This window comes from Cupressus sempervirens, chromosome 2, assembly GCF_028749045.1.
Source record: "Cupressus sempervirens isolate cs-2001-9-10 chromosome 2, ASM2874904v1, whole genome shotgun sequence".
NCBI lineage: Eukaryota > Viridiplantae > Streptophyta > Pinopsida > Cupressales > Cupressaceae > Cupressus > Cupressus sempervirens.
Genome location: NC_143119.1, coordinates 714,794,907 through 714,866,995, shown reverse-complemented (window position 1 = coordinate 714,866,995; position 72,089 = coordinate 714,794,907).

Below are 72,089 nucleotides of genomic sequence, written 5' to 3'. Positions count from 1 at the left end.
TTACAACTTCTTCTTTCAATGTTCTAAGTGTGACCAACCTTTGTATCTTCGAGTATGTCATCAATACATAACTTAACCATTGTCTTAACTAATCCTTGTACTTCATTACAACATCATAGCTCAACCTTTCTTTTAGGTGCTCTTATTACATCTTATTGATCAAATCCTTTTCATCAATCAACTAAGTGATAGTGCTTGGATCTTATAAGTACATATCATCCCTACAAATAGCAAGTTTGACATCAATGGAAAAATAATAATTGAAAACATTCTTTTACAACAATCTCCCTCTTTTATCTTCAACAACAATGAGCTTTTCAATCAGATTTCCAACAATATCCCTCTTTGGCATTGATGGCAAACCAAACTGATCAACCATCAGGCTAAACTATTCCACCAAAAGCTTACTAGATTAAAACAGTAAGTCAAATGCCAAAAAGTAAATTGCAACATCACATCTCCTACTACTATTCTGATTGTTTCATTTCACTTCTCCCTCTTTGTAATTATATCCTTTATCTTTATCTTTCTCCATCTGTATTATTCAACCTCTGAAATCTCCCTTTATCTTTATTCCAGTTATCTACTATCTCCTTCTTCTTTTCTGATCCTTTATCTTCAACAATTGTTGATCAGTTTTTCACTTCTCCCTCTTTGACAACAATGCCAAATACATATTAGCATCTTAATATGTAGATGTAGCTCTTAAAAATTTAGTTAATGTCTCCCTCTATCACCTTGCTTGTGACTGATTTAAAATTTCAGCACTTCTGCTACTTTAGGCATGGATCCCAAAGTAAATATCCTCTGCATCAATCTGTAAAATCTTCAACATTCTGCTTATTTGATGTAGGCCATTCTTGCCTTTTTCGGTTCAAGTAGGCATAGCTAGGGGTCTCACCCCTAACTTACCTCTAAGATACTCAAAAGCATCTTTAGGTAGTGCTTTTTTGAAGATATCAACAATCAGTTCCTTTGAGCTAACATATTCCATCTTCACTTGTTTGTCTTCCACCAGCTCTCTTACATAGTGATATTTGATTGCAATATGCTTAGTTTTAGCATGCATTATTGTGTTCTTTGATATATTGATGGCACTTGTATTATCATAATAAAGTTTCATAGGCTCAATTACTTTGTCCTTCATACCTTGCAACAAATGTTTGATCCATACAATATTGGTGCAGTTTATAGCAGCTGCCACATATTCAACTTCAGCAATAGACTATGAGGTGCAACTTTTCTTTTTTCTTGTCCATGTAATCAACCTCTTTCCTAAGAAAAGTGCTCCTCAACTAGTGCTTTTTCTATCATCAATGTTGCCTCCCCAATCTGCATCAGCATAAGCTTTCAGTTCAAACTTCTCATTCCTCTTGTAGTATAAACCAAAGTCATCAGTTCCTTTCAGGTATCTCAATATTCTCTTCACTACCATTATGTGATTTTCTCTTGGATTGGTAGAAAATCTTGCTACTATTCCAATAGTTAATGCAATGTCTAGTCTACTATGTACAACATATTGTAACTTTCCAATCATTGACCTATACATTGTCTAATTTACTTTAGCAGATTCATCATTCTTGGATAGTTTATGACCTATTTCCATTGGTGTGCTATTTGGTTTTGAGTCTTCTAGCCAAAATGTTTTGACTACTTGATGTATTTGGATTGAGTCACAAATATGCCATGCTTCAACTGATGTACTTGCAATCCAATAAATAATTTGATTTCTCCAAACATTGACATCTCAAATTCATGCTTCATTTGATCAGAAAAATCTTTGCATAAAACATTGTTTCCTCCAAATATTATGTCATCAACAAAGATTTATGATATCAAAATTTCTTTACCTTCCTCATCTTTAATGTACAAGTTGTTTTTGTCATCTGTTCTTTCAAATTCTATCTTTACAAGATATTTGTGCAACCTTTCATACCATGCTCTAGGTGCTTGCTTTAATCCGTAAAGTGCTTTGTACAATTTGCAAACCATGTCCTTGTTCTTCTCATCGAAAAATCCCTCTTGTTTTTCTACGTAGACTTCCTCTTCCAATATACCATTTAGAAAAGTTGACTTCATATCAATCTGGTAGAATTTGAAACCTTTATATGCAACATATGCAAGTAATGTTCTTACTTATTCCATTCTTGCAACAGGGGCAAATGTCTCTCCATAATCCAGTCCCTCTTCTTGTGCATAGCCTTTGCAAACTAATCTAGCTTTGTTTCTTGTTATTTCACCATTCTCATCAATTTTGTTTCTAAACACCCACTTGGTACCAATCACATTCTTATCAGCTAGTCTGGGAACTAGAGACCAAGTCTTGTTCTTCTCAATTGGATCTATCTCTTCTTTCATGGCCTAATACCAGTCATCATCTTGTAGTGCACCTTTGACTATTTTGGGTTCAACCTTTCTTAGTAGACATGATTCATTCCTCAGTCTATTCTTTGGCATTGGTCTAGAATTTTTATCACCAATAATTTGATCTATAGGGTGATGTCTTCTTACATACTTGGCTAATCTGGGTTCAATCCTTGTTTCCATATTTAATCTTTCAGCTTCAGAGTCATTTCATTCTTCTTCATCTAGCATTTCAGCATTTCTTTCTTGCATACTTTTTTCAAAATCACTATGTACATTTTCTACATTCTGTAGCTTGGCTTTTGAATGTAACTCGGCATTCACTGGTTGAGACTCAGCAGATATTGAAGTTTGTTGTTGATTCCCAACTTGACTTGCAACATTGTTTTCAACTGTCATTCCTTTGTAGAAGTATACAAAGGATCTATAATCCTCTATTTTCTTTAACTCGTCAACTTGAACTTCTACATGCTCATCAAATTTTGCATTTTCACTCTCCACAATTTTTTTAGTGTTAGTATTCAAACACTTATATGCCTTACTTCTAGTGGAGTAGCCAAAAAATATACCTTAATCACTTTTTGCATCAAACTTTCCATTTCTAGTGTCTTTTAGAATATAGCATTTGCAACCAAACACTTTGAAATGTTTAACATTAGGTGAACGACCATACCACAATTCAAAGGGTGTTGCATTCATACCTTTCTTGACTTGAACTCTATTCAGTGTGTAGACTACAGTACTTATAGCTTCTCTCCAATATTTTAGTGCAACATTTTTATCCATCATCCAGGTTCTAGCATAGTCAATCACTGGCCTATTTCTCTTTTTAGCTATACCATTATGTGGTGGAGTTCTTGGTCCTAATGTTTGCCTTTTGATACCTTTGTCACTGCAAAATGTTTCAAACTCTCTTGATGTGAACTCACCTCCTCTGTCTAACCTTAGGCATTTCAGGTTCTTTCCTATTTCCTTCTCAACTCTAGCCAAATACCACTTGAACATTTGGAATGCATCATATTTTTTCTTTAAAAACATAGCAGTCATCATCCTAGAATAATCATCTACAAATAGCATTATGTATCTCTCTCCTAGGTAGCTTTGTACTTCTATTGGGCCACACAAGTCTGCATGAACTAACTCTAGTACTTCTTTGGAAGTGTATGTTTTTCTTTTGAAACTAGACTTAGTCATTTTTCCTAGTTGACATTGTTTGCACTTTGTGTTTTCAGGTTTTTTCAACTCGGGCAATCCTTTGACTTTCTTTTTCTTGTTGATACTTATCAAATTATCAAAGTTAACATGACACAACATTTTATGCCACAACCACACATCATCAAGTCTTACAACAAGTCATGTTGTTTCTTCCATATCTAGGTAAAACAGATTACTCCTAGTTTGTTCACCTTTTCCTATCATATTTCCATCAATGTCATAGATCTTGGAAGTTTTGTTTCCAAATTCAACTTTGCAACCTACATTCACTAATTGTGATACACTCGACAAATTGTAGTTTAATCCTTCAACATAGTATGCATTATCACATAAAATTTTCTCTATAAGTTTTATAGAGACTTTTCCTTTGATTTGACATAGAGCATCATTACCAAATCTAACACTATTTCCATCATATTGAGTAAAGGTAATGAACTTACTTTTATCTCCTATCATGTGATGTGAACATCCACTGTCTATGATCCACTTGTCATTCTTGTTCACATAGGTAACTAATGTTGTTGCTTCATCTTCATCTCTGTCTAATTCATCCTTCATGGCTACATAGACTACTTCATCATCATTTTTATTAGAGTTGTCTTCAACAATGTAGCATCTTTTATCTTTCTCCTTGTAATCTTTGTTGTCATCTTCTCTTTTGTTCTTGAACTTGTTTAGAATTTATAGTTTCTCTTCTGTGGAAATCTTGCAGCTATATGACCTACTTCATTGCAATTGAAACATATGATAGGGAGCTTACCTTTGAATTTTCCTTTACTTCCATGGAATCTCCTGGCTAGTAGTTCTTCTAACTGTTCCAAATCTTCCTCATCTGTGCTACTATCACTGGATGCATCTTTTCCTTTCCTTCTTCTCTTGCTTGATGTGTCCTCCTCACTATCTTTTATTGTCATGTTGGCCTTGAAAGAAGATTCAAGGTTTTTAAATCTGTAGTTGTCAAAATTAGATAGTTCAAATGCAGTAAGTCTTCCAACTATTCCTTCAAAGGTTAGTGTTTTCCCTTGCACACAACTCAACTCTTGGATGGTTGAAATTCTTATAGTATAGATAGGGAGTAGAGTTCTTAAGTATTTGTTGATGGATGTTTCTTCTTCCAGTTGTCCACCTAAACTTCTTATTGCACTCACCACTTCTTTTATTCGTGCAGCATACTGAGTAACATTTTCACCTTCCTCCATCTTCATGTCATCAAAATTGTTATAATTCTTTAGAATAACTGAGAGCGGGGGTGAATCAGTTATTCAAGGTCCAAATGCCCTAATAATACTTTTTTACAACTTATAATGAGTCTATAAAATTTTCATCCATCCAAACTTAAATCAACCATCTTAGCAAGTTATAGCAAATCAACATGCAGGAATAAAATATGCAAGATCAACACATGACACAATGATTTACGTGGAAACCCAATTTGGGAAAAACCACCAGTAACATGCTACTTGATTTTCACTCTTCTAAAGTGATGCCCTGTTAAAAGCCTGCCCTGTTAAAGGCTTACAACATGCTGTTAAATGTGACCTTGTTAGAGGATTTCACCATACTATTAGGAATGGCCCTGATCAAAGGACTTTAGAACATTCACTTGGAATGTCACCCTGTTAAAGGATTTACAACATGGTTATTAAACCAACTTAAGTCCATAGGATTTAAACTATCTGTTACAATTGCTAGTGAGTAACAATAATGGATTGTTGATCTGATACAACTTACAACATACTTTGCAGATTTCAAATTACTCTTCAGTTCAGTCCTTTTTCTTGGCTTTTAATCACTTCAGGTCTTACAGCTTGTCATCTCAAGCTTCATCTCCTTGAGTCTTCTTACTCATTATACCAATGCATCCATATATGTGGTCATCTGTTGAAGCAGAGTAACTATGCTTTCTACCTCCTTAGCACCTCCTTCAGAACTTTATGCTTTCATGCTTGACCTCTTCACTGTCTCTTCATGACCTTATGATTCCTTAAATAGAAATCTAGTTTTCCTTTGCCGCTCGATTCTCCCTTTCCAACTTTAGGGTTTCAAATGGATTAGGTAGGATACAATGTATCTACTCCATATCTTTCTCTTATCTAGAAAACTTTGTCTAGAGTTTAGTTGTATTCTCCAAAAACATTCTACATGGTGTTCTGTGCCACCGTCTCATCATTCTTATCTTCCATTTAATTCACAGATTTCTAGATAACAACCTTGTTGGCTTAGATCAGGTGAATCTTCAATTTTCAAAATAATGTAGCAACTCGGCACTATTGGTTTACTGATGCTTGGCATCTTTGTGTTACTCGGCACTTGTATCTACTTGATAATTGATTTTTCTCAGCACTCGGCACTTGATTCTACTCGACACTTAATTATGCTCGGCACTTGATTCTGTTCAGCACTTGATTTTGCTCAGCATTTTAAGTTCACTCGGCACTTGCTCGACTTCAACTAGGAATCTGTTCGGCTTCTTAATGATCTCAGTGAGTCTTTACAAATGACTTAGCTAAAACCTTACATCTTTGATATGTTTCAATGTGCCTATTCTCTATGTCTTAGAGTATGTCATCAATACACTTTTTCATTAATGACTTAGCTGATCCTTGGACTTCATTACAACATCATAACTTCAACCTTTCTCTAGGTGTTCTAGTTACATCTTATTGATTGCCTCCTCCTTGTCAATCAACCAATTGATAGTATTTGGATCACTAAAGCAATTGTCATTCCTGCAAGTAGCAAGTTTGACATCAATGACAAAACAATGATTGAGAAAATTCTTTACCAATTCCATATGATCATTCTGACAATTTTTCTCATGATCTTTTCAATCATTTCCAACAATCTCCCTCTTTGGCATTGATGGCAAAACCAAACTGATCAATTGATCAACTTAGTTACCATCAAGATTGTATACGTTGTCTGCTACTTTTCCTGGTTGCTTGCATCCTTACTACTGATCTCATATATCTCTCTCTTTCATATATATCTCCCTCTTGCTTTGTATTGATCAGGTTTCTGCATATTTCTCCCTCTTTGACATAAATGCCAAAGATGTAACATATTTAACATACGAAGTATAAGCTTTGGTTTCTTGATGTCTTCTCCCTCTATCACCATGCTTGTGATTGATTTGGAGTTTCTACTCCTGTTGTCATCCTCTGCATCATTCTTCTGATATTTCAATGATTTTGTCCTGTTGATGCAGGGCAGCATCCTTGTTGCTTTAAACTTCTTGAGTTAGGGGTATTACCCCCAAATTTCCTCTAAGATATTCATAAGAATCCTTGGGCAATGGTTTGGTGAAGATATTTGCAGTTTGTTCTTTTGTGTGAATGTATTCCAACTTCACTTTTTTGTCTTCTACCAAGTCTCTGACATAATGATACTTGATTGCAATATGCTTGGTTTTTGCATGCATTACTAGATTTTTGGATATGTTTATAGCACTTGTATTATCACAATACAATATCACAGGTTTCGTTACCTCTTCTTTCATTCCTTTCAATAGATGTGTGAGCCACACAATGTTTGTGCAATTGACTGCAGCTGCCACATACTCTGATTTTGCAGTGGACTGGGGTGTCCATGTTTCTTTCTTGCTAGTCCAAGTAACTAGCCTTTTACCTAAAAATAATGCACCTCCACTTGTGCTTTTTCTGTCATCAATGTTGCCTCCCCAATCTACATCTGTAAATGCATTGAGTTAAAACTTTCCATTCTTTTTGTAGTATAGACCATTGTTATCAGTTCCTTTAAGATATCTCATTATTCTTTTTACTCCTATGAGATTATTTTCTTTGGGATTAGCAGAGAATCTAGCCACTATTCCAACTGCTAATGCTATGTCGGGTCTGCTATGTAAAACATATTGTAGTTTTCCAATCATAGATCTATACATTGTTTGATTGACTTTAGCTTATTTATCATTTTTGGATAGCTTATTTCCTGTTGCCATTGTTGTGCTGACTAGTTTGGACTCCTCCAATCCAAACGTTTTAAGTATCTCTTTGATGTACTTTGATTGTGTCACAAATATACCATGTTTTAGTTGATGTACTTGCAATCCAACAAAAAATTTGATCTCTCCAAACATAGACATTTCAAACTCATGTTTCATTTTGTTAGCAAAGCCTTTGCAAAGCACTTCCTTTCCTCCAAACACTATATCATCCACAAAGATTTTAGATACAATAATATCCTTACCTTCATCTGATTTGATGTACATGTTGCTATTATCGTCAGTTCTTTCAAATCCTATTTGCACTAGACACTTGTGAAGTCTCCCATACCATGCTCTGGGTGCTTGTTTCAGACCATAGAGTGCTTTATGTAGTTTACAAACCATATCCCTGTTGTTCTCATCAAAAAATCCCTCTGGTTGTTCAATGTAGACCTCTTCTTTTAGTATACCATTTTAAAAAGTAGACTTTACATCCATCTGATAAACTTTGAAATCTTTATATGCAGCATATGCAAGTAAGGTTCTTACTCCTTCCATTCTAGCAATAGGGATGAATGTTTCCTCATAGTCTAGTCCTTCTTCTTGAGCATAACCCTTGCATACTAGTCTAGCTTTGTTTCTAGTAATCTCACCATTCTCATCTAGCTTGTTTCTAAATACCCACTTGGTGCCAATCACATTCTTGTCAACTAGTCTGGGAACCAAACTCCAAGTTTTGTTCTTCTTTATTTGATCAATTTCTTCTTCCATAGCTTTTTACCAGTCATCATCTTGTAATGCACCATATACTATTTTAGGTTCAAATTTTCTGATCAGACATGATTCATGTCTTATTCTGTTCCTTGTTATTGGTCTTGCATCTTTGTCACCAATAATCTGTTTAGCAGGGTGATGTCTTTTTACATATTTGGATAATCTTGGTTCTGTCCTTGTTTCCATGTTTGATTTTTCATATTCGGGGTCACTATGCACTGAGTTGTCAGGTTGTTCTTCATTTATTTCATGTGTACTAACTTCAGTATCATATTGTGCATTTCCTTCATTCTGCAACTCAGCTTCTGAATGTAACTCGGCATTTACTTCAGTTCTTATAGCTTGTCATCTCAAGCTTCATCTCCTTGAGTCTTCTTACTCATCATACCAATGCATCCATATCTGTGGTCATCTATTGAAGCAGAGTAACTGTTCTTTCTACCTCCTTAGCACCTCCTTCAGTACTTTATGCTTTCATGCTTGACATCTTCACTGTCTCTTCATGACCTTATGATTCCTTAAATAGAAATCTGGTTTTCCTTTTCCACTCAATTCTCCCTTTCCAACTTTAGGGTTTCAAATGGATTAGGTAGGATACAATGTATCTACCTCATATCTTGCTCTTATCTAGAAAACTTTGTCTAGAGTCTAGTTATATTCTCCAAAAATGTTCTACATGGTGTTTTGTGCCACTAGCTCATCATTCTTATCTTCCATTTAATTCACAAATTTCTAGATAACAACCTTATCGGCTTAGATCTGGCAAATCTTTGATTTTTGAAATAATGCAGTAACTCGACACTATTAGTTTACTAATGCTCAACATCTCTGTGTTACTCAAAACTTGTATCTGCTCAGCACTTGATTCTGCTCGGCACTTGATTTTGCTCAACACTCGACACTTGATTCTACTCGGCACTTGATTCTGCTCGGCACTTGATTATGTTTGTCACTTGATTCTACTCGGCATCTAAAGTTCACTCAGCACTTGCTCAGCTTCAACTAGGAATCTGTTTGGCTCCTTAATGATCTCAGTTAGTCTTTACAAATGACTTAGCTAAAACCTTACATCTTTGATATGTTTAAATGTGCCTATTCTCTGTGTCTTAGAGTATGTCATCAATACACTTTTTCATCAATGACTTAGTTGATCCTTGGACTTCATTATAACATCATAACTTCAACCTTTCTCTAGGTGTTCTAGTTACATCTTATTGATTGCCTCCTCCTTGTCAATCAACCAATTGATAGTATTTGGATCACTAAAGCACTTTTCATTCCTGCAAGTAGCAAGTTTGACATCAATGACAAAACAATGATTGAGAACATTCTTTACCAGTTCCATATGATCATTTCAACAATTTTCTTCATGATCTTTTCAATCATTTCCAACACAAAATTCCCTCTTAGGCTTTCTCTCTTTGCTCTCTAGACATTCTAATCACCTCCATAGATATCTAATAAGGTTTTTCATATTTTGAATGCAATGTTACAGTCTTTTGATGTCATCATATTTAGCATAGCTAAGTGCAGATGCAATTTCCAACGTTGCTTGGTTATGCTCCTTTTTGTTTAAGTCATCTGCAGTGAGGGGTTCTACTGGAGTTACATGATCTATTCCAATTGAGGTTTGTGCATTATCACCTATTGATCCAAGGTGCAATTTCATCTAACTTTGTCATGCACAAAGTTTTTTTTTTTGAGCTTGGGAACTTCTCTCTTGGACATCTTGATCTTCCTGCTTCTAGTACCTTCAAACTAAATTAACAAAAAGGCTCTGATACCAATTCTTCAAATTGCTTTAGAATAATTGAGAGTGGGGGGGGGGGGGGCGGGGGGGGAAGGTGGGAGTGAATCAATTATTCAAGGTCCAAATTTTCTATTCAAACTTTTCACTAAGTATAGTAAAATCATTCAACCACACTTTAACTTATCTAATCAGCAAGTTACTATAAATCAACATGCAGTGAAACACACAAGAAATCAACACATGACACAGTGATTTACATGGAAAACCATTTTGGAAAAAACCACTAGTAACATGCTACTCAATTTTCACCCTTCTAAAGTGATACCCTATAAAAGGCATGCCCTGTTAAAGGCTTACAACACACTATTAAATGTGACCTTGTTAGAGGATTTAACCACCCTGTTAGAAGTGGGCCTGGTTAGTGGACTTTAGAACATTCACTTGGAATGTCACCCTATTAAAGGATTTACAAATGGCTGTTAGGCCAACCTAAGTCCATAGGATTTTTAGATCTAATACAATTGCTAGAGAGTATTAGAAAATCTTGACCTAACTACAACATACAACTTATCTTGCAGATCTCATTCACTTCTCAGCTCATACCCTTGCCTGGCCTTTAATCTCTACAACTCTTAACAACTTGCCTTCCCTTTCAAGCTTTATCTCCTTGAGTCTTCATACTCAATGTACCAGTGCAATCATATCTTCATAACCACTCATAGAAGCAGAGCCTCTGTGCTCTTCCTTCTCCTAGATGTCTCCTTCTTGACACCCTTTCAACCACTTCATAGATTTGGCACTTCAACAGCAATAGTATCAACAACTCTATGCTTCTTGGTCTATGACTCCTTAAATAGAAGTCTTAGAGTTGATTTCAATTCACATGGATTAGGTAGGATTCATTGTATCTAATGCACATTCTATTACCTCTAGAAAATTCTTGAATAATCCCTTAGAATTTGCCCAAAAATGGTTTAGATAAGATTCTATGCCAACAACTCATCATCCTTATCTTCCAACTTGTTCACAAAATTCAATGCAACCACTATATCGACTTAGATTTGGTGAATCTTCATCATTTGAAATAATGCAGTAGCTCGGCACTATTGAAATACTGGTGCTCAGCACATACTGTGTTACTCGGCATCAACTATGTTTTTCTTGATGCTTGGCACTTGAAGATCACTCAGCACCAACTGAAATTTTTTTGATGCTCAGCGCCTGCTCTTCACTCCACACTTGGAGGTCACTTGGAACATACTAGAAATGTCTATTACTTGGTTTCTACTAAGAATTTTCTTGGCTTCAACTAACTTGCTTAGCACCTACTGATGATCTTAGTTAAAGCTTTGCAGTCAACCTTGTTACAACTTCTTCTTTCAATGTATCTAAGTGTGACCAACCTTTATATCTTTGAGTATTTCATCAATACATAACTTAACCATTGTCTTAACTAATCCTTGTACTTCATTACAACATCATATCTCAACCTTTCCTTTAGGTACTCTTGTTACATCTTGTTGATCAAATCCTCTTCATAAATCAACTCAGTGATAGTGCTTGGATCTTATAAGAAAATATCATCCCTAAAAATAGTAGGTTTGACATCAATGGAAAAAACAATGATTGAAAACATTCTTTTACAACAATCTCTCTCTTTGATCTTCAACAACAATGAGCTTTTCAATCAAATTTCTAACATAGTTGTAGATACAATAGAAGATCCTTTTAGGAATTATGGCTCCATTGTTGACAATTTGGTAGAGTATAATAGTTCTAACTATGAAGAGGAAGATAATGGAAAGAAAGATGATGAAGAAAAAGAGGAAAAGACAGATGAACTAAAAGAAGAGAACAAAGATGAGGAAGAGGGAAATGGGGAGAATAAAGAAAAAGACCAAACAACACTAGATAAATCAAAGAAGAGTAGTGAACAAGAAGATAGTTAGAATTTTTAATTAGAATTAGTTACACCTATTAAGGACATTAGAAGAGAAGCATCCAGTTCTTCAAAGTCATCCCTTGAGACTTTGATTGCAAATATGATGACCTCTACACCATAGACCCCTAAAGAGGATCTAGAAGTGACAATACTAAGTAAGATTTCAGCATTGGCCACTAGAAGAATGGTAAAGAAAAAAAAAGGATCAAGAGAACCTTGGAAATGCTTGAGAAAATGGAAAGCTTAATGAGTATCCAGATTAATGAGGTTAATCCATAGAAAAAGGCCACTAAATTTTTAGAAGAATTTTATAGTTACTTTAAGACTATAATAGAAGTAACTATATTTAAGGCCCAAGCCAAATATGATGCAAACCTATTTAGAAAGGTATGTTAGAATATGAAGGATGACTTATCGAAATTGGACATTTATATTAAAGAATTGAGGAAATATAATCATGAAGGTAAGGAGAAATGTGCGCTAGCACATGGGCATATGAGTACCTTCACATCTTAAATTAAGGAGAAAGAGGATGAATTGAAAAAATATGATAAGGAACTAAAGACTGCAAATGCTCAAGTAATTCACTTGGAGTAGAAGATCAACAAACTTTATGATGAGACAAGAATTCTGGAAAAAAATAGAGATCAGTTATTGTAGAGGTTTTCTTTGTTGAGAGAACATGTATCGTTAAAAATTGACATAGTACAGAGGCAGCTTGAAGATTGTTTGAAAGTGAAAACATCATATGAACACTTAAGTTATTCAGACTTTTAACCTACTAAGTTAGCATCCTATGGATTGTGTGCACTTCTAACAGTATCAGATTTAGTTAAACAAGCATCAAGTGAAGGCATAACCAAATTTAAGAGTAAATTTTCTAATTGTATTACATTGTTAAAGAGTTCATTACTATAAATAATGAAGGTAGCATTAAAATTTTGATTTGTACATAATTTTTGACTCACTTTTGTCATTGATGTCAAAGGATGAGTGTTGTATGGAAATTTGTATATATAATTTGTAAAGGGAGATATAAGATAGAGTATAGTAAAAGGGGGAGTAATGAGTAGTATGATTATAAGGAGGTAAGATGGCATAAACTGAAAATAATCCACATTGTGAAATTTTGTAATGGTCATGTGAAGAATTTCAAAAGGTTTGAAATTTTGATTTTTGGAAATTAGCCAATTTTCCCATATTTTTCTATTAATTCCAAAGGGGATATTTTTGGCAATTTGGCTAGGGTAGATAGTATGAGTTTTCCATTTATGGAAATATAAACTCATCATTACGTGAGCAGATTACAAAGATGCAGTTTTGGTATATAGACTTAGAAAATTATCTAAGTATCATGAAGATTATGTATGAGCACAGGCACAATTTTGATTGGCAAGCTTCATAGAGAAATTATTGGCACACATGCACTTACATAGAAGAATTATAGAGTGTCAAGATTCCATATCTATGTGTGCAAATGATTTGGATTGGTAAAGAGGAGTTATTGTTGTTTTACCAGCTATAGTATTAAATAGACAGAACAAGAAAGAGTTAAGGATTTCAATATTTTATGTTAAGGAATTTTTTTTATCAAACTAATTACTTGAATAATAAAGGACAATGTCCTAGATGTTAACCCTAAGTGGGCAAAGTATAGTTTTACTTTTTGGGACACGTGTGGATGCATGAAGGCTAACATAACAGAATATTATGGAATATTATGGTATAAAGGAAAGATGTGTAATGTGAAGTTAAGTGTAATTGTGTACAATTATTGTGAATGTGATGTGATTTTTTTAATGTGAATTTTGTAATTAGAGTAGTAAGAGATAGTGTATGCAAATTTGGTACAACGAGCTATAAATATCAAATCAAATATTGAAGATATCATCATTGAGAAAGAAGTCTTTGTATCTATTCCTTTTTTATAATAAATATCATTGTATATTGCATGTTTGGGCAGTGGGATCATCTTCCATACATCTTGTAAATGTAATAACAACTACTCATAGGGTTGAGGTTTTTAACAAGGCCTAGTTCTCTAAAAAGGACCAAGACACTATACATATGTAATAGACTCCTAACATGGTCAATATCTTTCACAAGATACTTTTGATTAGTGGATCATTTTGTGGGTACCATCCCCATTGGGGTTTTCCCTTGGCTAGGGTTTGCATAGGTAAAAAATAATAGTATTATGTGTTGCATTTCTTTATGGTTGTGTTTACTATTCAACTTAATCAGATTAATTTTTTATGCAAGTTGTAAGATTGTTAATTATATCCATAGTTGGTAAAAATTCTGTGCTCAATACTTGATTCACCCCTCCCCCTCTCTCATTGTTTCCTATTTCTAATAAAATGTTGATGAAGGATGCTCCTCCTAATACCATAAACCAATAATAGAAACAAAGAAACAAAAACAAATGCGATAACAAAATATGGACTTCATATTATTGCTGCAAATGTAGAATTACAAAATTCACAAGTATAATATGTTAACTTGCATGGGCACCTTCATTATAGTAATCTACAAGACAAGCTGCGAACTATCACCCAGAGTTGTTCTAGATAATGTTTGGGCCTTTCTTAAATAGGCAATTTTATGTTGTCCAAGAAGATTCTAGACATTGAATCTTAACACCTAGGGCTGATAGACCCTAATAATACATATAGAGTTGGCCAAATACATCTTTGACAATTATTTAGAAATTTCAAATAGCCCAACTTCGGGAGGCCATAAGTCTCAAAATATTTCTTCGATTGGCTATTATACTCCATTTTTCAGAAATGCTAGCTCATGGTCTACCATCTTGGAATGGTGCAAGAAGCCTTCTATCAAGTTTTAAGTCCTTATCTGGGCACTCTAAGGCCCCCAATGGTTAGCCTGAAGATTTTTTTGTAATTTTTTTCAACAAAAATCTGCAATAACTTCTTTGATACTTAAGTTAGAGCAATGAGATTTTTATGGTAGGCTTACAATTCTGAAATGAACCTTCATGTAGAAAATGAGAACATTTTAAGCTCATATGAAAAACTTACTAAAAATAGCAAGTTCCCAAAAATAGCAACCTCTCTATCTACTAGTCCTTATTAAAATAGAAAAGACTGAAAAGAAAGTGTTTTTTGGTGATGCAAGATTTCTCTTACACCCAGGATGCTCCTACATCAAATTTACAATTAAAATACATCATAAGAACATATAAATAGACCTATATTTTATCAAATAAATAATATAATCACCAAGTTCAATCCATACCTCAAGTCCTACAAAGATTCAACGAAAGCATGACCAAGGAGGCAAAGAGATCATTAAAACCCACTCCAATTTCACAAACCTCAATGGTAGAAGAAGAATAAATTCTACAAAAAGAATGATGCAAGAGCATCCTAGGCACAAGGGCAATCTTGCATCACCCAAAAATATTTTATTTTCAGTCTTTTTCTATTTTAATAAGGACTATTAGATAGGGTGGTTACTATTTATGGGAAATTACTATTTTTAGTAAGTTTTTCATATGAGCTCGAAATATTCTCATTTTCTATAGAAAGGTTTATTTTAGAGTTGTAAGCCTACCATAAAAATAGCATTGCTCAAGCATAAGTATCGTAGAAGCTATTGCAAATTTTTAGTGGAAAAATTCATAGAAAAATCTTTAGGCCCACCATTGGAGGCCTTAGAATGCCCAGATGAGGTCTAAAAACTCGACAGAAGGGTGCTAGCGCAATTTTAAGGTTGTAGATCAAGAGCTAGCATTTTCAAAAAGTGGTTATAATAGCCAGTCGAAGCAACGATTCATGAGTTATGGCCTTTCAAAGTTGGGCTGCCCAAAACTTCTAAAATAATTGTCAAAGATGTATTTGGCCAACGCTATATGTTTTTTTAGGGTCTATTGACCCTAGGTATTAAGTTTGAGCATCTAGAACCTTCCCAGACAACATAAAATTGCCTATTTAAGAAAGTCTTGAACATTGTCTAAGATAGCTCTGGGTGATAGTATATTGTACTTGAGAATTTTATAATTCTGAATTTGTGGTGCAAATAAGAAGTCCACATTTTGTTCTTGCATTGGCTATTTTTTTTTTGTTTCTGTTATGAGTTTATAGTTTTAAGGGGAGCACCCTACATCAAGTAGTATTAGAACTAGAGTTCTTGAGTGTATGGAAAGATTTTTTACTGTGAGGAAATTCACACCAAGACCATGGTTTGGGCTAAGCATGTAGACAGGTCGCTAATTGTGAGGTAGTTTGCACTAAGGTTTCAGCGGAAGTGCAAAAATGCCTCCATGAAGAGAGCATGGTGGAAGAGTTGTAGGTGTTACACCTGAGGGTTTTTGAGCCCTCCAAAGGAAAATGCAAGCATTGGAAGAACAAATGCAAAGAGGAATAAATCTTCTTGTAAGAAATGAAAGTGAGGATGAGGACGAAGTAGAAGAAAATGTCAACATAGAGGCAGTTCTAAATCTAGAGGAAGAGAGACTTTTTAAGACCATCTCCAAGATTGAAAAAAGACCTAAGTTTGAGGTTCCCACATTTTCAAGAAATTTTAACCCAAAAGAGCTGATTGATTGGATCAATGAACTAGAGGAGTACTTTGAGTGTAAAGATCTGGATAGGGTCAAGTTTGTAAAGGCAAAATTGAAGGGACATGCAAAGATATGGTGGTAAGAGGTTTGGTTGGAGCGAAATACAAAGGGAAAGGACAAAATCACTAGATAGGATTGGATGATAGCTAAAATGAAGCAACAATTCATTCCTATGGATTATGAGTTTGATCTATTGAAGAAGAGGCAAGGAATGAAGTAAGTGGGAAAATTTGTTCAAGAGCATACTGAAGAGTTCCACTGAGTCTCATTAGAACTACCCATGTAGAAGTTGATAAGGAGAAAGTCACTCATTATCTTAATGGGTTAAGGCCCAACATTCAGGATGAGTTGAGTCTAGTTCAAATGAGTAGTATTGAGGAGGCATACCACTTTTCCCTAAGAGTCAAGGAGAAACTAAGCAAGAAATTTGACAATATGAACAATGGAAGAGGTCATGGTGGAAGATATGGTAGACAATCTTATGGTGGTCATAATGATGATCAAAAGAACAAGGATGAGGTTGGAAGTAGTAGTTAGAACTAGAGGGGAAACAATTCCAATCATTTGCATGATCAAAGCAATAGATATCAGAGAGGAAGAGGTAGAGGACAAGGATATGGAAGAGGAGGCTTCCATGGAAAATATTTTCACTATGGAGAAGAAGAGAAAAGAGCATTTGAATGTACCCAACACCAAGGAAGGATAGATTAAAGAGTAGAAGGACAAGCCAGAGTTGCACATGTTGATGAATGTGCCAAATCCTCATATTCTGAAGATGTAGAAAGAGGATAAGTCCTAGTTAACAAAAGAGTCATGTTGAGTGGTGAGAATGAACCTGATCAAAGAAGGAGTTTGTTTCACACAAGGTGTAGATGTGAAGATAAGTGTTGTGATGTGATCATTGATGGTGGAAGTACTGACAATCTACTGTTAGAAATGATGGTCACAAAGTTGAAGCTAAAGAGATAGAAACACTCCCATCCATATTTTATTTCTTGGCTGCAAGATTACTACAAGGTTATGGTCAATGACTAGTGCTTAGTGAAGTTCAAGATTGGAAGCTACCAGGATGAGGTACTATGTGATATCATACCTATGGACATATGTCATATGTTGTTGGGTAGGTCATGGCAGTTTGGCAAGCATGTTGTACACAATGGGCAAGACCTACACTCTGATCAAGGATGGAGTGAAACATAAGTTGAAGCCATTGAAGGATAAAGTAGAAAAGGTATTAGTGCTACTCGAATATGTTTTATTGATAGAAAAGAGTTTTTGAAAGGAATGAAGCATGAGCAGATGTGTTTTGCAATAATTCTTAAAGATAGTAAAGAAGAAGTGGAGGAGGTACCTACAGAAGTTATAGATATGTTGGGATATTTTTATGATATTGTATCAAATAATGTATCTGATGGATTGCCCCCAATGAGGAAGATTAGTCACCGGATGGATTTGGCTCCTAGAGCTAGTTTGTCAAACAAGGCAATGCACAGAATGACACCAGAAGAAAGTGAAGAGTTGAACAAGAAAGTTCATGAGTTGTTGCAGAAGGGGTTGATTCAAGAGAGTCTAAGCCCATGTGTTGTACCAACAATATTAGCACCAAAGAAGAATGGAGAATGGAGGATGTGCATAGATTCTCACACTATCAACAAGATCACAATAGAGTATAGATTTTCATTGCCAAGGATGGATGATATTATGGATTGTTCGAGTGGAACTAAGTATTTCACATAGATAGATCTAAAGAGTGGGTACCATCATATTCAAATCAGAGAAGGTGATGAGTGGAAGACTACTTTCAAGACAAGGGACAGACTATATGAGTGGCTAGTTATACCTTTTGGGCTAACCAATGCACCAAACACTTTCATGAGGCTCATGAATGAGGTACTGAAGGAGTTTCTAGGTAAGTTTGTAATTATTTACCTAGATGGTATATTAATCCTTAGTAAGACCTTGAAGAAGCATTTGATTCATATTTGCAAGGTGTTTGATAAGATGAGGGAAGAAAAGTTGATGATAAACCTGAAGAAGTGCAGGTTTGTAAAGAAAGATTTGGTGTACCTGTGATTTGTAGTCTTAAGAGAAGGTCTAAAAATGGACCCAGAGAAAGTGAAGGCTATCCTTGAATGGCCTACTCCAAGGAGTCTGATAGAGGTAAGATCTTTTCATGGACTGGCTACATTTTACAAAAAGTTCATAAGAAATTTTAGGAGTATTTATGGACCCTTGACTGAAACAATAAGAGGGGATAGGAAAGAATTTAAGTGGACTATAGGAATAGATAAGAGTTTTAATCTGTTGAAACAAAAAGTTACAAAGAAACCTGTTTTAGCACTTCCTAATTTTAACAAGGTGTTCCAAGTAGACTTTGATGCTAGTGGTATTGCAATAGGAGCTATTTTGAGCCAGAAAGGTAGACTAGTTGCTTATTTCAATGAGAAGTTGAATGATGCAAAAAAACAAAAAAAAATTATATTTATGATCAAGAATTTTATGCTATAGTTCAAGCATTGAAGAAGTGGAGACACTATCTTCTTCCTGAAGAGTTTGTTTTGTATATCAATCATCAAGCTCTGCAATATTTGAGTATTCAAGGAAAATTGAACTAGAGGCATTTAAAGTGGGTTGAGTTTTTACAGAGTTATACATTTATTTTGAAACACAGGAGTGGGAAATCTAACAAAGTTGTAGATGCTCTCAATAGAAGAAAACTTTTGTTGACAAAAATGCAGATAGAGGTGGTTGGGTTCAAGGAACTCAGTACTTTTTATCTAGATGATCCTAATTTTGGTGAAGCATGGAAGGCTTATACATAACCTATTACAATTGATAGGACAAAGTGGTTGGATTTCATGATCTAGGATAATATGTTGTTCAAAGGAAGCTAGTTGTGCATTCCCAGAAGTTCAATGAGAGAGAATCTCATCAAGGAGAAGAATAGTGGAGGATTGTGATGCAGGAGCATCCAGAGGTATAAGGGCAATCCTATGTCAACCAAAAAAATGTACATAGACTTAGTTTCTGTTTCATGTGTTTTCATTTCTGGATACCCATTTGGGTCAAATAAAGGTTCCAACTCTCACAGTTCCACTATCAGTGTTTTGGGTTAGAGTTTTTAATCACCTTGGGATACGTGTAAATGTTGAAAAAATAGGAGTATGTAATTGAGCCATCATTTTGGTGAACTAGAAGGTGTAAATTGGCTAGATGAATTTAATTGTAATTTAGAGCATTCCAGAATTAGAATCAAGTCAAAAGGCCCTAAGGTTTGAAAGTTATCGCAGTTTTTTGATTTTTGGAGACATCCTAAGAATGCTTCAAAGTCAGGTTAGGGGGATTAAATGACCTCAAAAGGGCCAAAAAATGGGGGACAAGTGAATCTGGTCCATAGGGCTATAGAGCGCTTCAAGAGCTTTTTGAAAATGTAAACGATTCGTCAATCGGAGCTACGGTTCAAAAGTTATGCCTCCCGAAAGTTTGGTTACCATTTCTGGATTCTTCTAGATTTGTGTTGGCTTCTAATGTAGCTTTTGGAGCCTTCTATTTGGTCAGTGGATGCCAACGAGCACTTTCTAGAATGTATTCCCAATCATTAACCCTCTCAAGTCTATTTAAGAATATTTTTGGCATTGTAAAAGGCAGTTCGAAGTGGAGTTTGAGAGAAGGTACTAAAAGGAAAAATTATCTCTAGATTTATACTATTGTAAGCCCTTAGGGCATGTTTTGAAGTCTATTTTCTCTGTACTAAATGTATTAGCATTTTCTCACAGTTAATAAAATTTCCCCTTTCCTGTTGTGTCCATTTTGTGCTTGGGTCATGTCCCCATCAAGTGGTATTAGAGCATACCTTTATCAGTGGTAGTAGAGCGTAGCTTCAGCAGTGGTATCAGAGCGTACCTCCATCAAGTCGTATCAGAGCTAATTTTCCTGAGTGTGTAGATAGAGCACCAACCGTGAGGCAGTTTGCACCAGGACTGTGTGGTTGTGGGTTTGAATTAAGAAGATACCTCCACAAAGAGAGCGTGGTGTAAGGGTCGGAGCTATTAATCCTGAGGAGGTTAGAGCCCTCCAAAGGCATGTACAAGCATTACAGGAGGAGCTCCGTAGAGGAACAAATGTTTCTGTAGGAAAGGAAAGTGAGGATGACAATGAAGAAGAAGAAATTGGACCAAAAGGGGAATTTGACAGAGAAGTTCTGAATCAGGTAGAGGAAAGGATTTTTAGGGCCATTACAAAGTTTGGGAAATGACCTACAATTGATGTGGGTGTATTTTCAGGAAATCTGAAACCAGATGAGTTGATCGACTGGATCAATGAACTAGAAGAGTACTTTGAGTATGAGGATATGAGGGATCCAGATAGGGTTAAGTTTGCAAAGGCCAAATTGAAAGGCCATGCCAAAATCTAGTGGCAAGAGGTTCAGTTGGAAAGAAACAGAAGAGGAAAGGAGAAGATCACAAGGTGGGATTGTATGGTGGACAAATTAAAGAAGTAGTTCATTCCTGTTGACTATGAGCTTGATTTGTTTAAGAAGATGCATGGGTTAAAGCAAGCAGAAAAATCAGTCCAAGAATATACAGAGGAGTTTTACCGACTTCTGATTAGAGCAGGGCATGCAGAAGCAAATAAGGAGAAGGTTGCTCATTATATCAGTGGGTTGCGACCTAGCATCTAGGAGGAATTAAGTCTGGTAAGAATGACCAGTGTTGAAGAGGCATACCATTTTTCCCTACGAGTTGAAGAGAAGATAAATAAGAGGTTTGAAGGGAGACAAAGAGGGCATGGTCAAGGAGGAAGAGGTAGTAGTAGGTCATCTGGAGGCTGAAATGAAACCCAAAAGAAAAATGAAGATATGGGTACAAGCAGGAACCAAAAGAATGAGGGTTTCAACCGCTCTCGTGATCAAGACTTTGGAAATCAGAGAGGAAGAGGTAGAGGATGTGGAAAAGGAAGAGGAGGCTTCTATGGTACTTGTTTCCATTACAATGAAGGTGTTCATCGTGCCTTTGAATGCCCTCAATGACAAGGAAGGACAGATAGGAGAGTTGAGGGTCAAGCTAGGGTTGCTCATGTGGATGACGATGCACAATCATCACATTCAGAAGATGCAGAAAGAGGAGAGACTTTAGTAAATGAAAGGGTCCTACTAAGTGGTGAGATTGAACCAGGACAAAGGAGGAGTTTATTCCATACCAGGTGCAAGTGTGAGGATAAATGTTGTGATGTGATCATTGATGGTGGTAGCACTAACAACTTGGTGTCAAAAGAGATGGTCTCTAAGCTAAAGCTCAAGAGAGAGAAACACCCCCAGCCCTATCAGATTGCTTGGGTGAAAGATGATCATAAGGTCCTCGTAAGTGAACAATGTTTAGTGAAATTCAAAATTGGGAGTTACCATTATTAAGTTCTATGTGAGGTTATTCCAATGGATGTTTGCCATCTATTGTTGGGAAGATCATGGCAGTTTGATAAGCATGTAGTACATGATGGTCATGCAAACACATACTCTCTAACAAAGGATGGAGTTTGCCACAAATTGAAGCCCATGAAAAAGAAAGGAGAAAAGGTATGTAGCAGTGCAAGGATTTGTCTTGTTGATGGAAGGAAGTTTTTAGATGGCATGAAACATCAGTGTATGTGTTATGCTTTGATTCCTAGGAAAGATAAAGAAGGTAGTAGTGAAATACCACTTGAAGTTTCAGATTTACTAGGTGAATTTGGAGATATCATCTTTGATAATGTTCCAGTAGGATTTCCACCAGTAAGGAAAATCAGTCATCAGATAGATTTAATCCCAGGAGCTAGTTTGCCTAACAAGGCTGCTCGCAGGATGACTCCTACTGAAACTGAGGAGCTAAATAGATAGGTTCAGGAGCTATTGAGGAAGGGCTTGATTCAGGAGAGCCTGAGTCCATGTGCAGTACCTATAGTACTGGCACCAAAGAAGGATGGAGAGTGGAGGATGTGTACAGACTCGCGAGCTATAAATAGGATAACCATCAAGTATCGGTTTCCTCTGCCAAGAATGGATGATCTTATGGATTGATTGAGTGGAACTCAGTACTTCACAAAGATAGATCTCAAGAGTGGTTATCACCAGATACAGATTCTAGAAGGAGATGAGTGGAAAATAGCCTTCAAGACCAAGGAGGGTCTTTATGAGAGGTTAGTCATGCCCTTTGGATTAATGAACGTCCCAAGCACCTTCATGCGGCTTATGAATGAGGTACTTAAGAAGTTCTCGAGAAAAAATTTTATTGTCTATTTGGATGATATTTTAATTTTCAGCAAGACTTTGGAAGAACATTTATTGCATATTCATAGTGTCCTTGAAAGGTTAAGGGAAGAGAAACTGTTAATTAATCTAAAGAAGTGTATCTTTACAAAAAGGGAATTAGTCTACTTGGGGTTTGTTATATAACCTGAAGGTCTCAAAATGGATCTAGAGAAGGTAAAAGCCATCTTGGAATGGCCTACTCCAAGGTCTGCTACTGAGGTAAGATCATTTCATGGTCTGGTTAGTTTTTAGAGAAATTTCATTAAGAATTCCAGTGGCATATGTGCACCCCTAACTAACACAATAAGAGGGGATAGAAAAGAGTTCAAATGGACAGCGGCAGCTACGAGAAGTTTTGAATTGCTGAAGAAGAAGGTGATAGAATAGTCTATGTTGGCACTTCCAGATTTTAGAAAGGTGTTCTAGGTGGATTGTGATGCTAGTGGCAGTGCTATTGGAGTTGTATTGAGCCAAGAAGGTGAGCCTATTACATATTTTAGTGAAAAATTGAATGATGTGAAAAAGAAGTATTATGTTTATGATCAAGAGTTCTATGCAATAGTTCAGGCCTTAAAGAAATGGAGGCATTATTTATTGCCAAAGGAATTTGTTTTGTATACTGATCATTAGGCATTACAGTACTTAAATAGCCAAGGTAAATTGAATCAAAGGCATATGAAGTGGGTAGAGTTCTTGTAGAGCTATACATTTGTGTTGAAGCATAGAATTGGAAAATCTAACAAGGTTGTAGATGCACTAAGTAGGAGACAGTTGTTGCTTACAATAATGCAGGTTGAAGTAGTTGGGTTTGATGAACTCAAGAATCTATACCCTAAGGATACTAATTTTTCTAAAGCGTGGAAAGATTGTAAGGAGCCTATTGTTGTAGACAGAACTAAGTGGCCAGACTATCTAATTCAGGATGATATGTTGTTCAAGGGCAACCAATTATGCATTCCAAGGAGTTCCATGAGGGAAAATCTGATTAAGGAGAAACACAGTGGAGGGATGGTAGGACATTTTGGTCAAGATAAGACCATTTCCATTCTTAGAGAACATTATTTTTGGCCTCAGATTTCATAGGATGTGAAGAAATTTGTATAGAGTTGTCAGATTTGTCAAGTTGCCAAGGGATTTAGTCACAATACTAGACTATATCAACCATTTCCTGTTCCATCAAAGCCATGGGAAGACATAAGTATGGATTTTGTTCTTGGATTGCTGAGGACACAAAGGGGTAATGACTCAGTATTTTTGGTGGTTGATAGGTTCTCCAAAATGACACATTTCATTCCATACCACAAAACTCATGATGTTGTCCATATTGCAAACTTGTTTTTCAGAGAGGTGGTAAGACTACATGGTCTTCCATGGAGTATAGTTTCTGACAAAGATACTAAATTTGTGGGGAATTTTTGGAGAACATTGTGGAAGAAGTTGAGAACAGACTTGAAATTCAGTTCCACACATCACCCACAGACAAACTGCCAAACAGAAGTGGTAAATAGAAGTCTGGGCAATTTGCTGAGATGTTTAGTTGGGGATAAACCCAAGGGGTGGGATTTGATTCTACCACAAGCAAAGTTTTCGTACAATAACTCTATAAATAGGAGTACTGGTAGATCACCATTCCAAATTTTATATGGAAGTAGCCCAAGGACTACACCAGAGTTGAGGAAGATAGAGCAAGGGGAGAGGACAAGTGTTGAAGCTGAAGAATTTGCTGAACATATCAAGCATCTACATGAGGAGGTTCAGGCACACATTACCAAGATGAATCAAGAGTATAAAGCTAGGGCTGATCAAAGGAGAAGACATAAGGAATTCCAAGTAAGGGATCTAGTCATGGTGCACTTACAAAAAGAAAGATTTCTAGCCAGTACTTACAACAAGCTGAAAATGAAGAAATTTGGCCCCTGCAAAATTTTGAAGAAATATGACTCAAGAAATGCATATGAGGTGGAGTTGCCAGATGGTATTCACATTTCTCCTATTTTCAACATTGCAGACTTAACAGAGTATCATGACGATGGTGCAAATGAGGAGCTGATGTTAGAGCCATGTCCAATTCCTACTTCTAAGAAGGAGGAGATAGAAGACATTTTATATCATCGTGTGGGTAGGAGTACCAGACATAAGCAGTATGAAGAGTATTTGGTTAAGTGGAAAGGACGGCCAATCAAGGACTCAACTTGGATATCAGCAGCTGAGGTTTTCCATTTGGGATTTCCTCTACCATTCATAAAGTGACAGGGTCACTTTTCAATCTACCCTGGGTGTCTGATGCAGGAGCATCTAGAGGTATAAGGGCAATCTTGTGTCAACCAAAAAAATGTACTTGGACTTAGTTTCTGTTTCATGTGTTTTCATTTTTGGATACCCATTTGGGTCAAATAAAAGTTACAACTCTCATGGTTCCACTATCAGTGTTCTGGGTTAGAGTTTTTAATCACCTTGGGATACGTGTAAATGCCAAAAAAATAGGAGTATATAATTGAGCCATCATTTTGGTGAAATACAACGTGTAAATTGGCTAGATGAATGTAATTGTAATTTAGAGCATTCCAGAAAAAGAATTAGGTCAAAAGGCCCCACAGTTTGAAAGTTATCGCAGTTTTTCAATTTTTGGAGACATCCTAAGAATGCTTCAAAGTTAGTTAGGGGCATTAAATGACCTCAAAAAGGACCAAAAAAGGGGGATGATCGAAGCTGGTCAATGGTTCGTCAATCAGAGCTACGATTCAAAAGTTATGCCTCCCAGAAGTTCAGTTACCATTTCTGGATTCTTCTAGATTTGCGTTGACTTCTAACGCAGCTTCTAGAGCCTTCTATTTGGTCGGTGGATGCCAACTAGCACTTTCTAGAATGTATTCCTAATCCTTAACCCTTTGAGGTCTATTTAAGAACATTTATGGCATTGTAAAAGGCAGTTCGAAGTGGAGTTTGAGAAGAGGTACTGAAAGGAGAAATTATCTCCAGATTATACTATTATAAGCCCTTAGGGCATGTTTTGAAGTCTATTTTCTCTGTACTAAATGTATTAGCATTTTCTCACAGTTAATAAAATTTCCCCTTTCCTGTTGTGTCCATTCTGTGCTTGGTTCGTGGCCCCATCAAATTGGTTGGACATTTTGGCAAAGATAAAACCATAGCTTTGGTTGCTAAAAATTACTACTGGTCACAGTTGCAGTAAGATGTGATGAAATTTGTACAAAGTTGTAGAGTATGTCAGATGATGAAAGGAGTGAAGCAGAATACAAGATTATATCAGCCATTACCTGTACCAAAGAAATCATGGGAGGATATCAACATGGATTTTGTTCTTGGATTGTTGAGGACACAATATGGGCATGATTCGATTTTTGTGGTGGTTGACAGGTTTTTAAAGATGGCACATTTTATTCCTTGCAAGAAGACTAGTGATGTTGTTCATGTAGCAGAGTTATTTTTCAAAGAAGTGGTGAGATTACATGGTCTGCTAAAGAGCATAGTTTCAAATCGAGATACCAAATTTTTTGGGTATTTCTATTTTACATTGTGGAAGAAATTGAAGACAAATTTGAAGTTTAGTTCATCACATCATCCACAGACTGATGGATAGATAGAAGCTATCAATCGTAGTTTGGAAAATTTTTTGAGATGCTTGGTTGGAGATAAACCAAAAGGATGGGATATGATTTTACCACAAGTAGAATTTGCATATAATAATTATGTCAATAAGAGTACTAGTAAATCACCATTCTATATTGTATATGGGAATAGTCCCAGAAATGCTTCTGAACTAAGGTAGTTGGATAAAGGAGAGATAAGTAGTGCTGATGCAAAAGATTTTGCTCAATATTTGAAGAACATCCACGAGGAGGTGAGGAAGCACATCATAAAAATGAATACACAGTATAAGGCTAAGGTAGATGTGAAAATAATATATAAGGAATTTCATATTAGAGATGGAGTTATGGTTCATTTGAGAAAGGAGCATTTTCTAGTGGGTACATATAATAAGTTGAAAATGAAGAAGTTTGGATTGTGCAAGATAGTGAAGAGGCATGATTCTAGAAATGCGTATGAAGTGGAGCTGCCTATTGAGTTGAACATTTCACCAGTATTTAACATTTTAGATTTGATAGAGTATTATGAAGAAGGTGATGGATATGAAGTTGCAGAAGCGTAGTGTAGCATTCCACTAGCTAGTTCGTGTACAAAGGAGATTGAGGAGATACCAGACAGTCCTGTTAGAAAAAGTACCAGAAACAAAACTTATGAGGAATATTTGGTCAAATGGAAAGGGAGACCAGTTGAGGATTCATCATGGCTAGCAAAGGAGGAGGTTAGCCATCTTGGTTTTCCTCTGAACACCTGAGACGTGATGGGGTCACTTCTCAAAATTACCCTGGGTGTTTGATGCAAGAGCATCCTAGGTGCAAGGGTAATCTTGTATCACCCAAAAATATTTTATTTTCAGTATTTTCTATTTTAATAAGGACTAGTAGATAGGGTGGTTATTATTTATGGGAACTTACTATTTTTAGTAAGTTTGTCATATGAGTTTAGAATGTTCTCATTTTCTACAAGAAGGTTCATTTTAGAGTTGTAAGCCTACCATAAAAATCTCATTGCTCAAGAATAAGTATTGTAGAAGCTATTGCGTATTTTTAGTGGAAAATTTTGTAGAAAAATCTTCAAGTTCATTGTTGGAGGCCTAAGAGTGCCCAAATGAGGTCTAAAAACTCAAAGGAAGGGTGTTGGTATAGTTCCGAGCTTGTAGAATCAAAGCTGGCATTTTTGAAAAAGTGATTATAATAGCTAATTGTAGCAACGGTTCATGAGTTATGGCCTTTCAAAGTTGGGCTACCCAAAACTTCTAAAATAATTGTCAAAGATGTATTTGGTCCACTCTATATTTTTTTTTAGGGTATGTCAGCCCTAGGTATTATGTTTGAGCATCTAGAACCTTCCTGGGTGGCATAAAACTACCTATTTAAGAAAGGCTCAAACATTGTATAGGACAACTCTAGGTGATAGTTCTTAGCATGTCTTGCAAATATTAGTAATGAAGGGCTTAGCTTATTGTACTTGGGAATTCCATAATTCTGCATTTGTGACGCAAATAAGAAGTCCATTTTTTTTCTTGCATTGGTTGTTGTTTCTTTGTTTCTATTATGAGTTTATAGTTTTAAGGGGAGCACCCTACATCAAAGAAATACCTCTCTTAATCCTTGAAACTCTCACATATAACTCTCATCACAAAAGGAAAGAAACTTACAAGCCCTCAAAGAATTATACTCATAAATCCTCCCTCATATATCATTAATTTTTGTCTATAAAAATATCCATTAAAAGTACCACTAATTTCTCATCTACCTTTCAGTCATCCTCCCCCTTTATATTTGTATTTTACACCACATATATATGTTCTTGAATAGCTTTCATACCCCTTTAGGTGAAAAAAAACCACCCTTTTAAAAAGAAGTAATTCCGAAATCTGAAATTGCCTTTGTTTATGTAATTAGCTACCATTTACAAGTTGTTTAGGCATATTAGGGGAAAATTAAGGCTATTTTAGAGGTATATAATGAACAAATGGTCCAAAAGTGATGTAATTACCATTTCTATTTTTGTATAACCTTGTCATTGAATTTATGTTCTACTCTCACATTCTTCCACATGGGTAACACATATTACTTTTTGCTCTTGAATGTGTGTTATTACTCCTCTTCTAAATACTTATGCTTTTTATTTTACCCCTTTCTTATTTTTTTATTTTAATATTCTATAAAATTATCCTTTATATTTAAGTATATAAATAAATCACTCGCATATAATTTATAACATATACAAATACTTAAATTAATTAATTATGTAACAATGTATATTTATATAGGTATACATGTGTTCACCCATATATGCTTATATAAATATACCAAAAAAATATCATATAGAATTTAAATGAAAGTACAAATATTCAAATAGTGGACACATAAATCTAAACAGTAGAGTCCACCAATCAAACCATCAAAGGAATCATAAAAATATAAACCTTGGACTAGATGACTAGCTTCCTATTAAATTTCTAAGAATATAAGGATGCCCAAACGGATTGTGGTTTCATCTCCTTTTTTAACAAATTGTTTGAGGATTTTGTAGCACACTCAAACTTGTGTAGCTAGGTGAAGTTGATGCCTCATACCTACACACACATGCATGACCAACCAACAAGATGCAATTCTCTCTCTCTCTCTCTCTCTCTCTCTCTCTCTCTCTCTCTCTCTCTCTCTCTCTCTCTCACACACACACACACACACACACACACACACACACACACACACACACAATGAAAAGAAAGAAAGGAGGAGTGTGACATCATGTAGATCTTCGAAAGAAGTGACTATGACTGCCTCCCCTCATCTTGAAGATATGCCAAGAAGAGTAAACATGCGCGCGAGCACGCACACACACACACACACATCACATAATGGGTTAGTTGGATTAGCATGAAACCAATAATCAGATTATTATAACAATTTAGTAAATGCATAATAATGAATTTAGAATAGTATAAAAATAATTACACAAATAAACCATTTACCTAATCTCTTAAAGACATTATATAGAGCATGCAAAGAAATATCTAACATCATAAGCAAGAAGGTATGCATATGAAAAGTGTAGAAATGTTTCTAAACCTACATATAATAACATAAGTATCTAGTTGATTACTAGTTTTGTAGTAGATAGGTAACATTATTTTATGTTAAGAATGTTGGATGTTATCTTATAGTTTCACCTATGCATGAATTCTTCAAGTTGTAAAATCAAGGAGTACTAGAAGTAACTTTATCTCCCAACCTAGTCCAAGTTTACTTATACTATCTTCAAAAGCTTACTAATATTAAGATAAGAGGGGTAATACATATCATTTGCCTATTGAAATCTATATATCACATATAATTTGTTAATTTTCACATATAGAATTTAACATTTATTATTTGAATTATTAATAATTAATTGCATAATAATTTGGCCTATTTATTTATTTATATTGAGAAAAAATAAGCATCACTTATTTAATCTAAAAAATAAATATATTCAAAAAATGGTAATAGTTACTAAATCTCAAAGAGTAAATTGCTATAGAGATTTTATACAAATCCTCCACCAACAAACATACAAACATTAGAAAGCTAAAAAATAAGGAAAGGACATGAATCTAAATCATTATGAAGAAGTTTGAGAAAAGGAAGAGGCAGTTCTTAAAATAAAGATCCTCAATTTATAGAATATTGATTTCAATTAACATCTAATTACCATTGAACCAAATAATCAACAATTGTCTACTCTTTAGAAACATTTTTAAAAATAGATACATCAATGACGTTATTTAAAGTAAAGAAATAATTCATGCTTCCTAAGAGAAATGTTATTCTTGTTTTTTAGTAAGCTAGGCAGAAGCGTGGAGTCCATCTCATGTATAACCTTTTCTCAACCTAAATCATATTTTTTGTCACTGCTACAAGAAACACCTAAAACTTCATTTTATTACTAGTATAAGGAAAATGTTATATATTTTATGAAGCACATAGAGAGGAAGTGGCCTAATCATGATATGTGCTCCAACAACCATTCATTAGATTTTACTAATTAAAATCCCACTAAAAAATCATTTAGTGGGAAAAAAGCCATCTATTGTCAAGTAGTTAGAAAGAAAAAGTTAGTAATTAAAACAATTATGTTACTTTATATGTACCAATAACACATGATTACTAGGGTACATGTGCATCAGTAATAGATTAGTTGTGTAAATTTTGAGGTGGCTGAAGTGGATAGTTAACAAGGAAATTGGAAATATTATGGAACATTAGCTCAAAATAACTATTTTTGACCCTTGTGCATAGAACAAAACACTTTTTTTTTTTATAAATAACGAGAAACCAAAACAATATACATAAGCACTTGAATCATAGAGAATTCTTTTATTAAAAAAAATAAAAAATACAATTTTTCATTTAAGAGCTTAGAATGCACAAAAATATTTATAATGGAAACTAATGCCCTTCTCCTATACCCAATCACCAGGAGATATTTTTCTTTTCACAAGCTCATGTATTGATCTATGAGCTATTCTAGAATGAGATAAGAAGAAAGTGAATATGACCTCTCTTTTTGACTAAATAATGGTGTAGTAATATTTGAAGGCTAACATTCACCATATCTAGAGAAGCTACCTAATAGAGAATATGTATTAGATAGAAACACAAAATCACCACCTTTTGACCCTTGAGCAAATAAATAATCCAGCCACATCCATCATAACTAAGAAGCCAAAAAATGGCTATTAAATCACATATGAAAGAAGAAAAGAAAAAAATATTAAAATATGATGTGGACCATTTTAGGAGCTTAGGATGCACAAAATTAGCTTAAAGCACTATTGATATCTCTCCCCTAAACTTAATCAATAAGAGTGATATTTTATAACTATGCCTATATAGTGAACTATGGGGTTTTTGGGTATGTAATGAGAGAGAGAAGTGAGGCCAATCTTTCTTTCACACACTGACTACTTCAAGGAATTAATGGTATAATAATATCTAATTGTCTAACACTCATTTTATCTAGAGAAACTATACAATAGATAATATGCATTAGACATCAACTCAAAATTAGAGCTATTTGACCCTAGTACACATAACAAATCCCACCACATTCATTGTAGCTATCTATTGAAGCCCTATCTTTTGTAATCAATGAGAGTAATGTATTATTGGTCTACCTATTTCATGAACTATGAGAGTTTGGGGTATGTAATGTGTGTGTGTGTGTGTGTGTGTGTGTGTGTGTGTGTGTGTGTGTGTGTGTGTGTGTGTGGGAGAGAGAGAGAGAGAGAGAGAGAGAGGACCACCTTTCCTGTGACACTAACTATTTCAAGGTACTAATGGTATAATAATATCTCAAGGCTAACATTAATTTTATCAAATGAAACTATAAAACAAAGACTATGCATCAGACATCAACTCAAAATGATCACCATTTGATCCTAGTGCACACAACAAATCTTGTCACATTTTTTTGTAATCGTCCACTAAATTCCTCTTTCTCTCTCTCTCACAAAAAAATAATTTTCTAATAATTGTGTATAATAATACTTCAAGGATAATGTTCACCCTATCTAGATAAACTATACAATAGAGATATTTAGGAGACATCAACTCAAAATGACCATTATGCACATAAAGAATCCTAGTGCATTTGGTGTAATTTTTCAGAAACTAGAGCAATAATTATAAACACTTAAGTTACATACAAAAAAATTTCATCAAATTTTGATGCAAAAAAAGTAGCCATACCTTCTAATAGTACCCTTCCCTATACCCAAACAATAAGAAAAGATTGTCTACCTAGACCTATGAACTAAAATACCAATAAAGTCCTCTCTCTCAAAGTACTTATTTCGATACAATGATGGTGTAATTAATATCTAGAGAAACTATCAATAAATAATAGGTATGAGATGCCAACATGAAATTATCACTTCTTGACCTTTGCGCATGCATAACAAATCACATTGCATTTTTTGTAACTAATTCAAAATCCAAAGCAATGTCTATAAATACTTAAGTTACATAACAAACACATTCTTCAATATTTGTTACAAGAATTTAACTAAAAAAACTAACCCCTTCCCTATACCCAATCAATAAGGAAAAGACTTTCTACCAAGACCTATGAACTAAAATACCATTGAAGTCATCTCTCTAAGAGTAACCATTTCAAGACAATCACGATGCAATAATATCTCAAGGCTAATGTTTATCTTATCTAGAAAAACTATACAATAGAAAATATGAATGAGACCAACTTGAAATAGTTATTTCTTTATCCTTCTGAAAATAATGGATCCTGAAATATTTGTTGCAACTGATTAGAAGCTAAAACACTAGCTATAAGCACTTAAATTACATATGAAAAAAAATGTCAAAATGTAGTACAAGAAATTAGCTATAACAATTTATAGTACTCTTTCCTATACCCAATCAATAAGGAAGAGATTGTCTATGTAGACCAATGTACTAAAATATCATTAAAGTCATGTCTCTTGGGGTAATTGTGGACACAAAAGTTTGCACCCTTTCTTCAGGTATGACCCTCAAGTGACCTTGTGTAACATGGAAACAACCTCCAAGTGTAGGGCTTGCGCTATGAGGTTGAATCTCTAGAGAAGGTCGGCTTCCATACAATTAGGATGAATCTACTTAAACTTGGGAGGAAAAGGGAGAATGAATGCATAAAATTACAATGTTGAAGGGAAAGGGGGGTGACGCACCAAATTGAAACTATGGCTACAACTCTACCTATAGAAGCACATAACATTAGTAAAAGGCTCCAAACTACACAAATCTTAACTCTAATTCACCCTTCAAAGATTCATATGCAGGTTTGAACAAATAAGATGTTGTAAGGAAAGAGATATTCACAATGCAACACCCATGAGAAGATTAACACAGCATACAGATTTAAAAGATAAAATAGAAACATTCATCACAAGGAAAAATATCCACATGATAGTTAAATGTTAAGAAGATGAAACATGGGTTTTTAATAATGCATGGTAAAACAAGAAATTACAATTAGAGAGTGTAAACTACTGCAAAAGAACCTGAGAAGAACCCAAAAAGAGTATTTACAACTGGCCTTTATAGATCAGGCATAACTCATATCTAAACTTGAAGTTCAAGCCCCAACAAGACTAGAGTTAAGATTTGTAGAGATACTAATAAATGGATATCAAAATAAAATTTAATCTTGAAGTGCAACTTGATGTAGAAGTGACAAGAAGCCCAAAAATGAATGCACCCAGCTGTAAGGGAGATCTAATCCAAAAGATTTGATTATTCCAAGAATTGAAGCGGCATGGAGATGCATTTGTGATGTCCAAAAAGACCCAAAAGTCATCCAACATTAAACAAATAGGTCCTTGTAATTTGTTGGACACAAAAGATCAAATCGTGTCACTATCAAAAATGCAAGATGGGATAACACACAACTTGGTCAACACTAGAGATCAAGCTACGTGGCCATAGAACAAATTGAGCCAGTAACTAAGCCATTCGACAAAAGAATAGACTGAGCTATTCAATCAATAGAGAAGCTATCTAGAGGAGCTATCTAATAGAGAATATGTATTAGATAGAAACATAATATTACCACCTTTTGAATCGTTGAGCACATAAATAATCCCATGACATCCATCATGATGATGGGCCACACCACCCGTACCAACTCACAACCAAAAAAATGCAATAATATGGAGACAAGAGAGATGAAAAAATGCTTCATAAAACTTCCATTAATACTTGAAATTCATTAGAATATTCTCCAAATGGAAAAACTCCAAATTCTTACAATATAAGAGAGATTGCTCGCTAAGAGCTTCTACAAGAAATTACATCCGAAGAGCTTCTACTTGAAGAGCTTGTCTTGAAGGGCTTCTATTTCTCCAGCTTCCATTAGAAGAGCTTCCATTTCTTGAACTTGATTACAAATGATTATAAGCCTTGCTTAAATAGGCACTTCTAACCCAAGACATTACAAACACAAGCAATGTGGGATAAAAGGTAAATACAACTACCTTTAAATAAATATTAAATTCCCACCCAAATACAACCAAGCACCCAACAAATATTAAATGAATGATTTAAGGAACTTGCCACCTACACACCTCGATTAATGGAATGACAACTATTTTTATTATTTTCTATTTATGCCACCCATGCACCTTGAAAATAGAGATTCCTCTTTTCTCCACTTTATCTATTTTCTATTTTTAATTATTTTCCTTCCATTTTCGTCACTTTCTCTCTCCTCCACAAATTTTATTTTATTTTATTTTTTTCCCCTTTTTTTTTTTCTAATAATTTAATTTTTCCATGCAAGATGCTCCTGCATCAGACTCCCCTGGTAGATAGAAAAGTGTGTCCCACACTTTGATGTCAAAAGAAAGATATAGAACCATCTTCATCTTCACCACAAGCTTCTACCTCAATAGGGACAAGAAAACCAACATACAAATCTTCCACATTTTTTTATTTTTTTTGCTGATGCATGATGCTCCTGCATCCGACTCCCATGGTAGGAAAAATTTTGTGAATATGGATTCACAAAATGAAGTAGCCACTGTTGACGGATTTTTTTCCTCTTCCTCCAACACATAGCTAGAACAAGTATCTGATGCTGAAATTTCTCCTTTGCAATGAACTCTATCCAAGTATAAATCTCATCCTCATCCAATCTTGTTGAACTAATTACACCTGTAATAAATCTAGCAACACCATACCAATCTTCCTTTGCATACCATACATCATGAACAAGATCGTCATGCAAACCATCATTAATATCTTTAAAACTCATATCAAAGACAACATCCCATGATTCATAAGAATTTACCTGTTTGACATCTTCATCTTCACTTGCCTCTTTTATGTCGTCAACAATGCACGTAACTACTCCACTTGCTTGATCTCCAACTAAGGCACTATACTCTTCCTCCATTGTTTTAGTCTTCCAATCACCTTCATCTACTTTTGTCATACAAATCTGGTTATCTTCATGCTCTTCCTCTTCTCTTTCATCTTCTTCAACTTCTGGTTCGCAAATAATTTTCTCTTCATCTGCTTGCTCTTCCACTGGATCATCTTCCTTTTCCACATCCAAAGAATTATCAACATCTCTTTTCTGGTGACATGCTCTTCGTTTCCGCAACTCAGCTTCTAATTCATTCACTTGCTTCTGCAAATCAACTAGCAATGATTGTTGATTTCTTGCTCTAAATTTCTCAAGTCAAGGAATCCTCAGAATCCATCCAATCACAAAAGTCATCTTCTTCTTTCTCTTCTCCATAATCAAGTCTTCAGAAGACAAATCTCATGCAACACAAGAACCTTGTGCAAACTGCCTCACAGTCGGCAATCTATCTACACAATCAAGAACATCTTGACAAACTTCAACCAACTCAAGGTCCTGGTGCAAACTGCCTCACGTTCAACGATCTGTCCGCACTCTCAGGAACTCCTGCTCTGATACCACTGATGACGGGCCACACCACCCGTACCAACTCACAACCAAAAAAATGCAATAATATGGAGACAAGAGAGATGACAAAATGCTTCATAAAACTTCCATTAATACTTGAAATTCATTAGAATATTCTCCAAATAGAAAAACTCCAAATTCTTACAATATAAGAGAGATTGCTCGCTAAGAGCTTCTACAAGAAATTACATCCAGGAGCATCATGCATCACATCATAACTAACTAGAAGCCAAGACAATGGCTATTAAATCACATATGAAAAAAGAAAAGAAAAATTTATTAAAATATGATGTGTCATTTTAGGAGCTTAGGATGCACAAAATTATCTTTCAAAACTATTGGTATCTATCCCCTAAACTTAATCAATAAGAGTGAGATTTTATAGCTATGCCTACATAGTGAACTATGGGGTTTTTGGGTATGTAATGAGAGAGAGAAGTGAGGACAGCCTTTCTTTCACACACTCACTACTTCAAGGAATTAATGGTATAATAATATCTAATGTCTAACACTCTTTTTTTCTAGAGAAACTATATAATAGATAATATGCATTAGACATTTACTCAAAATTAGAACTATTTGACCCTAGTACACATAACAAATCCCACCACATTCATTGTAGCTATCTATTGAAGCCCTATCTTTTGTAATCAATGAGAGTAATGTCTTGTTGGTCTACCTATTTAGTGAACTATGAGGGTTTTGGGTATGTAATGTGTGTGTGTGTGTGTGTGTGTGTGAGAGAGAGAGAGAGAGAGAGAGAGGACCACCTTTCCCTGTCACACTAACTATTTCAAGGTACTAATGGTATAACAATATCTTAAGGCTAACATTCATTTTATCAAGTGAAACTATCAAACATAGAGTATGCATCAGACAAATCATCATTTGACCCTAGTGCACACAACAAATCCTGGCACATTTTTTTGTAATCGCCCACTGAAGTCCTCTTTCTCTCTCTCACAAAGAAATAATTTTCTAATAATTATGGTATAATAATGGTTCAAGTATAATGTTCACGCTATTTAGATAAACTATACAATAGAGATATTTAGGAGACACCAGCTCAAGACCATTATGCACATAAACAATCCTAGTGGATTTGGTGTAAACTTTTAGAAACTAGAGCAATAATTTAAACACTTAAGTTACATACAAAAAAATTTAATCAAAATTTGATGCAAAAAACTTAGCCATACCATCTAATAGTACCCTTCCCTATACCCAAACAATAAGAAAAGATTGTCTACCTAGACCTATGAACTAAAATACCAATAAAGTCCCCTCTCTCATATTACTTATTTTGAGACAATGATGGTGTAATTAATATTTGGAGAAACTATCAATAAATAATAGGTATGAGATTCCAACATTAAATTACCACTTCTGACCTTTGTGCGTGCATAAAAAATCACATTGCATTTTTTGTAACTAATTCAAAATCCAAAGCAATATCTATAAACACTTACGTTACATACCAAACACATTCTTCAATATTTGTTACAAGAATTTAACTAAGAAAACTAACCCCTTCCCTATACCCAATCAATAAGGAAATGATTTTCTACCTAGACCTATGAACTAAAATACCATTGAAGTCATCTCTCTAAGAGTAACCATTTCAAGACAATTGTGGTGCAATAATATCTCAAGAATAATGTTTACCTTATCTAGAAAAACTATACAATAGAAAATATGAATGAGACCAACTTGAAACACACGTTTCTTTATCTTTGTGCAAATAATGGATTTTGAAACATTTCTTGCAATTGATCAAAAGCTAAAGCACTACCTATAAGCATTTAAATTACGTATGAAATTTTTTTGTCAAATGTACTACAAGAAATTAGCTATAATAATTTATAGTACTCTTCCCTATACCCAAGCAATAAGGAAGAGATTGTTTATGTAGACCTATGTGCTAAAATACCATTAAAGTCATGCCTCTTAGGGTAATTGTTGACACAAAAGTCTGCAACCTTGCTTGAGGTATGACCCTCAAGTGACATTGTGTAACATTGAAACAATCTCCAAGTGTAGGATTTGTGCTATGAGATTGAATCTCTAAAGAAGGTTGACTTCCATGCAATCAGGATGTATCTAAACTAAAACTTGGGAGGAAAAGGGAGAATGAATGAATAAAATTAAAATGTTAAAGGGAAAGGGGGGTGATGCACCAAATTGAAACTATGGTTATAACTCTACCTATAAATGCACATAACATTAATAAAAGGCCCCAAACTACACAGATATTAACTCTAATTCACCCTTCAAAGATTCATATGCAGGTTTGAACAAATGAGATGTTGCAAGGAAAGAGATATTCACAATGCAACTCCCATGAGAAGATTAAGACAACATATAGATTTAAAAGATAAAATAGAAACATTCAACGCAAAGAAAAGCATCCACATGATAGTTAAAAGGTAAGAAGATGAAACATGGGTTTCTATTAATGCATGGTAAAACAAGAAATTACAATTACAAAGTGTAAACTATTGCAAAAGAACCAAAGAAGAACCCAAAAAGAGTATTTACAACTTATCTTTATAGATAAGGCATAACTCAAATCTAAACTTGAAGTTCAGACCCCAACAAGACTAGAGTTAAGAGTTGTAGAGATAGTAATAAATGGATATCAGAATAAAATATGATCTTGAAGTGCAACTTGATGTAGAAGTGACAAGAATCCCAAAAATGAATGCACCCAACCATAAGGGAGATTCAATCCAAAAGATTTGATCATTCCAATAATTGAAGAGGCATGAAGATGCATTCATGACATCAAAAAAGACCCAAAAGTTGTCCAACATTAAGTGAGTAGGTCCTTGTAACATGTTGTTTGCAAAAAATCAAATCGTGTTGCTGTCAAAAAATGCAAGATGGGATAACACACAACTTGGTCAATGCTAGAGATTGAGCTACGTGGCCATAGATCAAACCGAGCCAATAACTAAGCCATTTGACAAAAGAATAGACTGAGCTACTCATTCAAACAATAGATTGAGTCACTTGGCACCAATACAAACTAGCACTCGACAAAAGACAAAACCAAGCCAACATGAAATGTTAACAGCCAACTGACATGTTACCTGACTAAAGAATCCAATCCATTGAAGATCTCTCAAATTAATTATATGTGATGGGTTGAAGGGGGCCAAATTAGCCAACATTCTTGGTGACTCAAAGGGGATGCTTGTTTACAAAGCATAGATTAGTGGCCTTAAGAAATCCATTGAGCATAGAGTCACTAGTAGAGAATGACACACTAGCCCACTTGCAACTTCACAGAATTTTGCAACCAACAAAAAACCAAAAGAGCTCCAAATAGCTCCAGAAATCTTCAGACAACTCTAGGAGAAGGGAACAACTGTGAATGTGTACTTCTTGGAAAGCTGGAAAACCTACTCTACTATATACAAATATTTACAATTGATAAATCAAACAAATCCATTAACTAGCTTGTTGAAGTGGCCCTACCCTTCCTTACAAGCTAATTTTTTCTTACATGCACATGGGTAGCCAAACAGATCAGCAAGCATGACAAGCATACTACTGCATGTAATTCTTTGCTAATGTTGAAAACAATGAAGCTTTCCAACAATGGGGCATTATCTTGTTGAGCAAGAATTGCTTGCTCCTTGTGAAAATCTTCCTCATACTCTAGGATGAGCATGACTAAGGGAAACTTGTTGTGTTGTAGAGCTAGATGCCTTGTTGGGCATCCTCTTGAAGGTACTTGGCACAAGGAATCATCCTTGACCACATTGTTGTGCTCTGCAACACCCAAATCCTCATAGCTAGTAGGGGCTAGCTCTGATGGTATGGTTGGTAATGTGTGTGTCTTCACTTATTACAAAATGGGATGACTACTCTACCAATTTCTACTTTGGAGGCTCTTGCACTTCAACCACTTGCAATTGGGAAAGCTTGAGCCTTGTCTCCTTCTCTGCAATAACTAGCTTTCTTGTAATCTCCTCTTCAATTTTGGCCACTCTATCTTCCCACTCAAGAGAATGAACATAGGCCAAAAACTCACTTTTTATTCTCATAATATGAAGGATAGAAAAAATAATCTCTATGAAGTGGGTCCATAAAGAAGCATTCAAACAAATGACTTTACAAAAAGCTTGAGAAAATACAAAAGATCCAAAAGATCTTTACACATCAAAACTTGGTCTATTGAAACGAATAGATGAAAAGAGTTGCCATGGTGTTAGATGAATGCCTCCAAAGGCTGATTTCATTGAGAATAACTCTCAAATTCTTAATGGATAGAGATCAACTAGCTAACTAGTGGACTTATGAAGCTGAAATCTTGTTTGTCCTACCAGGTGTGCCAAAGACTATTGAAACAAAATTTTGCACCCTTTCTTAAGGTATGACCCTCAAGTGACCTTGCGTAACATGAAAAAAAGCTCCAAGTGTGGGACTTGCGCTCTGAGGTTCAATCTCTGAAGAAGGCCAACTTCCTTACAATCAGGATGCATCTAAACTAAAACTTCAAAGGAAAAGGGAGAAGGAATGCATAAAATTAAAATGTTGAAGGGAAAGGGGGTGATGCACAAAATTGAACTGTGTTACAACTCTCTTATAGATGCACATAACATTAATAAAAAGCCCTAAACTACACACCTTTCAAAGATTCATATGCAGGTCAAAACAAATGAGATGTTGCAAGGAAAGAGATATTCACAATGCAACACCCATGAGAAGAGTAACACAACATAAAAATTTAAAAGATAAAATAGAAACATTCAACACAAGGAAAAACATGCACAAGATAGTCAAATGGTAAGACTTAGGAAACATGGGTTTCTATTAATGCATGGTAAAACAAGAAATTACAGTTGCAGGGCATAAACTGTTGCAAAAGAACAAGAGAAGAACTCGAAAAAAACTATTTACAACTTGCCTTTATAGATCAGGGATAACTCAAATGTAAACTTGAAGTTCAAACCCGAAAAATACTGGAGTTTAGAGTTGTAGAGAGAGCAATGAATGGATATCAGAATAAAATATGATCTTGAAGTGCAACTTGTAGAAGTGACAAGAAGCCCAAAAATGAATGCACCTAGATGTAAGGGAGATCCAACCCGAAAGATTTTATCATTCCAAGCATTGAAGAGGCATGGAGATGCATTAGCAATGTAAAATAAGACCCAAAAGTCATACAACACTAAATGATGAGGTCCTTGTAACATGTGTTTGGACACAAAAGATCAAATTACATTGTTGTCATTGTAAGGAAAGAGATATTCACAATGCAACGCCCATGAGAAGATTAACACAACATATAGATTTAAAAGATAAAATAGAAACATTTAACACAAGGCAAAACATGCACAAGATAATCAAATGGTAAGACTTAGGAAACATGGGTTTCTATTAATGCATGGTAAAACAAGAAATTACAATTGCAGAGCATAAATTACTGCAAAAGAACCAGAGAAGAACCTAGAAAAAGGTATCTACAACTTGCCTTTATAGATCAGGCATAACTCAGATGTAAACTTGAAGTTCAAACCCCAACAAGATTGAAGTTAAGAGTTGTAGAGAGAGCAATAAATGGATATCAAAATAAAATGTGATCTTGAAGTGCAACTTGTTGTAAAAGTGACAAGAAGCCTAAAAATGAATGCACTCAGATGTAAGGGAGATCCAATCCAAAATATTTTATCATTCCAAGCATTGAAGAGGCATGGAGATGCATTAGCACCATAAAATAAGACCCAAAAGTCATATGACACTAAATGATGAGGTCCTTGCAACATGTGTTTGGATACAAAAAGATCAAATTGCACTATTGTAAAAAAATGTGGGATGGGATAACACGTCACTCGATCAACACTAGAGATCAAGCTATTTGGCTAAAGAACAAACTGAGCCAATAACTATTCCATTCAACAGAAGAATAGACCAAGCTACTTGGTTAATGAATATACCGAACCACTCAACAAAAGAGAAAACTGAGCCAACACAAAATCTTAACTACCAACTGACATGTTACCCCACTAAAGAACCCAGCCCATTGAAGATCTCTCAGATTGGTTATATGTGACAGGTTGAATGGGGGCAAAAATAGCCAATGGTAACTATTTGAAGACAATGATGGTGCAATAATGTCTCAAGGTTAACAATCACCCTATTTAGAGAAACTCTATAATATAGAATATGTATGAGACACCAACTTGAAGCAACCACTTCTTGGCCCTTGTGCACATAAAAAATCCCACCGCATTTGTCATAACTAATCAAGGCTAGACCAGTAGATATAGACAATTAAATTACATATGAAAAACATTTGTCACAATTCAATACAAGAAATTAGCTATAATAATTTGTAGTACTCTTCCCTATACCCAATCAATAAGGAAGATATTGCTTACCTAGACCTATGTACTAAAATACCATTGAAGTCATGCCTCTCGGAGTAACTATCTGAAGACAATGATGGTGTAATAATATCTCAAGGCTGGTGGTCACCCCATCTAGATAAACTATACAATAGAGAATATGTATGAGACGCCAACTTCAAACAATCAATTATTGGCCCTTATTAACTTAACAAATCCCATTCTAATGACATAAATCATATGGTCTGAGCCAAAAAAAAAACTTCATTCCAAAAATCCAACAAAATCTTAGGGATTAGAACAAGTGATTTAAGTGTGGGCTTTGTTAGAAATGGAAAAAGAAATCTGTAAATAAACAATACCAGGAAAGAATCTAAGTGAGTAAATGCATGAAAAGATATTACCATAAAATAGGAGAGAGAAAGCTTCAAGCTCCAACACCATGAGACAAGATATTTGGAAAGGGGAAAGCAAAGAAAACCCCTTGTGATATTATGAATGAGGCATCAAAAGCCTAAGAAGTAGGAGAGAGAGAGAGATAGAGAGCAATGCTCATACAATATTTGAGAAGAGGAAGAAACCTCATTGTTAAATGAGAGAAGAGGGTCATCTCTTAAATAGAGATGAGAGAGAGGAGTTAGAATGTAACTCCCATGTCTATGAATGCCACCATTCATAAGTGTGTGAGGCCAAGTGTGAGATTCCTCTTAAGGAGGAATAATCTAAAATTAGAAATTACAATATATATTTGTCCTCACATATTCCACTAGATGACAAAATAAGATGTAGTGGAAAAAGGACAAAAAAGAAATATATTAGGATACCTTGGCTTATATCCTAATATATTATAACAATAAAGAAAGGAGTTCTAACCTTGGTTTATAAATACATCAAGGAAAGATTACAACTTCTAACAAATTTCATGCCTGCTAATACAACAAAATCAATAGGGTAGTGATTAATGAATCCCCTTCAATGCCACAAATATGAATTCCATAATGAATCCCACTACATTTGCCATAACGATCCCACTACATTTCTCATAACCAATCAAAGCCAAAAATAGATATAGACAGTTAAATTACATATGAAAAACTTTTTTTCAAAATTCAGTACAATAAATTAGCTATAACAATTTGTAGTACTCTTCCCATACCCAATCAATAAGGAAGAGATTGTCTACCTAGACCGATGTACTAAAATACCATTGAAGTTGTGTCTCTCGGAGTAACTATTTCAAGACAATGATGATGTAGTAATATCTCAAGGCTAGTGGTCACCCTATCTAGAGAAACTATACAATCCAAAATATATAGGAGACACCAACTTGAAACGACCATTTCTTGATTTTGTGCACATAATGCATCCCAAAACTACCATTTTTATAGTCCTTATGCACATAACGTATCTGATTGCATTTGTCATAACAAATCAAAGCCAAAGCAATAGATATAAACACTTAAATTACATAAAAAAAACAATAGCTATAAACACCTAACTTATATTTTTTTAAACTCCTCAGAAATCGATACAAGACATTAACTATAACAACCTAGATTATCCTTCCCTATGCCCTATCACTAGGGAGAGATCTTCAACCTAGACCCATGTAGTCAATTGCGTTTTTGGAATGTAGTAAGGGACATTGAGGACCACAACACACACTCCCTCCCTCCATTTCAAACCAACAATAATTATGCAATTATAGCTCAAGCCTAACATTCACCCTACCTAGAGATCCTACACACCTCAATCCAAAACGTTGGAAATTGTCCTCCCAAAACCCTTTGTTTTACTCCCCAAGTCAATGCCAGCTCCATGGATTGTGTTTATCACTTGTCAACTTGTCCCACACTTTCCTCGAACCCAACGTTTATACCAACAGAAACGAGAATGCCCACTTGCTTTCCTTCCTTCCTTCTCTCCTGCTTTGAATTCCATAGGTTTACATTTCCTCCATTTTAATGGCTGACATAAAAGATTGTTCCTGCACGCCCCTCAACGCAGAGAACATGTTGTGTTTTGCAGGAAAGATCAAAGGAAAAGACAAGGGAAAATACATGGGCACCGTAAGATCATGTGTGGCATTGATGGCAGCATAATTAAAGAAACCTGCTAATTCGTTGCAGTGCGGGCCGAATTGAATGTCTGTGTCAGTTGGAAGGTCTTGTTTAGTGCGGCGGCCTCCTTCAAATGGGACAGCGGATAAAATACTTTAATTGCATGATTACCCCATCATTCATTTTGTATTTAAGCCTCCCACTTCCCACTATATGCCCTCGCTTTTCCCAAAACATTCCCATCTCATTTCAATTCATTTCAATTCAAAGACCGTTCTTTTCTTTAATCTCTGAACCGTGTGTCTCTTCCAAGCTTCTCCACGTTCAACTCACGTACAAATCTTTGAAGGTCACGTGTAGGCAGAGAGCTCTGAAGCGTGGCTCATGAAGCTCCCCTCCTTACTGTACCGGATTTGGGTGATGTGGGCTTTCATTGGGTCAATGGTGGATAGGACTTGGACTAGGTGAGGGATTGAATGATTCAATCAAAGTTCACACCTTTGGGGGCATAGGTACTCTATGTAATGTTTGTGTCAACAATAAATTACTCTAATATATTATTATTATTTTGTGTGTCTTGTGTCCTCTTGTGGTGTGAGACGTGGCTACTTTCTATTGGTTTGTTCATATATGTTGTACGGAAACCCATTTTGCTTTTCTATTCTGTTGGACGGTGTGGGTACTCTCTATACATAATAGTTTGCTCATAAAATTCAATTTTTCTTATGTATCTATACATCGCGTCATGTTGTAGGATGTGGCTACTCTCTATCCAGAATAGTTTGTGCATAAAATCCACATTTTCTTCTATATTCGTACATCGCATCGTGTTGTAGGATGTGGCTATTCTCTATACAAAATAGTTTGCTCGTATTTATCTGTACAAAAATTCAATTATTCTTTACTATTCGTACGTCATGTCATGGTGGAGGACATGGGTACTCTCAATATAGAATAGTTTGTTCATACACACTTGTCCAAAAAACTAAAATTGCATATCACGATAGATTTGCAAGTGGCTTTCAATGGTCTAATCCTCCTATATGGTGATATATAAATGCTAAAAAACTAGTGAAATACATTGATATTTGAATTAGTGATGTGTTTTTATAGACACATCTTTTTGTGTGGAGAATAGCCATAGCCTATATTGAACGAGGACAGGGTTCGGTAGGGTCCATGTTCAAATTATTACTCATTGGATTTTGTTAATCAAAACTCTACTAGAATATTAAATAATGGGTCACTAGTCATGCATTGGTGTACCCAATAGCTAGGTATATTAATGGATGTCAATTGGTACACTTTAATTAATGAGAGAGCTCATGTTGTATGGGAAGAATCTTAGTTAGAATCCATGTTCCAATTACCATTCATTGGACTTTGTTACTTAAAAGTCAACTAAACAAATATCTAGTGGGCCAATAGCCATCCATAAAACCCAAGTTTTCATTTGTATTAGTACATTGTGTCGTGGCTACTCTCTATACAAAATAGTTTGTTCATAAAGCCCAAGTTTTCTCTTGTATTCATACATAGTGTCATGTTGTAGGATGTGGCTACTCTCTATTCAAAGTAGTTTGTTCATATATATTTGTACAAAAATCCAATTTAATTTCTTTTGTATTTGTACATTGTTTTGTGTTGGAGGGTGCGGGTAGTCTTTATATAGAATAGTTTGTTCATACTTGTTCATACAATAATTCAAATTTACATATCATGATATATTTACATGTCGTTTTCAATAGTCTGATCCTTATAGTCCTCCTCCATGATAACGTATAAATGCTTAAAAACTAGTGAAAATACATTGATATATCAATTGAAGATGTGTTTTTATAGTCTCGTCATTTTGTGTGGAGAATGACTAGAGGTCATGATGTACATGAAGAGGCTTTGTTACCAACCATGTGCAAATTAAAATTCATTGGATTTTGTTAATTAAAAGTCCACTTAGTCCAGTAGGAAATTAATTGCAGGTCACTAGTCATCCATTGTTGTACCCAATAGCTAGATCTACTAATGGATGGCTATTTATACACCTTAATTAGCTAGAGCTTGAATGTTGTACAAGAAGAGGCTTAGTTATGGTTCATGTTCCAATTACCATTCATTGGATTTTGTTACTTTAAAGTCAACTAAACAAATATCTATTGGATCAATAGCCATCCATTTGTCGACTCCCAATAGCTAGATATACTAATAGATGGGCATTGGTATTGTTTGTAACAATTGTGTGAATCTTAAATCAATCTATTATATTGTAAATTTCTGAATTCTCACATTGTGTTGTGTTGTAGGACATGCCTACTCTCCACACATAATAGTATGCTCATACAAAAATCCAAATTTACGCATCACGATAGATTTTGACATGATTTTCAATCATCTAATACTCATAATCCTATTACACAATAATGTATAAATGACAAAAGACTAGTGAAAGCATCTTAGTTATGGTCCATGCTCCAATTATAGGTCATTTGATTTTACTCATTAAAATCCCACTAAAAATGATCTAGTGGGACAATAGCAACCCAAGTACACTAATGTATGGAATTGGTACAAGTTAATTACTTTGGGCACCTTTTCATAGGTATAATGCTTGTGTCAATAGTAGACCAGTTTATCATATTGTTAATTTTTTATTGTTAAGTCGCATAATTTTTGTATCAATTTATATAATTGATATCAATGTGCCATAGTTGAAGGATCAAATTATCATCCATGTTTCATGCTACTTCTAGAGTAGAATGTTTGTAATATTTTCTATAATATTTAAGGTTACACTTTGTGATCGATCATCTCTTAGTTTATATCATCTTGATGATGGATCATAAAGTGTGATTTGGGGTGTTATAAAAAAAATTGTGCATCAAACAGATTAATAACTATAGAAATCTTATATCATTACTTTTCCTACTATAGTTCATTGATTCTTACTTATTAAGACCTCACTAAAAAATTATCTAATGGGCCAATACTAATCCTTTGGTATACCTAATAGTTACAAAAATAAGTTAGAAATTAGATCAATTGTATAATTTATTGGTGCCAATTGCACACAATTATTTATGCGTTTGTGCATAGATATCGGATCAAGTATGTGAATATTTTAGTTATCAAACATATGGTAATGGGACAATGGAGAGTATATATAGGATGCTACTTTTAAATGACCATTTGTTGACCCTTATGTGCAAGCATACATAAAAAATACCACCTGGTTTGTTTTTATTACTCAGAAGCCAAAACAATAGCTATAAGAAATTAAGTCACATATAAAGACAATATTAAAAAATTACCAAAATCTGATTTACCATTTTGGACCTTAAGCTATGCAAAGTTAAGGTGTAATGTTTGTGTTAGTTTATTATTACTAATTTTTGTATTATTAGGTTGTGCAATGTTTGTGTTGATTTATCTTTTTGATATAGATGTGTAATAGTGATAGAGATAGAGATAGAGATATAACATAATAGTATTATGCTTTGGGGGGACAATAAATCCTAGGTTAGATTTATTTATGGTCCCTTGCTTGATTGATTGATATTATTGATTTAGATATGTTATAGAGATAGAGATATAAAGAAATAGTGTTATCTTTCTTTGGAAAGAAATCACATTATAGATTTCTTTTGCACATTTGTTTAGTTGATTGATTTATATGATTGATATATAGTTGTGTAATAGAGAGATAGAGATATAAACATAGAAGTTTTATCTTTATTTTTGGACAAGGAATCACATTTTAGATTTTGGTTTTTTTTAATGTTTAGTTTTTATTGAACAAAATAAACATCAAATCTAGAGGCAATCTCTTTATTTCAATGTCAAGTGTTGAAAACTTATGTCAACTATGAAATTATGCGTATGATTCAAAAAAAAAAAATCTAAGGTGATTCAATATCATTAACTCTTTTATTTTTTAAGTGTAAAATTACATGTTTTAGATTTTTTTTTCTAGCATAAAACATGTCCATGACTTTTTCTTTTGAATTTGAAGGTCAATTTAAGAAAAGACTTGTTAACTAAATATTTAGACAATGTTGTGGAATCCTATAGTTTGAAAAAATCTGAAATCTAAATCTAATAAAAAATTTGTACAATAAGAAATGAGAAACAATGTAAATAGGTAGATCACATCTAGATCTATATTTATAGTTTGTACTTACATTGTATATTTGTACTGGTATATGTATGTTGTTTCCCAACCAATATCACCCCCATGTAAAAACCTTGACTTGTTCTCAAATAAACACTCTTTTAGATTATGTCCTTATAAATGGTTTGGAAGGATTTGAATTTGATCATCCCATTACTTGAATTATTGTTTGTAGTCAAGGTTGATGTGCATGAATAGTTGTAATAGTTGAGTCTCAACTTTTGAGAGTGAGGTAGGAACCTAAGAATTTTGGAGGAAGCTTTGGGTATCTTGGACAATAGTGGTAATGTGGGTTAAGCTAGAGATGTAAAATAAAATCCCTCAACTTTGAAAACTTTGATTTGAAATTTTCATCTTGGTCCTAAGTGTGTTGTTTTTTTCTCGTGGAGGTCTTCTATATTGACTATTTTTTGTTCCTTTTGCATACTTTAATGCATCATATTATTGAGACTTCTGTAGGATTCATACCTTTAGCCACTCCATCTAAACCTTAATGAGTTTTAACAAATAAGATCATTATAGGTAGTACTAGTATATTTGATTTATCTCTTCCCTTGTATTCTTAGTGGTCATAAGATAAAGTTCTAAAGTGGCTTTTATAGTGGTATATTACCTTTACATTCTAGGGTTTACATTGCACCAAAGATCGAGTGGCTAATATTTGATAGAACCACTAGACTTATAGAACACAAGAGCTAATTAAGCCATGTCACAAATCTTGAAGTGGCTTTTATAGTGGTATATTACCTTTACAATCTAGTGTTTACATTGCACCAAAGATCGAGTGGCTAATATTTGATAGAACCACTAGACTTATAGAACACAAGAGCTAATTAAGCCATGTCACAAATCTTGAAGGGGATAATTTTCCATTAGTCCATAATTCCCCTCCTCAATGTTACCCAAGAAGATTTGAACCTGTAACCAAGCTCTGATACCACTTGTTATAAGTTAAGGTGATCATTGCACCAAAATATTGATCTATTAATGCTTGATACAACCACTAGATTGATTGAACATAGAGGTTGGTCAAGCCACATCATAAATCTTGAAGGGGAATGTTGGTGGTTAGTCCAACAATTATATGCTTCCTCATCCCCCATGTCTCTTCATACTCCTTATGGACTTTATTTTTTGAGATTATTCCCTTGTAAGCTTGTATTATAGAAGAGGTTTTATATCAATAGCCTAAATTATTTTGGAGTTGGTTGATATGGATGTCTCTTTACATATGGGTACTTCTCTTAGATTTCTTGTATTTCTTCTTCCACCTTCTTTAATGTTTGGATACGATTTAAGAATTTCTACTCAACAAATCAATGCAGAACATCTCCTAGTTTAAATTTGTGGATAGAGAAAATGCTTCCAACATATGCCTATTAGCTTTCCACCACAATCTAAAATACTTTGGAGATGCCTCTAACTACTTCTATACCTAGGAAAAGTATAAATTTGGATATGAACCATAGTCAAAGTGCCAATTGAAGATGTAAACACTAATGGCCCTTTACTTGTTTAACGATACAAAGAGGTAATTGGTTTATTAACATTGGACTTATACCTATAGCTAATTGTAGGAATTGGTAGTATACTCCATGATCTCCATATATATTTTCAAAATAATCTTAATTTTTCCTAAAATTAATTTGTCAATTCTTTTCTTGGTATGAAGATTGAAGTTCAGATTTTCATTAAATTTATATATTTTCAAAGTATGAGTTCTAGTACCAGTTGTATGATAATCTCATTGAGATATTTAATCTTATATTAAATTTTTTTTTCCTCTATTCCCTTTGTGATTCTACTATGGGTCCCAATATTTTTTGGGTAAAGTATTCTAGTATATACTTTTGTTCCACCATGTGTGGGAATATGCCTCACTTTATCATGTGTTTATTTTTCATTGTTGCTCTTGTAGTTCTTTAGTGTCTTATAAAAGGTTTGACAAATGAAGAGATATTGATATAGTGTATCCCCATCTAATAAGAGACTTTTCTAAGTCACTAAGGATGACTCAAGGAGTTCTCCTTCCACCACCTCTAATTCGTCTTCCTCATTTTTTAATCTTTTGGTGGTGTAGGTAAAACTACCTATTATTTCATTGTTGATCTTTTATCTACCCATATCTAGAGAAAATATTTTAATGTCTCTCACTCTAATAGATTCATCCTACCCATAGTGATTTCAAATTTCCTTTTTATCATTTAGGTCTAATGTAGGAGAATTCTTGGGCATCTAGCAATCTTGCATTGACTACACATATTTTCTTTGTATTCTTATTCTTGTTTACATTTTTTTTTGTTGCAATCATTTGAGTTGGATCATTACTCTATATGATTCTTATGATGTATTCTAGACATCATGGCACATCTATGTCTTGGCTTGCATCCTAATTAGTTCTTTCCTCATGAAGTTATCTTAAGATTGGTTCATTCTTATTAATTTTTCATATTTTAATAAACAATTTGGAATAATTTTCTCTTGTGATGGCTTTCACAATCTATGATGATGTGATGACCACTAATAGGGCTTCTTTAAATTCTCATAAATTTTGTAAATAGGCTTTGGATTGTATTTACTTCACATTTGGAGAATCTTAAATCTTTATCATTTAATATTATTAGAAACAATGAATAAGGTTATTTCTCCTTATGTGTCAAATTATTTAATGGATGGTATATTTAATGTTGCTCAAGTTTGGACATAGTCTACTTAGGGCTACCTTAGATCTTTATCCATCCTGGGATTCTCTTGCCCTAGCATGAGCAATCTAGTCCTCCCCTTGTGCACACTCCCTACCAATTATGCAATGAGACACAAAGGGATTCCTATCTAGTTCACTAATAGTGTTAATAATTGATTAAAGAATAAACTTAGTATATATTATTATCTCTATATCACAAATAGATGTTAGATGTAATGCTTCTAAATAAATATCCAAGTTCATAGTATTTTTAGCAATTAACATGTTTTTTCCTTGATTCCTCCTTTCCTAAACTCAACCCTAGAGAGAGTGTGAATTTACTTGTTATATGACACTTGCGACCAGTACACTCTTTGGATTTACTCTACATTTCCCTACATAACACCATCTATTAGCTCTTGGGATTATAACATAAGAATCAAGAAATAGATTATAAAAAATTCTAGCTCCTTTTCTTTACAAAACATATACAACTTAATAACTAAACATGTTTCTCATTGTTATAATTACTTATTCATTCATTCTTATTATTATGATTATAAATTTATCTTATAAATATTTATCATTTATAAATAAACTATATATGAATATACATACCTATGTTTAAAAATTATATCTTTTAATAAATGATTCACACTTTCAATAATTACTAACATTTTTTTTTAAAAAAAATTTTAAAACTAAGAATTACATAAGAAAGCATAAAACCAAATAAAGATTAAGTTACTTATTTCAAAAGAAGATTATGCTTTTAACTATCTTGGATTCTTTAGTTTTTCATAGAGCTGATGTCTAATTTCAGCTTGCATGTAATGTTTTACCCATTTTGTTTCTTATTTCCTCTTAAACAATTGTTATAGAATTAAGTCTTATATGTATTAATTTCAGCTTTACCATATCAAAGGTATGGATTTCTAAACTTGCCTTTTCATGATCAATTCGTTTGCAAATATATATATTTTTTAATATTGTTTTAAACCAATTATACATACTCCCCTTGGTAATGTTTTTTTCCCTATTTATATATACTTTCTTCTAATGACATGACCCATACACGTGACTATTGGTCACTTGAACTTTGGAATATTTATGAATTAGTTATTTATTTGATATGTATTTTATTACAATTTATATATTAAGGTTTTGATTAGGTATCTATTAAATTTATATATGATATTTTAATTAGACTATTCACACATACATATATATAATTTATTAGTATTATTTAGCAATTTATTTGTGTCTTGTCTTTTTCTTTTTCTTTTATACAATTATTTTCTTAAAGCATTTATTTTTAAAAGTAAAGAATTCAATATACTTATAAAAAGAAGTAAGGAATTAGATATGAAGTTAATCATGTATTATAATATATGTATATTATATACATTCAATTTATATTTAGATAAATAATATATTTGGTAATATATTAATTATGGTCTGTGACAGATGGTGAGTGACATGTTGTTCAATGCCAACACATTCATGGTTGACCTTTATGTGCAATCACATAATATATTAAATCTATTTGGAGGAGTTTTTCTAGATTTGGGTCTTGACCTATAATTTGTAATATTTTTTCTTCATCTTTAGAATTTGTAATCAGTTTCGCCACCTGTGACTTGTAATATTGTATATAAGTAGGGTAGTAGTTCCTTTGTAGGTAGAAATAGTCGAGCCATTGAGTAGGGGTATGAGGCAGTGAGGTATAATTTGATTTTTATAATTAATCAAATCTGTATCCCTAGAATGTAAGATTGCATGTTTGGAGGCCAATCTAATATAAATTCTTGGTTATATATCAATGGAAACATTGGTTTAGCATGATTGTCGTGTTATTTTTCTCTCTAAGATAACTAATATTGCTATGTTGACTCTATCTACATGGTTGGACTATCTCCTTTTGGGAGGCCCTAACCTTGGTTGTGTGGATTGGTATCAAAGAAACTATCATGATTTTGAGTTAACTAATTAGAGTTCCTAACCTTGTGATGCCCTATATCTCTTGGTTGTGAGGTGAAAGAGTGTGAATCCAACTTTCAATTGAAGAGGACTTGTGCAAGAGGACCACAATTTTTTTTTGACTTTTTGTAAAACTTAGAGATACATTGTGTTGTTTTCTATCTTAGATAGCTAATTTTTCAATGGTGACTCTATCTAAATGGTTGGACTATCTCCTTTGGGGAGGCTCTAACCTTGCTTATGTTAGTTGGTATTAGAGAAATTATCATGATTTTGTGTCAACTAATTATTAATCTCATATTGGTTTTGACATATGAGTGACTACACACTTAGTCATATTCATAAAGTGCATGCTGAGAAAGTAGTGTATGCTGAGCATAAGTTGTCAAATAGTGCATGTCGAGCAAGATATGTAGTATGTGTTGAACAGATACTTAGTGCCAAGTCACTCCAGTGATGAGCAAGTTAACAGATGCCAAGTGATTCAGATGTCGAGTGAACAATGGATGCCAAGTCATTCAGAGGTTGTGTCACAACATTGAAGGTATAGTGGATACCAAGCATCAGAGGATTCAACTGTTAAGTAAACAGTGTTGGACATAGTTGTTTGTAATGGTACAAACTCCTATGTAAACAATTTTTGGGCCAAGTTAAGGATTGTTTTGTGATTCTACATGATAAGAATGAATCTATATTTAAAATTGCTATGTAGTACATGAAACCAATCATATTGAGAGATGTTCTAAGTGGAAAAATAGGTGAATCACAATTATTGATTCTTACCTAACCTTAGGTCACCTAGGTCTTCTTAAGGAAGGAAAATCCTAAAACATTGTTTGAGTGAAGAGAGTAGTTTGCATGCATAGACAAAGCATTCATGGTGACTAATGACTTGTGATTGAGATATGAATTGTAGAATTAGTTAGAGAGAGTAGAGGAAAACAGAGAGAGGATAGAAGTGATACATCTAATCAGACATGATCAAGTGCACATGAGGAAAGAGGCAATATGATATCTAACAAAGAGGTGTTTACTAAAGGGTCAAGGTGAGACATTCTAATAGGTGAATCTATAAAAATCTCTTAACCGAGTAGTCCTAGCAGGCTTTTGTAAATCCTTTAATAGGGTGCTTACTTAATTGTAAGTTGAAGTCCTTTAACTAGGCACACTTCTAACAAGGTATTGAAATCCTTCAATAGGGTAAGATCTAACAATCTTTGTAAGCCTTTAATAGGGATAGACTTTTCACAAGGTAGATCATAGATTATGATAAAAAATTGTAGCCTTCATTGAATACACTTTACAACTAGAGTAGTGAAGATTTGTGGGTGTCATCCCCGCCCCAATTTTACCTTCTCATTGGAAGGTTTTTGGGTAACCAAATAACTTGTCTCATATGTGTGGAATGTTTATTTTCTTTCATGCTATGGATGGATATGTTTAGTTTGGAATTTCAATTTATATGCAAATTGTGAGATGGATGTGTGGTGAAGGTTTTAATGGATAAAGTTTTGAAGAACTGATTCACACCTCCCCTCCTCCCCCCCCCCCCCCCCCCAAAAAAAAAGAATTTACCTTCCCTATTTTATTTCCAACACTAATTAGAGAACTCCTTTTGTGAAGCCCTATATCTCACAATTATGAGGTGAAAGAGTGTGAATTTGAGTTGTAAGTGTAGAGGAATTGTACAAGAGGACCACAAAATTATTTTTGAATTATTATAAAGCTTAGAGATTATTTGAGTATTGAAAAGGCGAACAATTCATTATATTAGAGGAAGACTAATTATTCATTAGATCTACTAAAGGGAGGAAAAGTGAGCTTAACAATTAGATCATTGAAGTTGAGGTAGTTGCACTAAAGGCTTGGAAGGTTTCCACCTAGAAGGATGAACCCTAGGAGGTTATAAAATATGATGAAGTAATTTAGAGATGAAATGAGGACTAAGATTCATAATTCTCTAACTGAATTTAGAAGGAATTTGTAGATATACTATGAGTACGAGGAAGATGGTGAAGAATATAAGACTTAGAGTTTGAGTTCCCTTTTAAAGAAGAAATATTGTTGACATCTATGGCACAAATGGGTAAGAGTCATAGAATGGATATTCCTAAGTTTTCTAATTCTTTACTTCCTAGGTATCTGGTAGATTGGATTAGTGAACTCGAGGATTGGAGTTCTCTACCCTTAGTTGTGTTATTTGGTATCAGAGGAACTTGATCCTATGTTAACAAATTGGATTTATTGACCTTGTGCATCCCTAAATCTCTTGGTTTTAAGGTGGCATAGTGTGACTCAGACTTGAAATTACAAAGGACTTGTGCAAGAAGACCACAAAAGGATTATTGGTCTATTGTAAAGATTATAGATTGTTTGTGTATTGCAAAGGTGAACAAATCATCTAATTGGAAGCACACTACTTGTACTTATTGGATTGAGGAAAGGGAGAAAAATTAGACTTGACAGTTAGATCACCAAAGATGAAGCAGTTGCACTAAAGGATTGGAAGGTTGTCATCTAGAATGATGTACCATATGAGTTTATAAAAAATAATGGAGGAATTTAGCTCAATGAAATGAGAACTAGGATTCATAATGCTCTAACTAGATTTTGAAGCAATCCTTAGACATAAGATGAGTACGAGCAAGATGTTGAAGAACTTAAGAGTTAGAATTTGAGATCTCTTTAGAAGAAAAAATATTGTTAAAAATTATGGCACAAATGAGTAAGATTCATAGGATGGATATTCCTAACTTTTATACTCCTTTACATCCCAAGGATCTAATAGGTTGGATTAACAAACTAGAGGATTATTTTAAGCTTGAAGATTAACAGGATCCACAAAGGGTTAAGTTAGTTCAAACCAAGTTGAAACATCATGTTTCCTTATGTTAGAAAGAGATAAAAGAAAGATAACAAAGATTATAGTGAATCTAAGATCACTAGATGGAGAGTTATGGTTTCTAGACTTAAGGCCAAGTACATACCGAAGGATAATGAATTGGAATTTGTAAAGAAGCCACAAAACCTAAAGAGAAAATATTTGAGTTGTTGATCATTAGTTATGAATGCACATAGACCTTTATCATGTGATTTATTAGATTCTCTTATCTTCCTCTCAAGTTGTTGATATTCTCGAATCTAATATATCATACAATTCCTTAGGCATTTAACCATAAATTTTAAGTAATTCTTTTTTGTGTTTTTGATTAATGACCTCATTAGTAATTTTTTTCTCTTTCCCATTTTACATATTGTAGTATTTTTGGACTTGAACCAAAATTTGACACTTGACAAATTTATTTACTATTTCTTTCATAGTAAAATAAAACTCTTAATGTGATCAGATTTCCACAATCCATCATAGTTATGTAAATCAATTTCTAGATTAGATTGTGTGGAGATTTTTACCATCAATGTTTTGAATCACACTACATGATCCATCATTAGGATGAGAGAGCAAGAGATCTCATCCTGATGATGGATCACGTAGTGTGATTCAAAACATTGATGGTAAAAATCTCCACACAATCTAATCCAGAAATTGATTTACATAAAAATAAAACTCACCTATAATAGCCTTGGTTTCATTTGTAGCTAGTTTTTCATCATAATTATTTCATTTCACCATTGTGGTTTCTTTTGCACCTTCCTTCCTTATCTATTTGGTATATTATCTAAATTGATCTCCTTGTCTTCTTTTATCTATCCTTCCTGAAGTTCTTACCAATTTTGTCTTGGTCTTTCCTTTTAAAGAATTTTATTTTGATTTTACTTTTTAGTTTGATTTCTACATGTGTCATGGCCTTCATTGGAGTTATTTATGGTTCATTACTCTTCTTCTCTAAAGCAATTTGATTGCAACTTCTTGGTTTACTCACTTTAGATGGTGCAGAAGGTGTGAAACTAGATGGAATAGACACACCAACTTTGGCTCAATATAATAGAGTAGTTTTAAATCTTTCTTTCTCCCCATACTTGGCTCTAACCTCATCAATTTTCTCTTTTAGTGAATCCAAGTTGTGCTATATGTGCGTCAAATTATTTTTCTGACTTTATTTTCTCAGGAAGCTCTATTTAGGTCAAGATGAACTTCAATGCTTTTCTCATGATAGGTAAAAAACCTCTTTTCCTTCTCATCAATTATTTTGTCTAAGAGATCTTTCACATATATCTCTAGAATATTAGATTCCACCTCATAGCCCATCAACATGTAAGAAAGGGTTCTAGGTACCACTATCGTTATTAGGCACTCAACATTACTTACCATGAAGCAAATTGAGTCTTCATATTTGTTAACAAACTTCCTTCACAAGAGTCTTTCTCTAAGATATTACATCTTTTCTTGAAAAGTCTTTATGTAGCCCTATATTTTATCATCCCTTGTTCCACTTTCCACTGCATTATACATATCTTTGATCTATATTGCCACAGGGACATTTTCCTTCCAATCTAATGCTCATAATTATGGAATTAATCACGAAGATAGAGGAATGTGTGTAGAATTGAGGAACTAAATTTGAATATTATCTTCTTAAAACTCTTGAAACCTCTTAAAAATCTTAAGCAACAGTTTCCTTAGAGCTTCATAGATGTCATAATTGGCTCACACATTTACAATTATATAGGAAAATTGAATGAGTGTATTTGAAATTGAGTTTTCTCTACTTTGAGTATCAGAACATAGACCCCCAATACCATAGACCCAAAATTGACCTTAAGTTGCATGAATTCATTAACTATCATTTCCTTTTTATTCCTTTTATACTTAGTTAGTTGAGTCATTATTTGTTCTTGAATTTTCCAAGTGTAAGGACCTCACCTTGTGTGCTAACACTCTTTTTTCCCTCAACAACTCCTTAATAATCTTATGTGGCTTATCCAACTGTATACACTGATTATGTACTTTTTTAAGGGAATGTTTGACCCATTCAAATTTATCAAACACATAAAATTTCACAACCACAACCAATTTCATTTTCTCTAGCACCTTATATTCGTCCTTCAATTCACCATGTAGAAAAAGATACGTGTAACTGCAAATTTCATCTTTCCATAATTCTTGGTAATGATAGTGTATATACGCCCTAATAATGTCAATGTTTACAACATTTTCAAGGAAACTCAAAAATGCACCATGAGGGTCAACCTCGATGGATTTGTAGGGGTGTTTCTTTAAAAATGTCCTAGGTTTTTACTTAATATTTACTATTTCAACTCCATCCATGATTTATGAATGCAAATAATAGATCATGTGACATATAAGTAGCTTTTACACCTTCATCAATGGGTTGGAGATCAATCCTTCAATTATACACATAAAAGTGCTTTGCTTGCCTTTAATCACTTCAAAATCCTCTGCAAGTTTGTTCTCTAGTTGACAAGGTGAATAGTGATGCAAATATAAGCCCTTTTAATAATTTTCTTACTAATAAAGTGAATTGCATTAATAACTTTGTGTTTGAGATCTTTTCTTTGATTAGTGTCACTCTTCCTACTCAACAAACCTCTCATCTTAATTTAAGTTATTTGTAAATGCCCAAAATGAATTATCTACTCATCTCTACATATGTCATATCAATTGCACCATCTTTTTTTTCACTTACAGAGATTTGTAAGTCTTTTTTTATGAAAAATACCCCTCAAGTCCGTAGTTCTTTTAGATCAAGGAAGGATTAATAACATCCAGTGTTGAGGTGATCAATCTTGTAGAATCAATTTGATATTTCCTTACCCATTACACCTATGCTTCACAAAAATCAGCCTTTCATTTCCCTTTATCTATATTTTGCATTATTCTCATATATGTTAATTCTTACAAATTTGAGTCTTCAACATTCAAATTGCAATATCTAGCAAGCTAACCAATTTTTTCATATATATACCATCTTTTTGTTGTGATGTGGAGTCTAATCAAACTCAGAGATTAATTTTCACTACAGGGGTTTAGGGGTAGCACCCTCAAGATGGGGTCAACAGGAAGCACCCCTTGCAGGGTCCTGGGGTCTGGTACACTCCTTGTCATAGTATAGGGTGGGGTCGACGGGCAACACCCTCGCAGGGGTTTTTAGGGTTAGTGCCACCAAAAGTTCAACAGACTTAATTATTGTAAAAGACATCAGCTACTATTTTTCTATTGGGTGATTAATTCTAACCCTAGCTTTGTAAGAACAAAAGCTTGTATAAAATGGCTTAGGATTAGGGATTGCATAATGTATGATGAGATTGTAGCTTCTTGTGATAGTATTGAGCTATAAAAGATTGTAAATTGTAATCACTAGATAATGATAAATTTGGACTTGATGTTGGTGGATGTAGTCCTGGGATTGGGTGAACCACGCTAAATCTTTGCATCTTTTGTTCTCTTTTGTGTGATTTTTTTTTTTTTTATATTGGTTATATTTGCATGTAATTGTTATTTCTGTCTGTGGTTAATCCTTATTTCTTGGGTAAATAATCCTTTGCCTCGGTTGACTTGATCCTAGCAGCAACAAATTCACTTTCTAGGTATTTAATCTCCTTTCAAAGCACTTCTCCAAGTTGTTTTCATTTTGAACAAGATGTTCTTTATGGTTTCTTCACTCCTCCATTGATTGCGTTATCTTGATTTCTATCTCATGATTTGTCTTTGCACACTTTTTTTTTGTATTTAATCATTCTTTGAAATTTTCTTTCTTTCTTCAATTTCCTGGGACATCTTTAGCACAATGGATTATATCCCATATTTCATGACTTCCATCTTTTTGCATTCTTCATTTGGAGATTGTCAGTCATCTTTAGTCATCTTTCAAAGATTATTTCAAATTATTCAAACATGACATTTCATTTATATGTCTTACTTAATTATATTTTAATAAAAAATCTATTAGATATTATATATATGTTAAATCAAGCATGGCATTTAAATTATAGTTAAAAAGTATTCATTAAACTATAGAAACACTGAAATCGTGTTAAGTTTTTTTTTTCTTTCTATGGAATGAAGGTAATATTAACATTGAAAAATATCTAAAGCAATCAATACCAAAAAAATGATTTACTAATTTTTAATTAAAAATAATAACACATCAACATTTGGATCTAGTATTGACAAAGTGTGATGGTTAAATTATGATGCTTAGCTTCTTATTGCCAATATTGGAACCTCATTGGGGTCTTTAGTGAGAAGGTCTCATGTTGTGTCCTCATTGATTGATTATTGCAACATGTGTCTATAATATGCAAGACATAAAAAATCACCATTCAAAAACTAAATGAATGTAGTTACTTATTAGGATTAGACTATGTGCTCATTTTTGTTTCTACATTTTAGATTACACTCCCTAATCCATCATCTTATGTCTCTTTTATCTCTTATGTCTCTCTTATTTGTCTTATATCATTATGATGGATCATACAATGTGATTCAATTGCTAATACAAAAATCACACAAACTACTTAAAGTACAAGCAATACAATCTATTAATCTTTAACCAATCAACAACAATTTAAATAAACAATATATTTTTGGTTTAAAAAATAACATCCTGAAGTAGTATTGTCATAGTATGATGGTTAAATTATGATGATATGGTTCTTGCTATCAAGATCCAAACCTCATAGGGATATTATTATCTTATATTAGAGATTAGGTCCCTCATTGCGACCTTGTTAATTGAAAACTTCAAAAAATATCAATTATATGCATGATACAAATAATACATCAAATTAAGAGATTAAATGATTTCTATTGCTTGTTTCTAGATTCTAGACAACATGATTTTTGAATCAGTGTTTAGGATCACACTTCATGATCCATCTCTTTTAGCTCTTGTTTTTGGATTGGATTATGTGTGATTTCTATTTCTCATTTCTAGATTAGAGTGTGTATGAATTTTTTGAATCAACATTTCAAACCATACCCCATGATTCATCATCTCACGACTCTTTTACCCCTTATGTCTCTTGTAACTATTGTTGTACGGTTATGTTGTGTCTAATTACTCATAAAGTGTTTTCCGAAACATTGTTGCTCAATTAGACAATATGTGATCCATCATCTTATGCAAGGCTTTTAACTCTTATATGAGTTAAAAAGAGACATAAGAGCTAAATGATCAAATAAAAAAGATATAAAATGATAAATCATGAAATGTATTGGTAAAACACACAATCTACTCCACATACAATAATGATCAAATTCTACATTATATAGATCCAATGTTCATTAGCTCAACGATTCCTCTCATTTCTTGCAAATCAAGGTCTATCAATACAGCCATAATGTCTAAAAGGTATGCTACCCCATTGATTTTTTGGTGTGGGCCAGAAGAGAATAGGAAGTTAGACAAGAGGTGAAATGTATTCACCACCTGATTTGACGTTACAACATTGTAGACGCCAAGCAGACAGTGATTAAACTAGGTAAGTCTAGGTATGTCCATTTTGCCATGCACCACTCACCAACCCTGCCACCCTCTTTCTCTGTCAGTCCTCCTCTAATGACGTTTGGAGGGCCCATAGTCAGTCATTTCTATTCAGATTTTAATGTTACAACAGATGGAGTGTAGTCAATTCAAGTTACAAAAACAGGCATGTGACATTAGCCGTACCAGAAAATGCAGAGGCCCCAATAAATACTAATGCTTGTACAAATGTACCCACGTAGCACTCCAAATACCAAACAATTGGATGCCCTAATTCCACACAAAGCTTTAATGTAGTTAGGTAAGCTTTATAAGTATGTTTGAACTTTGAAAAGTTGCAAGGAATGGAGAATGAGTGTACCCTTTGTCAGGTATTAGCCAAACCTGTCCGGCCCTTCTGTCCAGAGTATATTTTTGTGCCTTGCAGGAGAGGCGGCGCCCTCAACTTCCCCTTGCAGTAATCCATTTTCTAAGCTCAATCCACGGCACAGATTCAGTCCCAGCTCTTTGGAATACCATAATTAGGGAGAGAAAACCATTATCTATTATAGGTATTATAGTTAATTTTGTGCATCTTTAAGTTTCTAGTTATAGATTGTTGTTGTGTTTATAAAAGATGGACTATGGAATGTGAGTTTGCAATGTTGTTAGAAAAATACATTCAATCTGATTTAAAAAAAAGTAATAGTCATTAAGTTATAGATTGTATTAATTTGATATCATTAACTTAGTGGTTCTACAACTTCTTACAAACAAAATCTAATAATCACGAATCACATTCTACAATTGCAATAATTAACTTCATGCATCCTAGCTCCTAAATGGTACACCAGAAATTGGCTATTTTGTGTGCAACTTAACTTCTTATAGCTATTATTTTGGCTTGTAAAGACAACTGTTGTGGGATCTTTTATGGGTGCTAGTTTCAAAAAGTGCTCATTTCAAAATGTTGTTTGAAACATATTCCTTATTTCCCTGATTACCCATTAGCTTTAACAACCATTATATTTGCAAAATTGATCCCATACTTACGCACAAGTGTGAGAATAATTGCATATTATTCAAAACAAATTCTCTCATATAAATGGACAGCTACCTATTGGTTCCCAAATTAATTTTTAGTGAGCTTTTAATTATCGAAATCCAATGTTGGGTAATTGAAATATAGACCAAATCTAATGAAACTTAATTAGAAAACAAAAGAAATCTAATAGAAGTTAATTCTAATAGGGATGATAACCAATGCTCTTCTTCAACTGCTGATTTTCTTTCTGTTTACACAATTCGGAAAAAAGTCACGACTGTGAAATAATGCATCAATCAGCGTCTTCTTCTCTTCTTTTTACCTACAATTTGCATCATTCAAATGCTCATTTCAAGAAGTGATTATTTCAAAGTGCCCTTATAAATACATTTCTAATGTCTTGATATACACTTAACTAAACATATTTCTAATATCTCTATATACATGTTTGTTACCACAATCAAAAGAATTGTACAATTGATCTTGTACTCAAACAAGAACGACCCAATAATTCTATTCTATTAGCTATTGATCTACGGATGAACTTTCAACCGACAAAAGATGATTAAAACATAAACAACTCACCCAAATCCAATAAACAATAATTAGAACATAGATGTTAACACATAATCTTCACCATACTCTTCCCCCACCATTTTCCTTTCTTTATATACATACCAGCTTTTCCTTTATGCCCAGTTAGGAAAAAAGTCATAACCCATGAAAAGATGCGTCAACCGGCATTGGGTACAGTTTATACCTTTCCTTTATTTAAGATTGCAAGCCTGGAATTTCAGAATTTGTACAGGGGGCCGAAAGAGAGAGAGTGAGTGTTTTTATCTTAAAAACTATGGAGGAATTATTGCTTTTTATCGTGTGTTTGGCGTTGACGTTTGCGTGAAGAGAGTGATGTTGAGGCGTCATGTACAGAATGGGTCAGTGGAATTTCAATCATCGAAAATGGATTACAAAATGATTCAAAGCTGGCCTCTGGTCACATGACTGCCATCTCTGTCACCACTGTTACATTTTGTTCCGGCAGCTCTGCACTCTGCACTCTGCCACTGCTCTTCTCTGTGTAAATATTAGTCCTCCTTTGCTCGTTTATCGTGCTTGCTCCATCTTTTCTCTATCTCTATCATTAACCATGGTCTTATCTTGGATTGCACATGCTTTTAACACCCAAGCCGACACTTTGTCAAATATTTGAATTACATGCACAAGAGAGCTTAACTCTGTCATTATGGTTGATAACGTGTGATCCTCGTGGAAGTGATTAGACAGAAGACCGTACTGCATGGAAACTTCGAGCACAACGCCGAGAATTGGTAAGGATTATGATTAGAAGGTTATGATGGTCGGGGTGTTTGAGTTGGAATAGAAGGTTATGATGGTCGGGGTGTTTGGTAGGGGAAACAGTTGTCGTCCATGTCTGCAATGTTGTTACGTTAATTGTTACCTTCTTCTCAATTATCATCCAAAAAAAATCTTGGTACTTGCATACGAACATGGCAAAACAAATCACCATGAACAGCAATAACTGTTCAGTTTTTTTTTTTTTTTTCAATTTTTAGTTTTTTGGATCGCTGATTGGTCCATTTGTCCAAAAAGTGCTATAACGACTAGGGGGGGTCTTAGTGGCGGGTATTGGCAAATGTTTTAAAATGACACTTTTAGACCACCTCACACTCTACAAGTTCTACAAAGAGCTCCATAAATGCGAGAAAGCCGAAAGGTTAGCTTTAAGCTCTTCACTCACCTAAGGATGTTCACTTGAAAATCCAACAAATTTCAACATATAGATTAAGAATTGTAGGTGCACGATGTTAGCCTGGGCGGCTACTGAGTCGTTTCCCCTATTAGCATGGGTGATTTCATTTTAGGGAATGCTTAATGCTTCACCTCTTTCAATGGCATCTAGATGTAATAAGTGCGAAGTGTAGCAATCCATTCTTATAAGAGATTGGTCATTTGAATTTGACCCAAAAGCTAACTTCATTCTTGGAAACATACTAGGGGAAATGAGCCATTTGACACCCATGTATGCATTGCTGCCACATCCAAACCCCTGATTAGCGCCATAAACCAATCACGCATGTATTAATAGTTGATCATTTTTTAGTTTTCTTGGTTGCCGATTAGTTTATTTGTGCAAAAAGTATATTATCGTGACTATTGGGGGGTTTTACTGGCAGGTACTAGTGAACATTTTAAAATGACACTTTAAAACCACTTCGCACTCTACAAGTTCTACAAAGAGCTCTATAAATGTGGAAAAGCCAAAATGTTAGTTTTAAACTCTTCACTCACCTACGAAGGTTCACCAAAAAAATTAGCAAGTTTTGATATACAAATTAGGAATTGTAGGTGTGTGAAGTTAGCTTGGTAGGCTACTAGATCGTTTCCCTATGTTTCACCTATTTGTGAGGGTCCTTTGAGTTTGACTCAGAAGCTAACTTCATTCTTACGAACACACTATGTTTCACCTATCTACAATCGGTCATTTGATTTAGCCTCGAAAACAAACTTCATTCTTGGGAATGCACTATGTTTCCCTATGTTTCACCTATTTGTGAGGATCCTTTGAGTTTGACTCAGAAGCTAACTTCATTCTTAGGAACACGTTGCGTTTCACCTATCTGCAATCATTCATTTGATTTAGCCTTGAAAACAAACTTCATTCTTGGGAATGCACTATGTTTCACCTGTTTGAGATGGGTCCTTTGAGTTTGACTTGAAAGTTGACTTCATTCTTGGGAACACATTGTGTTTCAACTATCCAAGACAAGTCCTTTGAGTTTAACACAAAAGGTGACTTCATTCTTCAGAACACACTATTTCACCTACATGTAATGGATCCTTTGAGTTTGATTCAAAGGTTGACTTCATTCTTGGGAACATGCCATGTTTCACCTATCTATGATGGGTCCTTTGAATTTGACTTGAAATCTGACATCATTCTTGAGAATGATCTATGTCTCACCTATTTTAAGATGGGTCCTTTGAGTTTGACACAAAAGATGACATTTATTCTTGGAAATGTGCATCTAGATGCAATAAGTGTGAAATGTACCAGTCACTCTTATTAGAGACAAGTTCTTTGAGTTTTACTAAAAAATTGACTTCATTGTCGAGAACATGCAATGTTTTACCTCTCTAAGAAACACCTATATGCAATAAGTGCAAAGTCTACCATTCATTCTTACAAGAGATGGGTTCTTTGAGTTTGAGTAAAAAATTGACTTCATTCTCAAGAACATGTAATCTTTCACCTATTTGAGAAACATCTAGATGCAATTAGTATGAACTTTACCATTCATTCTTATATGAAATTGGCTCTTTGTTCATTTGACTCAAACTGACATCAATCCGAGAACATCTAATGTTTCACCTATCTTAGAAGCACCTAGATGGAATAACTGGGAATTGTACCATTCATTATAATAGGAGATGATTTCTTTGAGTTTGACTTGAAAATTATCCTTATTCTTGAGAACTCATATTGTTTCACCTATCTAAGTAGCACCTAGATACAACAAGTGTGAAGTGTACCATTCATTCTTATAAGAGGTGGCTTCTTTAGGTTCGACTCAAAAACAAACCTCATTATCGGGAGTGCCTAATGTTCCACCTCTTTGAGAGACACATGCATTCAATGAGTGCAAAGTGTATCATTCATTCTTACAAGAGATGTGTTCTTTGAGTTTGACTCCAAACCTGATTTAATTTCGAGAGCGTCTATTGTTTTACCTCTCTAAGTAGCACCTCAACACAATAAGTGCGAAGTATACCATTCATTCCTATAAGAGATGGGTTCTTTGAGTTTGACTCACAAATTGACTTCATTCTCATGAACACATGTTGCATCAATTCTATGAGCAACACCCAGATGTAATAAGTGTGAAGTGTGCAATTCATTCTTATAAGAGATGGGTTCTTTGAGTTTGAATAAAAAACTACACAGTCAATCCTAATAATAATGTCTTTATGAATGAACATGTTTTAATAATATCATATGTATATGAGATCTATTCATGGCTAGAAATACAAAAAGTATGAAAATTTCACAATAGGAAAGTTGGGTACCAAAATTCTTACTTAATTTTGATTCCTCTGAATTCTTGGATTTACTATTATGTCTCTTGATCAAGAAGCCTGCGAATTTTGCTATCATTTCTTCTTCCAATAGACTACTTAAGATGGTCATGTTTTGTGTCTCTATATAACTGATATGAAAATACTTGCAAGAGGAACACTCCATGATCTAATGTCATTTTATCTTTGCCACTTCTAATAGTGTTCATGAGGCCAAATATCTTATGGCACCCATGGATAACCAACAAAATAGATAAACACACAAATTCTATGACTGATAAGTTTGGTGACACCATGTCTACATAATCTCTATTTTATTTTGTATTTTGGATATTTTACTATGTATCTTGATATAAAAAAATGTAAATTTTCATTATCTCTTCTTCTTTAGAAAGGTTACTCAAAGTGCTCACATTGAACTTCTCAATGTAATTGATTGAAATATCCTTGTAAGAGGAACACTCCATGACATAATGTCATTTTATCTTGGCATTGTTTAATAATGTTCATGATGTCAAATAGTCTAGGGCCCATGGATAACCAACAAAATAGATAAGCAAAAAAAATTCACAAAAGAAAAGTCTAGTGATAGAATATCTACATAATTTCTATTTTTCTTTTATATTTTGGATCTTCTACTTTATATTTTGATAAAAAAGACCTGGAATTTTGGTTATCTTTTCTTCTTTAGAAAGGGCACTCAAGGTGCTCACATTTAGTGTCTCAATGTAATTGAATCCATATATCCTTGTAATATGAACAGTCCATGATGTAACATTTGTCATTTTCTCTCCATCACTTCTAATAATGTTCATGTGGTCAAATAGTTAGTGTGACCTATGGATAGCCAACAAAATGGACATGAACAAAAAGTTTGCAATAAAAAAAATTCAACAATGACACATGTACATAGTTTATTTTTCCTTTCATATTTTGGATCTTCTATTACGAATCATGAACAAGAGACCTACATCTTCAAAACGTTACTCAAGGTTCTCACATTTAGAATCTTAATGTAATTGATCCGAATAACCCTATAAGTCAAGAACTCCATTATGTTGAATTGTAGATTGTGTTTTTTGCATCAATAGTTCGAATCACACAATACAATCCATCATCAAGATGAGAAAGATGAAAGAACAAAAATAATGGATCTCACACTCTGTGATCCTTCATTTTTGTTCTTTTAGCTCTCTTCTCATCTTGATAATGGATCATAGAGTGTGATTTAAAACATTGATGCAAAAAGCTCACACACAACTAAATCCATAAGCTAAAATATCCATATAACATGGATTATGGAAATGTCTTCACTTTGGTTATAGAGTTTGATTGAAATTATTAATAGAAGTAACTTTACATTGTCGAATCCATAAGTGTTCAAGATATAAACATATGTATGAATGTATAACTTTTTAAAAAATTAGATGTTAGAAGAAAGGTCTCCTTAATTTTTTGTATTTATAATAGATATAAATTGATATTGTGAAATCCAAAATAATTGAAGATAACAATATGTAAGAATGTTTATGCAACTCTTCATTATTTTAGATGTTGGAAAAAATACCTAAAATATATAGTTTGGTATTTATAATAGAAATAAAATCACATTATCAAATATGTAAATGATGAAGGTAGAAATATGTATACATTCATATATAAATCTACATAATTTTGAATGCTAGGAGAAAGACCATAAAAATGAAATTTCGTTAAGATTTGTAATAGAAATATACTTGTATTTTCAAATCCATAAATATTCAAGATATAAATATGTATGCACAACTCTTCATAAGTTTGAATTTTAGCAGTAAGGGTGAGTGAATAGCCGAGTTGGTGTGAAGGCGAGTCGTGAGGTGTAGTGTTAGGCTAATGATCTCGGTGCTACGCATCAACTTTAGTTCGAGTCACACTAGGTTACCACAAACCCTTTTAGGGCGGGGGCCTTAGCTCGGTTGGCTAAATCTTCCCTGTTGCAGGGGGTTGGTCACGGGTTCTACTCTCCCCCGTCCTCGTGGTACCGGTGGGTGTGTTGCGCCAATGCTACCGGTCACGTTAAAAAGTTTATCAGGCGCACTGCAGTTTATAGGGGGGCCGTGTTGCACCGATTCCTGTAGTCTAAAAAAAAAAAAAAAGTTTGAATTTTAGAAGATAGATCTCCTAAAAAATTGGTATTCATAATAGACACTCATAATGTCAATTCAATAAATATTTAAGGCATAAATATGTATGCATGTATAACTCTTAAAAAATTCTTGATGTTAGGAGAAAGGTCTCCTTAAATTTTGGTGTTTCTAATAGAAGTAAACTCACATTCACAAAATTCATAAATGTTTAAGTTATGAGTATGTGTATGTATAAATCTTCATAGTTTTGGATGTTAAGAGAAAGACACCCTTAAATTTTGGGGTTTATAACAGATATAAATTCACATTATCAAATTCATAAATATTAAATGCAACAATAAGTAAAACTATTTTTTTTTCGATGTTAAGAGAAACATATCCAAGTTAAATTTTGTGTTTGCAAAATAAATTAAATCATATTATCGATTCCATTAATTTTGAAGGCATAATATATGTTAGTTAAATTTATAATAATCAAGGCTTATATTAATAAGTATGTATGTATGTATAGCTCTACCTGATTTTGGGTGTTAGGAGAAAGATCTCTTAAAATTTTAATTTTGGTGTTCACAAAATAAATAAGATTGCATTGTAAAATCAATAAATATTCAAAATATATGTAGGTATGTATGTGTAACTCCTCATTATTTAAGATGCTAAAAGAAAGACATTTAAGGAATAATAATCATCCAAAACATTTGAGGGGGTGTAGGGAGAGTGGGGGTGAAGCACTTGTGGTCTATATATATGATTTTTATACTTTTTACATAAGTATATTGGACCTCTTTTTTTGACTAATGTTTTTGACCAAAGGCCATTTTAGCCTATTAATTTCATTTTTTTTTGTTTTTGTTCCTGAAGGGTCAAAATTTTGACCAAACTAAAGTTTCTTGTCAAAAGTTCAACCAATGCCGAATATAAATAGAAAAAGAGAAATAAAACTCATTTCATTCTAACACTTGGGTGAATTGTCTTCACGCGGGTGGAAGAAGGGTTTGTTTGTGTGTGTCATGGAAAGGAGGATCACTAGAAAGCATGAGAAGAAACATACGAGGAAAGGAGTAAAAGAGGCATGTCATCTTTGAGTGGCCTCACGTGGCATTTTGCATGAGTATCTAGATCCCCTCTTGGTCTACTAAAATGAATGTTCTCCCATTTTATTCCTCTTGAATTTATCTTTGCCCAAATGAATGTCTTCTAGGTATGGCAGATCACCATCTATTGATAGAGCTTTCAGTGACTACATGCTAATAAAGGCAAGGTTTCCATGCCGTATAGCTATTTTTTTTCATTCAAAGGTTTCATGATAATTTTTAATTCTTTGTTTTTTAATATAGTTGATTTGTTTGCTATTAAAAATGGATAATTCATTTAGTCTGGAGAAGGGGGTCTAATTGCAAGAATTGGGAGTGCCTTCTACATTTGTAATTTCCCATAAGTACATATTCAAACGACTATTGGACTTTTGCTGGTATCAAAATCTCTTTCAATTGTGAATTCTTAGATAGGTGATGTATGCAGGTTTACTTCATATACTTAATCACTCAGTTCATTGTTACCATTATTCTGCTAATGTAATTAGTATTTTTCAAGGGCATGACTTATAGTTTGACCTCCCCAATTCATAGATTTTTTAATGAGGTTGTGTTGCTTGTGCATCAAAAATTTAGGCAATTATATTTGTGACAAAGACACATCTCCATTATGCTTGAATATAGATACATACCATGTTTGATGGCTTCCAATGTGTCATAAATCGAGCATGTTGGTAGATATTGTTAATTTTATGATGTTACTTGTATACATATGCTCTATGTGTAAATTATCAAGGCTAGGTATTTGTTGTGTAGCAGGTAGAAAGGGGGACACCTTTGAATTTATGCCATCTACATTATGTGTGAATTCTTGTTTAATGCACTTTTGTCTTTCTAACATTTGGGTTGTGCTCTTCATGCCACCTACTATTGTTTGGAATGGGGCTTCCTAAATATTAATGTTATTCCCTTACCCCTCTTCGTGTGATCAGGGAATAATTTTCATTTTAGTATTCTAGCTTCTATTTGGATTGTTGAGGTGACTTTCATTTGGAATTTGAGAAATTCACAGTTTCTACTCACATCTTAAGTGAGGAGTTCCTTTGTTTGTATATGGCATGCCCCTTCTCTTGTATCTCTATGTCACACTCTTCCTATATTCTAATTTATTAAAGGATTCTAAATGGTAACCAATATTTTCCTAAACACAAATGGCATTGTCCACCTTATATTCCTACTTGAGCACAGGTTGAAAAGTGACATTGTTGGCTCTAATTCTGGTAGCCATCCACCTACCTTTATTGTTTCTTGGGTCACTCATGTGAAGCTAGAAGGCATAGCTCTTATCCCACCCAACATACAAGAAAGAAATTACCCTTCCACTGCATCAGACAACAAACATGCTAGTTGATGTATTCATAAAAGTTGCTGGGGCCACTTAATATGCCTTCCTATGTGACAATAAGTAACTATGACTAGAATCATAAGCATTGTTAATATTCTAAAAAGGAACACACCCAAGAGATTTATAAACCCTAGCTTGGCTCATTAAATAGGGTACTAAAGTTATTGAGCAATCCAAGATAGACATGAATTAGAGAAATTTAAACAAGAACAGAGCATTATCCACCTACATAATTCATATAAGATGGAGGAAAAACCAACCTCCATAAAATCGAAGGATCATGATAGAGGTAATTGGTAGAGAGGAAAGTTTATTCTATTTGAAATGGACCTATCATGGGTTAACTCATTTTACAGAAAAAATGTAGCACTGAATCGGCCTTAGAGATATCATGTCTATTAATTAAGTATTTAATGTTCCATTTATCAGTTGATGTAAAAGCTAGTAGAATAGAATATCCATCTTGAATGCATATATCTAAAAAATGCCAAGAGGTATAGTATTGCGATATTTTACTTAAAAGTCACTAAGTACACCTCTACTTTCATCATCTACAACCTAATTATATAGGCTAGTGTTTTAAGGCATAATAAAGTGCCAACAATATTAAGTCGATATATAACCATTCAAATTGTAGCTCCTAAATAGGTGATAACTATTAAGGAAAATAAAAGAAACAATAGACTTTGTGTATGCACTTTGTCATGAATAAAACTAAACTTGAAGAAAGATGAAGCAAAATGTTTCAGATTGTTAAGTGCTTCAATTTAGCTATGATAGGAAAATAGATGACACACAAGTTATCAATAAAATG